This window comes from Candoia aspera, chromosome 2 (genome assembly GCF_035149785.1).
Source record: "Candoia aspera isolate rCanAsp1 chromosome 2, rCanAsp1.hap2, whole genome shotgun sequence".
Classification (NCBI taxonomy): domain Eukaryota; kingdom Metazoa; phylum Chordata; class Lepidosauria; order Squamata; family Boidae; genus Candoia; species Candoia aspera.
In genome coordinates this window covers 43,151,851-43,223,939 of record NC_086154.1, presented here as the reverse complement: position 1 = coordinate 43,223,939, position 72,089 = coordinate 43,151,851, and positions in this window count along the sequence as shown.

Here is a 72,089-nt window from a genome sequence, read left to right as displayed (position 1 = left end):
GTGGTTGAGTGGTTGTTCTCTTACCAGGTAGACAGTGCTTAGCGGGAGGAGAAATGACACCAGGAGACTCCACCAATCTCTTTCCTTAAGTTGTCCCCCATTAAAACTGTTGGCATGTGGTGTTTTCTGCAAAGAAATTTTAGCTACAGAGGAATTAAGTTACTATGGTAACAAATCACTCTGGCAGAGTCAGAAGGTCAAACTTGATTGTCCTCAGGTTTGGATGTGAAAAGGATGACTGTATAAGATAAAGCTGCTGAATTGCCTGGGGGAGGAACTTGCCTGGACTTGTTACAGTTTTCAGTTTCCTTTTTGCTGCCTCCCTTTCCAGTACTGCTCTACGTGTGTGTGTGTATGAGCTTGTAAAGCTTTTGTGCCTATCCGGGGATTCTGGATATGGAACCTGTTTATGTTTTATGCTTTCTGTAAATACGCTTATTTTTATAGAAATGCCTGGTGTGTGTTTTTTCTGATCTCTCAGGCCAAATGCTTTCCAGCACTCTGAACAAAAACAGTAACAGAAGAATCAAGTGCTGGTCTCCTTACTCTGGCAGAGTAGGGCTCTGCAATAGGGGCAGCTCAGCTCTTGGCAGTTTACAGTAAATAAAAAAAACCCAGATGAATCAACAGAAACAGTACATTTAGAATGCAGATGGCTGACCAGTCTGCCAAATGCCAACAAATCTAACCCTTGAACATCCATTCAAACAACAGTCTTGAGCAACTTGTAAAAGGCCAGTAGGGAGGGTGTCAGGTGCAGCTCCAGGGCAAGCTGTTCCAAAGTATGGAGCCCATAAAAAAGAAGGGTTGCCTTTGGGCCCATATCCCTTTGAATGCTGATGGGGATGGAACCCTCAGTATCCCTTTCCTGGATGTACATGTGGGTCAGGAAAATGCTACTTGGAAGAGACAATTGTGCCTATATTAATGAGATTATTTATTAATTTATTAATTAATTTATTGTTCACATTTAAATGGCCACCCATCTCACACAAGGCAATTCTGGGCAGCACTTAACCCTGCAATAAGCAGATTTTGGGGATTGGTCTGCTTGTATAGATCATTACATTGGCCTTTTGATACATCATGTTTGAATGCAAGTGTTTGTTTAACCTGTCTGCCTATCCTAGTTCATGTCCTTTCCTTTAGCACAGAATTCCCCATTTAGTTGAAGATTCATCTGTCTAAGAAAATGATTCTTCACATTCTCTGTTTCGTTTGACTCAGTTTACACAAAAGCAATATAGTGTTTCCTTCTTGTTCCCTTTCTAGTTTTAATATCAATTTTACTCACTTATACTGGAGGAGGATGACAGAAATAACAACCTCAGTTAATGTGGCATATCAAGAGCCACTGAAATGGAAACTTCACTAGTACTGTATATCAGTTTGGCCCACTTCCTACCTTGATTGCAGTCTGAATTCATAGAATCTTAGAGTTGGAATAGGCCAGTTAGGGTATCCAGTCCAACTGCCTGCTCAGTTCAGGAAACCAAATTAAAGTATCCCAGACAAATGGCTGTCTAGCCTCTGCTTGAACGTATCCAATGAAGGAGACCTCTCTGCTTCTCTGGTGATTTGTTCTACTGTTGAAATGTTCTTACTGTTAGGAAGTTATTTTCTAGCCTTCAGTTGAGATCTGTCTTCCTATAACTTAAATCCATTATGCTGTGTCTTGTACTCTGGGATGAGAGAAAGCAGGTCTTGACCTTCTTCTATGGGACTTCCTTTCAGCTATTTGAATAGTGTTACCATAACTCCTTCAGTTGTTTTTTCTCAAGGTTAAACATGCCCAGCAATTTCAGTCTCTCTTCATAGGACTTATCTTTGTTGTCCCTCTCCAAATTTCTCTGAGACCTCCCTGAAGTGTGGTACCCAGAACTGGACACAGGGCTCAAGGTGGGCCTGACCAAAGCAGGAGAACGTAGAACTATTATGCCCTGTTATTTGGAGTGTGTATGTATGTTGATGCAGCTTAAAAAAACATTTGCCTCCTCCTACCTGCCTCTTTCTGTAGCCATATTATATTGCCAATTGTTAGTTTGCAATCAACTATCATTCCAGGATCTTTTTCACAAGTACTATTTCTGACTCAGAATAACCCTGCCTTGATTCTATATGATATAAAAGGAGAGGGAAACCCTGTTAGGCTTTCAAAATTCTGTTATTATATGTGACGTACCTGACTCCATTACTGCACAGCTAGATTGCATGTCTCTCACGTAGCCTCAGGGCATGACTTGTATTTCCCTATTCTCTTTGTACTCACTCCCCCGCCCTGATAGAACTGCTGAATAAAAGGAGGTGGGGGCGTGGCCCAGGAGGCAGTACCAGCAACCTCCTGAGATGTAGCGTCACTCACCACACACAAAAGAATCCTGTGCCTACCGTTGTTTTTTCGACCTCACCCTTGCGAGGGAATCGTTGGCTCATTCCCCCCCAGGGAATCCCATAGACCGAAGGGCGAAGGACTGGTCGCGTGACGCGACAACTGGGGGCTCGTCCGGGATCCCTTCGGTCTCACGGTGTGATCTCTGTCTAGAGGTGCACTGCCTTCACTCTCGTTACTACGCACCTGGAAAAGGCTCTGCAATCGTAAGTAATGGGCTCCCCACTCTCCAAAGTTTCGTCAGTTCATAGGGACGAACTTTATGATTTAGTGAAGAAGGCTAACTCTTGTCAAAAGGCTAACGGTACGACCATCTTTCCCATTTCAAAAAAATCGGTGACTCAACTCCTACTGTACATGGACAGACACTGCCCTGTCTATCCTTCAGAGGGGTCGCTCAAAGCATCCACTTGGGAAAGGATAGGAAAATATTTTCATGATACCCCACGAGCACCCGTGCCTATTCTGACTGCCTGGAAGGCTGTTATGGCGGCCATCAACACTCTTTACCCTCCCCCGTCTTCCCCGGAAACTTGCCCTTCTCCTCCCGGCCCAAAAACCCCACCCCCTCTTGCCGCCCATCTCGATGCTGCCTCACCACCACCCCCTCCATACCCAGCCGTTCCTCCTCCCCCTTCAGCTCCAACCCCCGGATCCCCTCAACACCACCCCCTAGGAGGCGCCATCACTGAACTCCTCTCCTCCCCCCTCTCATTGGAAATGGAGAGTCCCTCTGCCTTTCCCATGACCATCGGCCTAGGGGCGGCGGGAGGAAATTTGTATAACAATATTGAACTTAAGGTTTTGAAACAAATCAAAGATGCTGTAACCACCTACGGCTTGCACTCTCCTTTTACTAGGGGAGTTTTAGACTCTTTAGTTACTGCTAACACTGTTATGTTATTGTATGATTGGAAAATGCTTTTTTCTATGCTTATGACCCCGGCGCAATACGTTGTGTGGCAATCTGAATACGACAAAGGGGTGGAAGTAGAAATTAGAAGAGGTCTTCCCGCAGGGGTGACCGCAAATCAATTATTAGGAAAGGGACAATTCGCAACCTTAGTCCAGCAACAGAACTCCCCCCGTCGTTGTTTTGCTATTATTCACATGTGCGCCATGAATGCTCTCAAAAGAGTGGATGATTCCGACTCTCAATCCACCCAAACGTTTTTGAAAATAATGCAAGAACCAAATGAACCATATGCTTCCTTCATAAGTCGCCTTCAGATTGCTTTAGACCGACAAATTGATAATGCCACGGCTAAACATGAGCTGCTAATGAAACTTGCTTTCTCTAACGCTAATCATGACTGCCAGACCATTCTGCAACCCGCAGTCAATCAACCGGGTGTAAAGCTTGCAGACTTCCTGCAACTCTGCAGAATCGTTGGTACCACCTCTCACAAAGTGAGCGCTCTCGCTGCCGCCATTACCACCTCGCTGCCTTCTACTAACCCCTCCCCTCAGCTCCATTCCCCGGAAGCCCTCGCAATCACTCGTCATGGAAATTGCTTCAATTGTGGGAAGCCGGGCCACTTTAAGAATCAATGCCGTGCACCCGGGGGAGGTGGGGCGCCCCCTTCCACTCAAAGGGGGCCGCCCCCCCCCTCCAAACCTAAAACTCCTTGTCCCAGGTGCCGCAAAGGCTATCATTGGGCCTCGCAATGTCGCAATAACTCCTCCCCTCACCAGCCTTCGGAAAACTAGATCGGGGGTTGTCAGCTAACCCCGCCCCAAAGGCTGAATTACCCATCACCAGCTTCCCTGTGGAGTTGGCAGAGGATCTTTTGTATGACGATCCGGGGGCTGTCCTTTCCCTTCCTCTTGTTGTCACGCTGCATAAACCCCTCCCTCCTCTTACCCCTGCTTTGCTTATTCCCAACTCCTCGCTTACGCTTGAGGGAATGGTTGCTGCTCCCTATTTGTATGATTCATCAGATTTGACACAAATTGCTCTGGCAGGAGTGGGAGATAGGTGCTTTTCCTTAAATAAAGGAACAATTGTCGCCACGCTCATACTTCTCCCTTCTCCTGATATGCCATCATTGTTTGCCTTGCAGCAACCAGTCCAAACCTCTAAACCCACCCTCCTTGTCACACTAAATGGTCGCTCTTTCGAAGGCTTGATTGACACCGGCGCCGACGTCTCTGTCATTCGTTCCGCTGAATGGCCCTCCTCCTGGCCTATCGCTGAAGCCTCCTCGGTGCAAGGAGTAGGCGGAGCACAGGCCGCTAAGGTCAGCTCTCATTGGCTTTCTGCTGTGACTGCTCATTCTCATATTACAGCGTATCTAAAGCCTTATATCTTGCCTTTGCACTGTAACCTATGGGGCCGTGACTTGCTTTCACAGTTCCACGCTTTTATTCAACTTCCCTAATGGCTTTACAGGACCCTTCAGGGTCTCTCTCTCTCTCTCTCAAAACCTCTGTGCCGGTATGGGTTGATCAATGGCCACTCACCAAAGAGAAACTGGACGCCTTACATATCTTGGTCCAACAGCAGTTAATTGAAGGCCATATCGAAACCTCCACCAGCCCATACAATACTCCGGTATTTGTCATCAAAAAGAAGTCTGGCAAATGGCGCCTCCTACAGGATCTTAGGGCTATCAACACCATCCTTCAGCCCATGGGACCTTTGCAGTGTGGACTTCCCAACCCCAACTTGATTCCGGAAGGACACGACCTTATTGTAATAGACCTCAAGGATTGTTTTTTTTCCATACCTTTGGCACAAAAGGACAGAATTATTTTCGCATTTACGGTACCGGAACTTAACAATTCAAAGCCTACTGCTCGGTACCAGTGGAAGGTCCTCCCACAAGGCATGTTGAACTCACCCACAATGTGCCAATTTTTTGTCGATAAAGCATTGCAACCCTATAGATCCCAATTTCCGCATTTTCTTGTGTATCATTATATGGATGACATTTTAGTCGCTGCTGAGGGCCCGAAAGGGACAGTTCAAAAAACTTTTCCTATTCTTTTAGCCACCCTAGCAACGGCAGGGTTGCACGTTGCACCAGAAAAGGTCCAGTCTCGTTATCCAATGCAATATCTAGGCCACAAAGTTTTAGCCTCCACTGCTGCCCCACTTCTACCTATGCTCACGCTTCCCCAGCCGACCACCTTGGTCCAATTACAACAATGTCTGGGGGTCATTAACTGGGCCCGCGCATACCTTGCTTTAACTACACCCATGTTATCACCTTTATTCCAAGCGCTAGTGGGTTTGACAAACCCAGCTGACAAGGTATACCTTACAGAACAACAATTGCACGCCCTACAACAGGTCAATGCCGTCCTTACGACCCAATGGGTGGACCGTGCGCTCACTGACAAACCACCCTCTCTTGCCATTCTTTCGACACATCAATTATTAACTGCCATCATTGTCCAAACGTCTGATAACAAACATCTACATATTTTAGAATGGCTACACTTGCCGCACACACCTAAGACATCCATCATCACCAGAGCAGCACAAATGGCCTCTCTTGTTGAGAAAGGCCGGAAGAGGATTAGAGCCCTAATGGGACTGGATGTTTCCACCCTGTACATTCCCCTTAAGGTTACTCAATGGGAACCCCTCCTACAAAACTCCACTGCACTGCAGGATGCCTTGGAGGACTGGTGTGGCCAGGTGTCATGCCATCTTCCCCCTGATCCTCGATTGCAACTGTTGCGAACAGTACCCTTTACACTAACCTCGCCGTTCGTTCAGCAGCCACTCAAGGAAGCCCTCACTGTTTTTACAGACGGCTCCAAAACCATAGGGGCTTGTACATGGCAAAATAATTGCAAATGGCATAAACGCCTAACAGGCCCACAAGCATCTGCCCAACAGGCTGAGTTAGCCGCCTTTTTGCTAGCCTTGTCTCTTTTCCCAGAACAGCCTTTGAATGTTATATTAGATAGTATGTATGTCACTCAAATGGCTGTGGCCATGTTTGATGCATATATTTCCCCTGTTACCCCCCCCTCTCTCATGACGCTTTTTTTGCAGCTTCAAACTCTCCTGAAGGACAGAACATCCCCTTTGTTTGTAGCGCATATTAGAAGCCACCAACAGCTACCCGGTTTCCTGTCCGAAGGCAACCACATGGCAGATGAGGCTTGCAAAATTATGGCCTCTTCCCCTCTTCCTCCGCAGCTTTCAGCAGGGGACAGCCATGCTTATTTCCATCAAAATAAAAAAGCATTGGTGCGCCAATTTGGCATTACATATCAAGAAGCTACCGCCATTCTTCAACAATGTCCAACCTGCAGTTTGCAGGCAAAGTGCATCCCTGAGGGAGTTAATCCCAGGGGTGTCCAAGCTTGTGACACATGGCAGATGGATGTCACTCATTATCCCTCTTTTGCACCTTGGAAGTATATCCATGTATCTGTGGATACCTATTCGGGATTCATCCTGGCAACTTTGCAAAGAGGAGAAGCCACGAAAAACGTAATCAATCATTGTATTCGCACTTTCGTCACATCGGGATGTCCCAAAACTTTGAAAACTGACAATGGCCCCGCTTACGTCAGCACTCCCTTTGCTGAGTTTTGCCGTAAGTGGTCCATTACTCACAGATTCGGTATACCATTCAACAGCCAAGGTCAGGCTATTGTGGAAAGGGCTAACCAGACCCTAAAGAATGCCCTTGATCGGCAAACGGGGAAAAAGGCCTTAGGCCCCCCAAGCCTCCCGATGTTACAAAACATCCTTAATCTCACCTTGTTTACCTTGAATTTCCTTAATCTTACCGGTACCCCCCCTGCTACGGCTGCATCTCGACACTTTTCCAAGCCAGTAGTTCCCTCTTCCCGTCCCCTTGTTTATTTTAGGCAACTGCCCAGCCCTGAGTGGAAAGGCCCTGCGCAACTCGTCACCTGGGGAAAAGGCTACGCTGCTGTGCAACTTCCTGATCGAGTGCTCTGGGTTCCTGCTCGCTGCATCCGGCCATATCATGGGCAGCCTCCTGACAAGCACCTTCTTGACCCTCCTTCTCTGTTATCTCTCTTCCATCTCTGCTCCCCTCACAACGAACCCTAAAACAACCTCTCTCATTCGAACCCATCGTTTACGCTACCCTGCCACCATTGGCCGCAGCTCAGCATCCAACGCCATGGAATGTCTTCAACGCTCTCCCATCAAAAGAAAAGGCACCTTCTGGCGCTGGTTTCGCAACAACACTCTTCTCCAAGATGGCGATTCCTACTCCATCACTTATCACTTTCGCCAAACTACCCTTGCTATCACCAACGTACAGTTGACCGATCTAGGACAATATCACTGTGAAATAACAAAATTAATTAAGGGGTTCGCCACCTCATCTCGCCTTACGCTCACCTTATTTTTACTCTCCCTTCCTGAGCCCGCCCGTTGGCAGGGACGACGCCTACTGGCATTTGACGCCCAGGGATCGCATCGCCCTTACAATATCACCTGGACAATCCGCGATGCCTTGGGACAGATCCTGAATACCTCCTTTTGTTATAGCCCAATTATATCTTGTTTCCCTAACCTGTATTTTGACTTTTCAGAAATGCTTTTAGGAGTGACAGCCTACAGGAGGCTGGACGGCTTCCCAGAGCCCAGCCACTCCACCGTTAAAAGGTATCCCCTGTATGTGTGCCCAGGACATGACACCAGCCCTGATCACGTGCACGACTGCGGAGGCATAGCAGATTACTTTTGCAAATCTTGGTCCTGCGTTTCCACTGGCTACATCTACTGGACCCCTCCATATAAGACTGATTACATCACCCTCACTCGGTTGAGAAAGGACATTAGGTGCACCGCAACCAAAAAGAATGCGGCAGGACAGGGGGGTTGGAATAGATGTAATCCGGTTATTGTACAATTCACTGCTGCAGGAAAAGCTCAGGGGAATGCCTGGGACTCAGGTGTAAAATGGGGAGGTCGTATATATGCCGGATGGCCCGGGTATCATTACGGCAACATATTCTACATTCAACGACAGGTCACTCTCCCTCAGTCCCCACCTGTTGGGCCCAATGCCGACGACATTCACTCCACCTTTCTTAAACCCCTCACCAAACAAAAAAACCCCCTTGTCTCTCTTCTTAACTCCTCCTTTTCCCTTGTTCACACCGCTTCTAACACATCTCGATGTTGGCTTTGCTTGTCTTCCTCCCCACCATTCTATGAAGCAGTCGGTTCTCCTGACCCTATCCGAAACTCTACCTCAGCCTCCTCCTGCCGCTGGCAAAACACCACGTTGACTATCACCTCTATAATAGGGCAGGGCTGCTGCCTTGGCCGTGTTCCTGCTAACTATATTCAATATTGCCTTAATTCTTCTCATGATCACTGTGCCCTCTATCTTCCAAAAAATCGCTTGAACATCAACGGTCACACCGGCCATGGTGGCTACGGTGTACTCTACACTACCTCTGGTAATATCTCTGCCCGCTTGACAGGGCAATACTTTATCCCTGGGAACAACTCTGTTTGGGCATGTTCTTCTGGCCTCACCGCATGTGTATATGGTGATACCTTGTTACAAACTAACGCCTTTTGTATTCAGGTGCTCCTACTCCCCAAGATTTCTATCTATTCCCCTGACGAACTTCTCTCCATTTTAGAGCCCCCTCATTATCCCCTCAAGGCTAAGCGCGAAGTAGTGACTGCTGTAACTTTATCAGTCCTACTGGGCTTAGGTGCGGCCGGAGCCGCCACTGGTGTGTCAGCCCTTGTTGTCAATGATCAGAACCTGCGTCACCTTAGCGTTATCATTGACACTGACCTTCGCGCCATCGAACAATCTATTGTGGCGCTACAAGATTCCCTTACCTCTCTATCCGAAGTGGTTTTGCAAAATCGTAGGGGTCTCGACCTTCTGTTCCTCAAACAAGGGGGACTGTGTGTTGCTCTAAAGGAAGACTGCTGTTTTTATGCCGACAACTCCGGAGTAGTATTGGACTCTATGAAAGAGCTCAATTCCCGTTTAAAAACAAGGGAATTGGAGCGCCAACAATCCATGTCATGGTATCAAAATATGTTTAGCATTTCTCCATGGCTAACCACACTGTTGTCCGCTCTGTTGGGGCCCCTCCTGTTATTGATTCTCGTATGCACCATAGGCCCCTGTGTGCTGGGTCGCGTTCTCCGCTTCTTAAAGCAGAGACTTCATACATTGGACTCAGAGGTATCCGAGACAAAGCTTGCTGTTCAACACCTGGTCACTGCTGTAGGTATGGAGAAAACACCACTCTTGGAATGGTCCTCCGATAGTGAATCGGAAGTGGAAAAGGACCCCCGGTCACACTACCCCCCGAGAGAGGACGCTGGGATGGGTCTCCTTGGACTGAAGAGTCCCTGGCTCCCCGACTCAGACCCTCTGGGGGAGGAACAAAATTAAATAAAAAAGGTGGAATTGTGACGTACCTGACTCCATTACTGCACAGCTAGATTGCATGTCTCTCACGTAGCCTCAGGGCATGACTTGTATTTCCCTATTCTCTTTGTACTCACTCCCCCGCCCTGATAGAACTGCTGAATAAAAGGAGGTGGGGGCGTGGCCCAGGAGGCAGTACCAGCAACCTCCTGAGATGTAGCGTCACTCACCACACACAAAAGAATCCTGTGCCTACCGTTGTTTTTTCGACCTCACCCTTGCGAGGGAATCGTTGGCTCATTCCCCCCCAGGGAATCCCATAGACCGAAGGGCGAAGGACTGGTCGCGTGACGCGACAATTATATCCTTTAATAATGAAGTAGCGTCCCAGTAGTCCTTACAGTGGCTGTTTCCTGACCTGGCTTACCACAAAGGGCTGACATCAGGTCACCTGAGTATACAATTTTTGCTTCCAGAGTAAAGAACTTGGGCAGAATCTCATTGTTACTTTCAGTCCATTTCTTTAACCTATTACATCAACTTTGCATCTCCTTTCTCTTTTGTGGAGAATTAGCTCTCCCCTACATTTGTGTCATCTGCAAATTTGATAAGTGTTTTGTCTACCTACATCTTCATCCAATTTATTAATACAATATTGAAAAGGAGAGGCCTTAGGACTGATTCTTCTGCTACCCCCATACATCTCTCCAGTCTGATGTGAGTATTCTATTATATGGGTCTGATTCAGTTTCAGCCCAAACCAAATTGAACCAGTACAAGGGTGGGCAACCTGCAGTATATCCCTCCTTTCTTTGATGCCCTCAGAGCTTCTTCTGACTATGATTGCTGGATGCAGTTTCCCACTATTTGGGGATGAAAACCACATGAACTCTGTAGTATAAGGCCAAACTAGGCATTAAAGAAAGAATCCAAGCTAGGTTTTTTTATAGTGTGATTTTGCCCTCAGTTTCATGAAAAAGCATGAAGTGTGGCCTTTGATTATCAGATCCTGCCCTCCCTAATATAGAAATAGAGGCTCTCCTTCAACTTGGGAAAATCAAGAAGAAACATTTATGGTCATCTTAGTCAGGCCCACAACTAGGGTCTGTGTCACCTGGAGCAAACATGGATTCCACGCCCATTTTGACGCCTCCCCAGTGCTCATTTTGGTGCCCCCCCAGCATGGCACCCAGGGCACATGCCCCACTTGCCCTCCCCTAGTTGCGGCCCCGATCTTAGTAGTCCAGTTTAGTGTTCAGCTCAAGGCTGTATTGCTCCCAGTTATCACTTCTCTCTCACACATCTCTAGTCTTTTCTGGAACAGGTTTAATAGCTTCTCCTTCCTGAGATAGTACTTGGAAAGTTATAAGGATGTTTTAGCTAATAGTCCTAAAAGTGTCACCAGCCACCTTCAGGTAGTCCTTGCTTAATGACCACAATTGAGACCAGAATTTTGGTTGTTAAGCAAAGCAGTCATTAAGCGAATCTGACCCAATTTTATAACTTTTTTTGTGGCAGTCATTAAGCGAATCACTGCAGCTATTAAGTGAACCATGTGGTCATTAAGTGAGTCATGCAGTTCCCCATTAATTTTGCTTGCCAGAAGCTGCCCGGGAAGGTTGAAAATGGCGATCACATGACCACAGGATGCTGTGATGGTCATAAATGCGAACCAGCTGACATGGTCCCCAGTGACCATGGGGGCGCTGCAATGGTCATAAGTGTGAGCACTGGTTGTAGGTTGGTTTTTTTCAGCACCATCGTAAGCCTAAACCATCACTAAATGAATGGTCACTAAGTGAGGACTACCTGTATTAATTTTTTGCTTTACTGCTTAATTGTCAGAACCAAGCCTGCCTCTGACTTGGAAAGTGAAACTCTTTCTGAGTCAGAGGAGGAATTGGAAACTTACTGGGCTGAAACCAGGAAAATGAAACTCCAGGATGAGTCAGCAGCACAGGAAGAGCCCAAGGCGCTGATTGGCCAAGATTTGGAGGAGGATTTGAATTCTCCAATCAGCACGCACCAGCGATGAGCTGAAAAGTGTGTGAAGGAGAAAGCAGCCTGATTGGTTACAGAAGCGTCCAAGTGCACCAAAGTTCGGGATAAAAGGCAGCTGCGCGAAGAGTGAGCTGCCAGAAACAACCGATCCTCCAAGCCTGCAGCTTCAGAAGAAGTGTCCTTACCTGCGTCAGAGACAGAGTCTGTTGCTAAAGAGGAATCAGCGCCTTTGCTCCACTCTGAGGAGGGATTGAAATCTGCTTCTGCTGCCACTGAGGATTCTGCGTCAGCCGTGCCCAGCAGTCTCCGCCTTGCATCCAGCCTCGAAACTCCGCGATCTCCCCAGCAGCTTAGTTGCGCCTTGAAACTCCAGCACCACCGTTTGTCCTCGGTCCTGTCCAATCACGCTTTGTATGCTCAGCCATGTATGGGGATTTCACACCTATCTTGTTCTGTATCTGAGTTCCAGTCCAGTCCAGGGCTTCCAGCCAAGTCCAGTCTTGTTCTGAGTTCCCAGCCTTGCTCCAAGTCTCCAGTCCAGAGAATTCAGCCTAGTCCAGGGCTTCCAGCCAAGTCCAGTCTTGCTTCGAGTTTCCAGCCTTGCTCCAAGTCCCCAGTCCAGAGAATCCAGACTAGTCCAGGACTTTCAACCGAGTCCATCCTTGCTCCGAGTTCCAGTTCTGCCTCAAGCCACACTCTAGTCCAGAGTTCCTAGTCAAGTCCAGCCTCGTGTCCAGTTCATAGTCCTGCTTCGAGACTCCAGTATTGTTCCAGTTTGAGAACTTTGTCTCCAGCTTCATAGTACCTTGTATTTCAGTGGCTTTCAGCCTTCCCGATTCATCTAGCAGTCCTGTTCCGCTGTCTGCCGTGGCCCAGTCGGGCTCATTGAACCCAGAGTTTTGTACTTCGAGGACTTATTTATTGTAAATAGTTATTTAATAGTCTTTTTGATATTAATCTGCCTGGTTGCATAGTCTGAACAGGACATTAATTATATTTTAATTTTAATCTTAAACTAACACCCAAGGTTGTCCACAGGGTGTGAGAGTGTGTCAGAAAAGTCAAGATGGTACCTGCAATTGTATAATTGAAGTCCTGTCCCTTTTTTACATGTGTTGCATGCAGGTAAAAAAAGGGTGACCCGCCCCTTGGATGCCCTGCTAATAACTTTGACGTGTGTTATTGTTTGGAAAAGAGAAACATTGCCATCAATAGAGGAGTGGGAGACTAATACTGAAGACTATGGGGTAAGGGAAAAACTGATGGGATCCACCCACAGCAGAAGTCTAACCAAATTCAAGCAGGAATGGTTCCCTTATATTCAACATATCACACAGCAAGACAAGCTAAGACACTTAGAATGTGGTTTTTGAAAAAAAAGAGAAACTGTTTTAAATAATAACAACAATAATTTAAATGCTCCAAACAGAAATGAGTAATAATGTCCAAAGTATAAAAAATATCCAAGTAGCAATTAGTGGTTGGGGGAAAAAACAGATGAGCGGGAGAAAGAAAGAGAGGGGGGCTACCAGAATGCCATTTTAATATCTTTTTGCTTTTTAAAACTTCTTCTCAAAATCCTTTAAGTATGTGTGCGTGTATGTATGTGGGTAGGTATCTTTTTCTTTTTTTCTTTTCTTTACTTAACTGGTAAAAAAGGAGAGAAGTTAAAAAAAACCAATAGATTTTTAGATTTAATCCTTTTCAGCAAGAAGTAATATTTTAGAAATGACCTCATTGCATTTATGTTGTTGGAGATGCAGTGAAATTAATTCTTTATTTAAATATATTGTTCCATTTCAGTAAGAAGCAATTATGTGTATTAACTCAACCTTGAGATTTAATATTCTTAGATGTTTATATTCTATCTCAATCACATGGACAAAGAAAATCAACTTATAATCAAGAGACTTATTGTTCAGCATCAGAAACACAAACTTACGGCTCCAACTATTCAGTGGTTTGCAGAATTGATTATATATGTATGTCTGTAAATATATATTTTGTACGTTTTTCTTTTTCTTTCTCAGCTTTTTCCTCCTTTTATAATTTTGTATATTTTTTAACTTTTTTCTTTTGATTTTTAAAAAAATATTTAGTCAATAATTTTTTAAAAAATATATTGTTTTAGTTTTAAGGATTAAGTTTACATTTGGGGACCTTTGCCCAGTACCTAGTTAGCCTTATAGCTGAAAATGTCTGAACCAAACAAGCCTCATTTTCCTCCTACAAGAAATCTTGTGGGGTTTTCTCTGTTCCTGAAGAAATATGCAGTGATTCTGTGTGCATCACAGTCAAACAAAAATAGTTTGTTTAACCTTTCCTGGTCACTGCTTCATCTTTTGGTGGTGGGGAACACCACCAGTTTTCTCAGACCATCCTTTCTGAAGCATCTTTCTCTTCCTTCTTTCTGGTCACCTTTTTCTTAACTCCATTCTGTTTACATGAGATCTATGATATCTGCCTGCAAAACTCCAGATGACCACTGGAAGGGTGAAAAGAGATGCTGAACAGTCTAATTCTGTGCTGCCATGGGGTGTCATTTGGATTCTTGGAGGCGAATTTACATCCCATAAGATTACTCCCATCTCAACCTGCGAATAACCTTCAACTTGCCATAGCCTTCCTCTTTGTTGTCAGGACTTCTTTCTCTCCCATACCATATTTCTAATTTCAGTGAATCTGCTTTAATGATCTTCATGAATGACTTTTAACCCTAAAAGTGACTGTTATTACTTAATGGGTTGCTTTGAATTTGTAAATGTATTTTTAAATTCTTTGTAAGAAAGAAATCTTTGATTGAGGAAAGGAAGTTAACTCAATTTCTTCATGGCTGGAGGTTCCAGGTTAAAAATTCTTCCAAAGGTTTGAACTCATCATCTAGAGGTACACATATTCAGGAATATATCATGCTTGATTACACACTGTTAAAATGCTAATGCTTCAGTTTTATGTCCTCCTCTTTCCTTCGTATGCATCAAGGGGTGGTTCAAAGCTTCCCCTTTATTCTGAACCAAACAAAATTTGTTATTCCATCCATAGGCACCCATACCTAACCACAACGATGCCAAAATGGTGAAATATACATTGTGAGGTCAAAACACAAGCTCTGTCCTCAAATATTTGTGTTGTGATGTCATACACAAGTATGTATGGGGTGGAGTTTGCATAATGATTTCATGATGTGACACATGTTTTGTGACTTTCCTTCCTCCCCCTCCCCCTGCCATCCCCAGAAGCCCATGATTCCATCTAATTTGGGAATTGTGGTTATTAAAGCAAACAGAAGCATAGCAGTAAAATGAGTAGGAGGGAAGGGGAATCGAAGATTTCGAAATGCAGAGTCATTCTTTACATTACCCAATACTTTTACCACAGTACCAGGACTCAGCTAGCTAGGTATTATGCAAGGTGTTTCCTCCATCAGGAGCTTTATATTTAATCATTGAGGAGTGCCAGGGAAGATAACAAAAGCTTTGCTATAGGGATGAACAGAAAATGAGAATTTCTTGCTTTCTCTCCTCAAATCATATCAGATGTCCAAAATCTTGTGAAAATTCAGTGATTTTTATATTTTGCTTTTTATTGCCAGAACAGAGACACATTCTAGGATCAGACAGATACCAAGCTGCCATTCTCTGCTCTGTACTAGTCTGACTACTATGCTTCATGGCAAAGGCTGTTAATATAAATAACTCTGCAGGAAAGCAGGCTATGTCTGCTACAATGGAGCTGCTGGAGGACATTTGAGCTTCATGCTTAGCTTTCCAACTGTTCATCAATCTAGGGATTTGTGGGCTTTTCAAAAGCACTTCAGATGATTGACTGTTTGAAGAACTGATATACCAGGATGAACTAAGTATACCAATGTCCTGTCCATATGGCTGTTTATTTAAGGCACCGACTTGCATTTAATGTGTTTCCAGGACCATCAATAGCTCAGCAGAAAATTCCATTTTTATTTCTTTAACAAATAATGAAAAATAACATAACTGAGCTGATCCAGTTACCTTGGCAATAAGAATATTTGCCTGTAGAACAGCATAAGTGAGTGCTAGGAGAAATAAAACATGCTAAGGTAGGAAGTTGCTTTGGAACTTTCATCTAAATATAACAGTTTCATCTGATGCAAATAAAATAGGACCTCCGTGTGCCAGTATACACATTTCTCTGTTCCATAATAGGAGTTCACTGTTAACATCTTCTACTATTTAAGTTTTTCCTCTGTAAACATAAAAAAGATAACAAAAAGATTCATGACCTTATAGGAAGATAATGTCCCATTATATATATATATATATATATATATATATATATATATTCATTTATATTTTCTTTAAAATGGATGCTGAAAGTTTATTTATTGTATTTACAATTTTTATACTACTTCAATCAATCAGCTTTGATTAGATCTATATAATATCTATAAATGTGAACTCAACCCCTTTAAATCAACATATCATGACATCATCTCATATAAAATGTCTGCTTAAAAAGGAGAATTTTCATATATTTCTGGAAAGCTAAGGGTGAAGGTTTCAGCCTTATATCTGGGGGGCAGCAGGGTCCACAGTGTCAAGGCAGCACAGAGAAGACCTGCCTTCTGGTCCACAACCCTTTTCCATCTTGTAATGACAGGACCTTGAAGAAACCTTCTCTCAATGTTCTTACAGGTTGGGTAAGATGATCCCTGATGAAATCCAGTGTGGTGCTATATGGTTTTATAGATGATAGTCATCACCTTGAGCTGGGCTTGGAATCAACTGTAAAATAGATGTTATCCTGCAATAGGATAACTGCTAGCAGTCTGATCACTGCATCTGAGTCATCTTAAAAGGTGATCCGTGTAAAGTGTATTGCAGTGTAAAGATAAGAATATGAGTAAGGTTTTCTGCAGTGTAGTGATAAGAAAATGAGTAAGGCTTTCTGATCCGGGAGGGGACGCGGTGGCGCTGCGGGTTAAACCGCTGAGCTGTCGATCGGAAGGTCGGCGGTTCGAAACCGCGCGGCGGGGTGAGCTCCCGTTGTTAATCCCAGCTCCTGCTCACCTAGCAGTTCGAAAACATGCAAATGTGAGTAGATCAATAGGTACCGCTTCGGCGGGAAGGTAACGGCGTTCCGTGAGTCATGCTGGCCACATGACCCGGAAGTGTCTATGACAACGCCGGCTCCAAGGCTTAGAAACGGAGATGAGCACCGCCCCCTAGAGTCGGACACGACTGGACTTTACGTCGAGGGAAACCTTTACCTTTTTCTTCTGATCCAGGAAGGACTATAATTGGTGCACAGCTTAAGCTGGGGAAAAGTCTATTTTAGCAGTGGCTTCAAATTACTGTTCCAGTGCAAGCATTTTGTCCAAGAGAATCCCCATCTAGAACAAATGCTGATACCAATGTTTTTGGAATGTCTTGATGTTTACAGATGGCCAGTACCTCCATCTTGTTAACATTTAATCTGAGCTATTTTTCTCCATCAGACCATGGCATGTGACAGTTGCCAGTGTTCTCCATATTCAGATCATTTTTCATCTTCTGTGAAGTAAATACAGATCCAGTGTTCACCTACATGTATCAAGTCCAAGATCAGCTGTGATGAGGTCTTGATTACCATGGAGGCCAGGAATTCCTGGGCCATTTTGAACACATGCACACCACTAAATGGATGGAAATTAAGGTATCAAAAACTTGGGAGATGCCAATACCATCCCTGGGACAACCTCTAGGAGGGTTGCAATCAGAGAGCAGGGAAGCTGGGACACCATCAGCAACCCTAGCCTGTCCCAGGAATTCAGCTCTCTATATAAAAATATGCATCCGGTTACCTCTGGTGTTAAAAAAATTGCTGGAAACGAAGGAGACTTGAAGTACTTGCTGATGAAGATCAAAGATTGTAGTCAGCAATACAGACTACACCTGAATGTGAAGAAGACGAAGATTCTCACAAATGGACCAATAAACAATGTCACAATAAATGGAGAAGAAATTGAAGTTGTCAATGATTTCAATCTACTCAGATCAACGACCAATGCCAAGGGAAGTAGTAATCAAGAAATCAAATGGCATATCACGCTGGGAAAATCTTCCATCAAAGACCTATCTAAAGTTTTCAGAAGTAAAGACGTCAGTTTAAAAACAAAGGTGTGTCTGACTCACGCCATGGTCTTCTCAATTGCCACATATGCCTGTGAAAGTTGGACATTAAAAAAGGAAGATAGAAGAAGAATTAATCCATTCTAATTGTGGTGTCGGCGAAGATTATTGAAAATACCATGGACTGCCAGAAGATCAAAGAAATCAGTTTTAGAAGTACAACCAGAATGTTCCCTAGAGGCGAAGATAACTAGGCTTAGACTCTCATACTTCGGGCACATCATCAGGAAAGACCGATCGCTTGAAAAGGACATCATGTTTGGTAAAGTCGAGGGCCAGCGGAAAAGAGGAAGACCTTCAGTACGATGGATTGAAACAATTACAGCAACAGTGGATGCAAACATTGGAACAGTCAGGCGTATGGCACAAGACTGAACAGCATTTCGTTCTGTTATACATAGGGTCGCCATGAGTCGTAAACAACTTGATGGCAACTAACAACATCAACAACCTCTGGTGTGACAAGTAGCATGGTGTGAATGATCAGAGGAACTCCTTCCTGTCCCTTGTGGCTTCTGAAAGACCTGAAACACAGGAGGGCAGAACTCACGCAGAGCAATATCCCCATTGCTGCCCAAGCACATAATATATGCCAGATGTGCACATTCATCCACCACTAAATTTTACATAGAAGTGGTCTTATTCCATAAAGATCTGGCATTTACCAGAAGCAGCCTGAGTCCAAGGCACCTGGCAATTTGGCCATCTGGGTCAATAGCCCAAAATGCTGCTTTGCAAGTAGGAGAATAGAAAAGCTGAAGTGCCTTGTTGCATAGTTTAACATGGGCAAATAACTGCTGTATTTTTGTTTGTTTGTTTGTTTGTTTTTCAGAAGATTAAGAAAGGAGAGGACGATATGTGCCAGATGTCACAGAAATCAGTACAGGAGCTTCCAAGTCATACTCCTTTACATATGTATTTATTTATTTATTTATAAATATCCCATATCTGTATTGGTTTGGGACAACATGTAATGAAATGTATAGCCTTTTCTGATTATAATAGTCTTGCCAAACTTCAGATAGATAGATTGAAGAAAGGCTGTTGTGCAAAGGGAAGGTGTGCTGATGAGGAATGAAAATACCTCCTAGGACCCTAAGATCCCACCCCTAGCACAAGAATCTGTTAAGTTTACCTATCAAGACCCGGAGAGCTTCACCTGATATTCCTGCCTGAATTAAGGCTTAAATGTAAACTTAAACCTGAACTACTCCTTTGAGCTTCTCTCTCTCAGGTTCTTCAGGTGAAACAAACTTTGAAGCAGAGGATAAAGGACATCAAGTATTAGGCAGATCTAGGCAAGGCTCCAGCCTTCCTGTCATCAGCAAATAAAAGGTAAAGGTTTCCCTTGACGTAAAGTCCAGTCGAATCCGACTCTAGGGGGCGGTGCTCATCTCCGTTTCTAAGCCTTAGAGCCGGCGTTGTCATAGACACTTCCGGGTCATGTGGCCAGCATGACTCACGGAACGCCGTTACCTTCCCGCCGAAGCGGTACCAATTAATCTACTCACATTTGCATGTTTTCGAACTGCTTGGTGTGCAGGAGCTGGGACGAGCAACGGGAGCTCACCCCGCCGCACGGTTTCGAACCGCCGACCTTCCGATCGACAGCAAATACTAGGTACATAATTACTCCAGGTCACTATCTTGCATAGTTAGAAATACCTCACCATAGGAAATCTTCTTCCTTTGGCCACTGTCATGCGCTTCCCTCTGCGGTTTTGGATAGTAAATACTAAAAAATAGCATTGGCTGAAAGACCTTGTCCCTGTGATTCTGAAGAGGTGGAAACCATGAAACATGCACTTCTTGTTGCTCCCTTTATGCATGTCTCTACATTCGAACTTGATTTATCCTCCTTTTGATCAGCAGCTATCCTGATTGCTCAGCTGTGATGGTTGCCCTTATTCCAATAAGACACAGACTCACTAGCCAGGCTAAGGATTTCTGGTTTATTGGGAATAGAATGCATACACAAAGAAAGACGGGAATGAGCACATGGCGTGCGAGGTAGCCGGTAAATACCCGTGGTGTGGACCTGGTCCTTCTCCACCCCCCATTGTCCCAAAGTCCTGATCTGGAGTCTTGATGGGCAATCAGGGTGCGATTCTGGAGTCTCGATGGGCGATCAGGGGGATTAGCGCTGATTACCTCTGTCCTCTTCCTGTGTCCGGCGCAGGTGTGTCCCCCGGGGTAATGCAGAGATGTCAGGGAGATAGGATGATGGCTTCTCGGGTCAGGGCAAAGGTATGGCTCCTTTGTCCTTTATTGGTATTTGTCTTTTAGTGCTTAAAGGATTATCACTGATTCCTTCCTCTTTCCTTCCCTTCTCCGGAAAGGCATGTTCCCTGTTGTGATGCATGTATGCATTGCAACAGGGAACATGACATACTGCCCCCCCCAAAAAAACTTCAAGGCACCGGTTTGGCAGGATACGCTTCATGGAAGCGTTTGACAAGCCGCTGCGCTGAGACATCCCGAGCATGCACCCACTCCGGGTGGGGGAAATGTCTCCAGCAGACCAGGTACTGGAGGGTGCCCCATAGCCTTCAGGAATCTAGAACCTCCTTGATTTCAAAATGCTGTTGTCCATCGATCATGATGGGAGGAGGCGGGGGGGGGGTTCGTTGTGCCACGTTGAGGAGGTAACCGGTTTCAGTAAGGCACAATGGAACACCGGGTGTATGCGTTTCAAGTTGTGTGGCAATTCTAACTTGAAAGTTACCGGGTTGATTATTTCCACTATTGGAAACGGGCCAATGAACTTGGGGGCTAACTTCTTTGAGGGCTGCGGAGACTTAATGAACTTAGTGGAGAGGTAGACCTTATCTCCCACTTTGAAGTCTGGCTGTGCAGCCCTGTGGTTGTCCGCATACCGCTTGTAGGTTGCTTGGGCTTCGGAGAGAGCCAGCTGAATGATTGGCCAGACGTTGGCTAGCTGCGCCGCCCAGTCATCTGGGGAACAAGGCGGGGCCTCTGGCTGTGGCAACTCCAGGATCAGAACGAAGTCTCGACCATAGACTACCCGGAAGGGGGTGTGACCCGTGCTCTGGTGCACTGCATTGTTATATGCCACCTCAGCAAAGGGGAGTAAGTCTACCCAATCATCTTGCTGGTAGCTTATGAAGGAGCACAAAAATTGCTCCAGGGTGGAGTTAAGGATCTCCGTAGAGCCATCCGTGTGGGGGTGCCAAGCAGTGGACAATGCCTGCTTGGTGCCAATTAACTTCAAAAATGCCTTCCAGAATTGAGAAGTAAATTGTGTACCCCTATCTGTGACCAAGCGGGAGGGGGTACTGTGTAATTTGTAAATGTGATTTAAAAAGAGGCGTGCCAGCTGTTGAGCGGAGGGAATGGAGGCACATGGGATAAAATGTGCCCGTTTCGAGAAGTAGTCTTTAACCACCCAGATGACCATTTTTCTCTGGCTGGGTGGCAAGTCTACGATAAAGTCCATTGAGATTTCCTCCCAAGGGCAGGAGGGGCTTGCCACCGGCTGCAATAGTCCCTGGGGCTTCCCCGCTTTTCGCTTGGCCATAGCACATGTAGGGCAAGCAGCGACATATTCTTTTACATCCCTCCTAAGTGTAGGCCACCAGAATTGTCGCCTTACCAGATGCAGCATTTTCACAAAACCAAAGTGCCCTGCCGTTTTGTCATCGTGAGAACGGCTCAGAACCTCTGCTCGCAATTGCTCCGGCACGTACAAGCTATTTTGTTTCCAAGCCAAATCGTTTGCAAAAGAAACATTGTGTTTATTTGCTTGCAACCATGTATCCGTTTTTAAGGCTTGTACGAACTGCTGTTGCAATTGCGATGAAACTGAGATGCGTCTCCCTCCCCTTGCGGGTGGTTGTGCCAGGGTGCACTGCGTTTCAGTTTGGCTGTGTGTGACAGCTTGGCAACCCAGCTGTGTGTCGGTCCACACAGTACCTACAATGTCTGATGCCTGACTGGCATCCTGGGGCCACCTAGAGAGAGTGTCCGCTAAGAGGTTCTTCCTTCCCGGAATGAACTTCAGCTTAAAATCAAAGCAGCTGAAAAACTGCACCCAGCGAACCTGCTTGGGGCTGAGGTGTTTCGGGGTGCTGAGTGCTTCCAGGTTTTTGTGGTCCGTCCAGACCTCAAAGGGGCAAGTGGCCCCTTCCAGGAGGTGTCGCCATGCCTCTAAGGCAGCTTTGACGGCAAAAGCCTCCTTCTCCCATACATGCCATCTCCGTTCTGTTTCTGAGAACTTGCGGGAGAGGTACGCGCAAGGCTTCAGCTGATCATTTAAATCCCGCTGAAGCAGGAGTGCCCCGATCGAGAAATCGGAGGCATCCACCTGGACTACAAAGGGCTTGGTGGGGTCGGGGTGTTGTAGAACCGGTTCGGCTGTGAACAGGCTTTTGAGGTAATCAAAAGCCCTTTGGCAGTCAGGAGTCCAGTTAAGGAGCGCTCCTGGGTTTCGTGCCTTGCGCGTGTCACGCAAACCCTTTGTGCGGAGTAAATTACTTAGAGGCAAAACAATTTCCGCTAGTCCCTTGATGAACCCCCTGTAAAAATTCGTAAATCCGAGGAAACTCTGTAGTTGCCTCCTAGTGCACGGGCGCTCCCATGCCAGGATGGCCTGGACTTTTCCAGGGTCCATTTCGATGCCCCTCTCAGAGATTCTGTAGCCCAGATAATCTATCTGCAATTTGTGAAACTTGCATTTAGAGAGCTTGGCAAAGAGCTCTGCTTTGCGGAGTTTCCTGAGCACCTGCTTAACCAAGCGTTCATGCTCCTCTTCAGTTTCAGAATATAACAGCACATTGTCTAAATACACGAGTACCCCCTTGAACAAGTGGTCGTGCAAGACCTTGTTAATTGCATAAATACCCCCGGTGCCCCTGCCAAACCAAACAGTAACACTTTGTATTGGAATGATCCCAGTGGGCAATTGAAAGCCGTCTTCCACTCATCCCCCTCCCAGATGCGGATGCAGAAATAGGCTTCTCGCAAGTCCACTTTGGAGAATATTTTCCCCTTTGCCAGATGTGCTAATATGTCTTTGATTAGGGGTAAAGGATATTTGTTGGATATGGAAGCCGCATTCAATCCACGGTAGTCCGTACAGAGTCTTAATGTCCCATCTTTTTTTTCTCTGAACAACAATGGGGCTCCAACTGGCGAGTTTGTGGGCTCGATGAAGCCTCATGCTAAATTCTTGTCCACAAACTCCTGCAATGCTGCCAGTTCTTTCTGGGTCATTGCGTAAATTTTGGGCTTTGGCAAAGGTGTGTTGGGGACCAGTTCTATCTCACAGTCCATCTTTCTGTGGGATGGGAGTTTGTCTGCTTCTTTTTCCCCGAACACATCTGCAAATTCAGCATACTTGTTTGGCAAGCCTTCCAGGGCCGCTGCCGCCAGATGTGTGGTTGTAGATGCTGCCCTCCCCACCGCAGCATGGGGAACTCAGTCCCCTGTGGGTGCTTGATAGAAGCCATCTGTAAACATGATTGTCCTGGTTTCCTAATTTATGTATGGGTTCCTTCGTACCAACCACGGGATGCCCAAGATGATTAAGGGTTGGCCCATCAGTGCCACGACAAATTTCAGTCTCTCCCGGTGGCTGCCTAGCTGCAGCGCCACTTCCTCGGTGAATTGGGTGACCGGGCCCCCTCCCGCTGCTGAACTGTCCAATTGTGTAAACACTATGTGGTGCTGAAGTGGACAGCATTGGAGCTTTAAATCGGCAACCAGGTCCGGGTGCATTAGGCACCTAGAACAGCCCGAGTCTATTAGGTCCCAGATTTCAATTGACTTCTCAATGGACTTTAGCTTAACTTTTACGTACAGGGTGGGACAGTTGGCACTCACCCAGAAGTTGCTGCGCCCATTCTCCTCCTCCACCTGCCCTCTGGTGCTTCTCAGGGCAGGTGGCTGGCGTTTCCCGCCGGTTCTTCCTCGTCGCTCTCCTCCTCTTCAATGGAGTAAGGTAGATCTTTTACTCCGATCTCTCCACTGGCTGCTGGCATCTTTTTGGGTGCTGTGGGTGGTTTGCCTGGTGTTTTTCCTGGCCTGTCAACTGCCTTTGTTTTCAGGCATGCTGCCGCTTTGTGGTCCTCTTTCCCGCATCGAAGGCACTGCCCCTTGGTGAACCGTTGCTCCCTCTCCTCTCTCTAGGGTTGGGGTGCTGGTCTCACCAGTCCTGCAGTGGTTCGGGGTCCCCTTGCCATCGCTGCTTGTTGCACCGTCCTCTTGGCTTGTAGGAAGGTTTCCTGGGCATTTTCCGCCTTACCGGCCAGCAGTATCCACTCGTGAAGAGTGTTTGGGTCATCTCTGCATAATGCCCACCTCAGCACGTTCAAGTTCAGGCCCTCTTTGAAACGTTCAATTAGGGTAGACTGCGACCAGTCCTCCACCTTTCCAGCCAGTGCTTGAAATTCCATGGCATAATCTGCCACAGATCGTTGCCCTTGGCTGATTCCCCTTAGGGATCTTTTCGCTCTCTCCTTTTCTAAAGGATCTCTGAAGTGCAGATCTAGTGCCCAAAGGAACTTGTTGCAGTTATCTAGCTCTGGGGCATCTGCCTGGCATAGCTGCACATACCAGTCAGCCGCCCTTCCCTTAAGTTTGTTCGCAATGGCATTAATTTTGCCCTTTTCCGAGCGGAAATATGGCCCAAATTCTTCCATGTAGTTCTTTGCGTTTGTCAGAAAGAAGGATAATTTTGTTGGGTCCCCGTCGAATTTGACCCCGAAGTCTTTCACTGCCGCTCCCGGTGGGCTCCAAACCACATCTGGTCGTCTGGGCATGCCTCGGGCTGCTGGGGTTCTCCGGTCTCGGTGTGGGGATTCCCTCAGCCGGACTCCGGGCGGCGTTGCCTCCGTCTCATGCCGGCTCCAGCCTCTTCCCAGCGGTCGCATCTCCAGGGTGGGAGGGGGGGAAGATGACCTCCTGGCGGGTTCTGCAAGGTAAACTCTGCCCGGCGCTGCCTCAGCCTCCTGCCATCTCCGTCCTCGCCCTGGCTGTCGCGTCTCAGGGATGGGAGGGGAGGGTGATGAGCTTCTGGTACCTGGTTCCAGCTCACCCCTTCCTCGGGATTCCCACTCGACTGACAATCTCAGGAGCAGCTGTTCGATCGACTCCAGCCTCGATTCCTCTATGCTATACAGCTCAGCTGTCTGGGAGCCTTCCTCGTCCTGTCTGCTCTGGCGCCTTCCCTCAGCTCCTGCGATCGTTGGGGACAGCTGGTCCCGCGGCTTCTTAGACGCCCTGAGCGTTCCAGGCAGGGATTCCGCCATCTCGTCCAGGGTGACCCACTCGCCCTGCGACTCTCTGGTGGCTTCAAGTGTCCTGCTCCTCCCGGTCTTCTCCTCCTCCAAGCTTGATCCCGAACCCTTCTGGACTTCTTGCCATCTGGGAGTAGGGTTCTTGCCGATCGCTCGTGCCGTGGAGTTGGGTGATCTGTCGCCGGTCCTCTGGTAGCCACCTCTTCGTGGGTTGAGTCTTTCCATCACCAGCTTGGGTCCCTCACAGATGAAATCTGGAATGGTGCTGGTGGAAAAAATTTTTTTTTCCGATTCCCGTCTTTATGTGATGGTTGCCCTTATTCCAATAAGACACAGACTCACTAGCCAGGCTAAGGATTTCCGGTTTATTGGGAATAGAATGCATACACAAAGAAAGACGGGAATGAGCACATGGCATGCGAGGTAGCCGGTAAATACCCATGGTGCAGACCTGGTCCTTCTCCACCCCCCATTGTCCCAAAGTCCTGATCTTGATGGGCGATCAGGGTGCGATTCTGGAGTCTCGATGGGCGATCAGGGGGATTAGCGCTGATTACCTCTGTCCTCTTCCTGTGTCCGGTGCAGGTGTGTCCCCCGGGGTAATGCAGAGATGTCAGGGAGACAGGACGATGGCTTCTCGGGTCAGGGCAAAGGTATGGCTCCTTTGTCCTTTATTGGTATTTGTCTTTTAGTGCTTAAAGGATTATCACTAATTCCTTCCTCTTTCCTTCCCTTCTCCGGAAAGGCATGTTCCCCATTGTGATGCATGTATGCATTGCAACGGGGGACATGACATCAGCTTATGCCCAGATGCTACCTAGAGATGAACTGCCATTTATTACAGCTCCCATGGCTTGGTTTTCCACTGCAGCATGTAAGATCCACCAGACCTTGACAGCTCAAACTCCTGTATTTTATGTAGTTTTAGATATTATCACATTTACAGTCTAGACTTAGCTTACCTTTCTTTGACTTTACTTATGAGCCTTAGTCAGGCTGCTTTATAGATGTATTTCGACTTTGGCAATGGATTTTTATCTACTGGTTTCTTAAGCTAGACTGTTACAGGTGGTTATACATCCCTAGGTGAGGATCTATAACCTTCTTGTACAGGTTTGAGGTTGTAATCAAGAATGACTGACAGATAGTCTTCTCCAGGTACCTCTAGCCAATAAGGCAGGGCAGCTGGCTGCCAGAGGAATAGTCCATTCACTGGTGGCACCTCAGACAACTCTTCCTTAGGGGTCGTTATTATTGTCTTTCTGGTACCAGCTGAAATATTTTTTTGTTTCACTGGTATTTATGTGGAACTTGAGGTTTATGCTGCTATTATTTCAGCCAATAGTATTTGGTGCTCTGGTTATTTATTGCCAATATTATACCAGAGGTCAGTTTTTTTATCTGTTGTGCTGCTCCCTAGATAGAATTTTATTTTTCAAAATATTTTACTATATAAAATATATAATAATATATTTTTCATAGTTGCTTTTTAAAAACCAATATGCTTTAATGCACTGACTTTTCCAAGAGAACTTCTGTTTTTGTATGGTATAAAGAAAATGAATCAGTCAATCAATCAAACAAATGCATATTTTCCTGAATTTATTGGAGTTAATGGTTTGAAGTCATGCACAAATACATAGGAGGAACTTTCTGGGCTTTTCCATCAAGTAAATCAGTTGCTGTTGGGTCAGATCAGCAAGTTAATTCCAGCCAGAAAAATGTTTAGTATGAAAGCAAGAGTAACAGTGAATGGCCCAACTAAGGAACCCTATCGGGGTTTTTTTTTTTTGGCATGGCTGTCATAACACCACTGTGTGTTCTTTTCCAGCACTCCTGAGAAACAGATTAGAATCAGAACTTCACAGATGTCCAGATTCAGAATGAAGAAATGATGTCCCATTTTTCTCTGCCCCAAGAAAATTACCCAGCTCTTCCTCAGAGTTTGGACTTTAGATAAATCTGTCCCACACTCCTAGTGGAGACTGTGTCTCTCCATGCACTTAGCTTACTTCTTTCATCATGTAATGGTAAAGCAGATGATATATCTGCAGTTGTAAAACAGTATCTTAGACAACAACCATGTCATGCTATTTTTTATTATTATTATTATTGGTCTACTTCAAGTCTCTGTCATGCCCCATTCTAAGGCATGCATGCCTCACAACGTGATCATGCCTTCCTGATGGAAGGGAGGGGTAGGAAGTATGCATAGGCTTATCCCCTCAAGAACAATTGCACAGATGGCTCGCCCAAGCCGGGGCAGCCATCAACATAATCACCGGCCCACCTCACAGGGCTCCAGGGCACACACCTGCGCCGGACACGGAAAGAGGACAATGGTGTTCGGCTGGTATCTGCCCTAATCGCCCATCAAGGCCATTGTCTCACCGGGATCACCCATCAAAAGGGCCGGGAACGGACGTACGGACACTGGAGGGCGGAAAGGGGCAAGGCCGACACACGTGTATATTAAGGGAATGAGCGCAACACGTGCTCATTACCGTCTTTCTCTTGTGTTCGTATTCTTTCCCAATAAACCGGATTTCCTTAGCCTGCCTAAGTTTGAGTCCGCGTCTCGTTGGGGAAAAGCTATGCATCACAGTCTCTTTGGGGAGAAAGGAGCAAAAATCAACCTTTTTCCCATTAATTAAAGGAAATGTACCAAACTCAGTCATCCCTAAATATCAATGTGCTCTAACTTGAACTCTTTCCTGTAAATCTGATAGGGATTATGGTTTTTTTTTTTTTTGGTAGATCAGACTTTTTCAAGCACATGCTCTCCAAATATGTTGGGGTTAACACTCCCAGAATTCTCAGCCAGCATGGCTGAAGACTACCAAGCTGAAGAAGACCAACTTAGATCTTCTAGAGATAAACAACTGGATTTTAATCTTTGCACTCTAATCCACAATATTGTTCTGAATCTGTTCCCTTACACTGCCTTGGGATGGCGGGTTCATTGAGTACATTTGTTTCTCTAATCCAGTTCCACCACTGACCTGAGGATTTTTGGCTCTTTACATATTTCTGCACACTTTTAACTTGCCAATATGGAAATGAAGCATAATTATTTCTACTGTGCCCTATGAGTAATGGTTGCATGTATGTTTTACCACAATGACCTTTTCAGTATGTTGCACTTTGATTTGCTGTCTGCTGTTTCTATTCAACAACATTGCCGTCTTCACCTACGGGGAGGAGTGTCGTGACAAGCCAATCAAATGACAGAATACTGAAAAGGTCAAAGCACTAGTAAAGCATGCTAATGAAATTCACTCACTTAAAGCAAAAGAGGACATTTAATAATTGCAGTGTTCAGAAGAAAGCTTTCAAACAGCATGATATATTAGACCTAGTGCTTGAAAACCTTAACCAAGTATCATCTTTTTATTTAAAATATTTTTACAGCAGGTTTCCACAGTTCAGACCCAAAGAATAGAACCATATTGTTTAACATTACAATAATCAAATATTGATAGATAGACAGACAGACATGCATATATGGAAACTATTCCTTTATGGAAAGAATCTGAGCAGGCAAAACTTCTTCACACTTCCTTAGGGATGCCTGAAGTTGGTTTGATCTGATTTTCACTTATTGCACCAATCAGCAATTAGTTAATTTCTGGCTTTCATGCTTTCCAAATATCCCTCAGCAATTCTTCACTCAAACATTTGAAACTTCTTTCTCCCTCCCTCCTTTCTCAATGCATATTTTGCAGGGAAAAGAGGCACTTAAAAGTTTGTATAATTTGTTGTTTAGTTTGTTTTAATGTGGAGACATATGAATAAACACATGCAAGAATGGCATGAGCTTCTTAAAAATACTGCAATGTCCATCTCCATAAATACTTAAGTCCTGGGCTATTACATTAAAGTCACTACTTCCTGAAGTTGATGTTCTCAACTGTATATGTGTGCAGGTGCAGGGATAGGGAGAGATACAAACATATGAACTTGCCTTCCACAGCATCAGATCATTGGTCCTTGCAATGCGGTTATGATTCCTTTGAATGATTGCAGTTCTCTGAGGCCTTGAGGAGGGGTCTTTTCGAGTAAATAAATATGCCAGGAGATAATCTGGGACTTTCTTCATCCAAAACAAACCCAAGCTATACCCACTGAACACCTTAGGTTCTGCCTACCCAAGAATGGTACAAGCAATCTATTTAGTCATATAATAAATGCTAATAAGTAATGATGTCAAATGCCAATCATCTTATTTTTGATAACATGGGGTGGTTTTTCTGCTTATAGTGATAATACACAGTTAATAAAGTGGAGGTCAGTATGAGTCAGTTTTTGTGGTTAATTACTTCCTAGTTCCTATTTAAAAATACAAGTACTGATTAAGATAACTTGTGAGCCAGCACCTGTAAATGCCTAAGCAAGCTATTAGAGAGGCCTACTTGAGTTCAGGGGCCTTGGTATTTGGAAGCTCAGATATTTGTCTTACTCCTTCAGCTTGCATAGCTAATAGTCAATGCTGGCTGGAGTATGATGGGTATTGATATTAAATACATCTGGAGGATATCAGATTATATAAAGTTATTAAGAAATTGTATTTCTATTTACCATCCTTATTTGTAATTAATACATGAGGTTGCATTTTAACAGATATACATACCTATCACACTATTCCCTTCCAGGATAAGCAGTCTTATGCAAAGCACAGAAAAGGAGCAAGAAATAGTAAGCTTATGAAATTAAAGCATGAGGCAAGAAAAGGAAAAATAGCTATCATTTTAACTGTGTAGAAAATTATGCTTCCCATTTTAATTAGGTGGAGACTTATAATATTTGTTCACAGATTTGGACAATTCTTGGATCTACTATACCAAACAGTTGGAAAGTGCCCCTAATTGTTATGGCAGCTATGTGAGTCTGTTTGTTTCTCCCTCTACTTCAAAGAGTCAAGAGCGATCTCTGAATTGATCTATGCAGGAGAGAGCTATAGATGTGGTAGTCTTGTTCAACATAGGGCAGTAGCTCAATGGGAGAACAGACTGTTCATTCCTGTTCGTGTTGCTGAGTTGGGTCAGGCATTTGGGGTGGTCTTTGGATGGCAAGAGAAGGAACTGGACGCAGGCGCAGGAAGGGAGAGGAGGAAAAACAGTGTCATAGATAAGCAGAAGAGAGAAACTGAGTTAGTGGTCCACTGAAGGAGATCTGTGTAAAGTTGCATGAACAAAGCCCTGGTCTCACACCATGGAAGGGGATGCCCAAAAGTAGAGCCCAAGAAAACGTAGTACAAGTTGCTGCGGCACATCAAATTAACCCTCTGTTTACTGGACAGAGGCTTTAGTTCTTTAAAAACAAGCTCTTCAATCTTGCCAATCTAAGCACCACGTGAACTAAAGGACAGAAATTGAATTTAGATAAATTCATCCTTTAAATAAGATGCAATTTCCTAGCAATGGGGGTAATTAAGCAGTAGAATCTATTGCCAATGAGATGGCTGACATACTTTATCTTTAGATCTTTATAATTAGATTACTCAGCTTTATGAAAGATGTATTCAGTCCATCTGGGCTGAATTCCACAGATTATTTATGCAGGGGGCTGAGCAAGGAAATGACCATCTAGAAACACAGAGATTGAAAACAATACAACTAGAAACACTGCTAAGATGAAGTATACTGCACAACGTTCGTTTACTTCTATGGCTCCAGAAACAAATGAATGGAGGATACAGTACAGAAAGGTCTCCTGGGTCATCCTCTTGGACAGGTAGTCAAAGAGACTGTACTGGTAAATCTTCCAAATAAAAGCATATCATGACACATTGCTAGTGTTCATTGTTATGCCACTGCCAACTTTATTTTGAATTTAATGCCTCCAAATGACTTAATAATTTTAGGCTATATATTAAATAGTTATTGTAGGGTATACTTCCTTTTGTTAATCTGATATGTTTTAGAAACAAGAATTCCTACCCTACTAAATCTGATTTAGTGAACACATTGGATCAGAAGAATATCCAACCAAAGGCTCTCTGTGAAGGTTTCACAATGCCAGCAACCTTTTCATTTAATAGGAATTACTTGGCATTAGGGCTTTGTAGAGCTTTGAATTTGATTCCACAAAGGTAATCTGGAGTGTGAATGTAGCAGTACCTGCAATTCTTTAAAGCAGCCACATCTTTTTCCAGGGCAGCCATGTTCTGTAGCACCTTTTTGGAACTGAATCCAAAATGCACAGCTTTCATACTTTGTTTTCTGGTGGAAAGAATTGTAGCTTTTTCTGCTTAACCAGGTCAGGTTTGATTGGAAGACGGAAGGACGGAAGGACGGAAGGAAGGAAGGAAAAGGCAGGCAGGCTATGAGAGGTGAAAGACAGTGAGAATTACCTGTAGGTGGTGACCTTTAACAAAACAGCAGATGGCATGATATGGATATTCTTAAATTGATGAGCTGGTTAATAGGGCTATACAAATCTTCAACAGAGTCACTTTCCCAGTGAACTTCTCAAAGCTGCTTTGTAAAGCTATGTGTCCCCTTCACATTGAGGAGTTAAGAGAAGAAGCCACATCCCTGGTTCAGCTTCACTTACCTTCACTCCAGCTTCTTTGAGCACTTGTAAGATCCTGAAGAGGCTTCCCACAAGAACTGAACTTATTTATTATTTATTTGTTTGTTTGTTTTCTATCCCATCTTTATTATCTTTATAAATAACTGAAGCGAACATACCTGATACTCCTTCCTCCTCCTCTTTTCCCCACAACAACAACCCTGTGAGGTCAGTTGGGCTGAGAGAGAGTGACTGGCCCAAGGTCACCCAGCCGGCTTTCATGCCTAAGGCAGGACTGGAACTCTCAGTCTCTTGCTTTCCAGCCCATTGCCTTAACCACTAGACCAAACTGCTTCACAAAAGCCTCTTCCAAGGCTTCTAGTCAGCTATTGGAAACATCTTCTTGTTTTTGTGAATGATGGAGGAGACTATGTGGAGGAGATAAGAGGCTGCAAGGATGCTGCAAGGCTATGCAAACTGCTTTGTTGGGGCCAAATGGGTTGCCTTTTTCCCCTGAGAAAGAGGATCACAACACTTTAGCAGTGCAAAGCTGTTCATCAAGGCAAATCAGGGCCATCTCACATAGACATATTGATTAATGTAAGGAATGTGATAAGAAACCCCATACTCAGAAATGATGTGAACTGTTCCAGCAACATTCCTTTCTCAGGATTATACACCATGCATTTTGTGACGTGGATGGTGCTCCATAAAAGCTTAGCAATAAAAAAATGGCTAGTCTTTAAGCTTCCATTTGTTAGGGCTATAGGAAGCTTTGATTCAGAGATTAGTTCAAAATAATTCGGTGTTTCAAATCAAATCAAATTTCTGAATTAGATCAACAATTTGAAAGCAATGGTTGAATCAGATCAGAGGCCTCTAAAGTGATTTGTTGATACAAAACACTGAACTCAGTTTGAATGTGATCTGAAATTAATCCGTGATATGGCTCAACAACTGGAATCAGATTGGAGCTGATTTGCATCCTCCCATGTCTAGAACTTCTCCTGCAAAAAGTTTACCCAGCTATTTCTCTGGAAAATAACACACTGGTGGAACACAGACATTGCATGCAAAACTTTCTAAGCTTAATTGCTGCGATTTCTAGAGAAGGCTGAGCAAGACTGCTGCCTGAAATCTTGCTGATAGCACAAAGCTCAACTGAGCTACAAGCATCAGTTATCTTTCTGCATAAGTAAGAGGCACCTTCCCATGTTCTTTTCTATTTATAACACTCATAAATGGTGCACATGAGGGAAAGTAGGACACACTTCCTCTTTAGACTATTGCACCTTCCTCGCTTCAATTCTTTTTTTCTTTTGTGTTTCTTACAAACATTCTCATATGTCAAAAGAATGTGTGAGGGGGACATGGAGCTACCTGGGATAGTCCCCCTCCCTTCCAACTGCACACCATAACCATGTCTCATGTTGCCAGCCACCTATGGTAAACATTATTCCACACCCTCTGCTTGCTGAACAGCATGGGAAAGGACTCACTTAACTGGTATTGTACACATCCAGGTCATCCCAATGGGAAGAGAGACCTGGATTGGGCTTTCAGTGCATGTGAGAAAAAGACACCTCAGGGCAGAGGGAAAATAATCCTGTATGAAAGAGGAGAAGGTTAGAGAGGGGATTTTAAATGTGCCTGAAGTTGAGTGATCTTGAGAGAAAATTTTATTGGTATTTGTGTGTCACCAGCCAGTTGGAACCCCTCGTTCTACCCAGCTGAGGAGCTTTTAGACCTTCTGCTCAAGGCTTCTCTCTTCTGCCAAGCTCTTAGAAACAAGAAAGGAAAAGTGCTTTTGATCTTCCGGTCTCAAGCCCAGGAATGCAGAACTTAATAAGCCTTGTGCCAGTCCTGAAACACAAAGAGCATCTAGGTATAACCTTGCATTTATTCATTCATTCATTCATTCATTCATTCATTTATTTATTTATTTATTTTTCACATTTCTATTACCGCCCATCTCCCCCCAAAAGGGGGACTCTGGGTGGTTTTTTTAGGGAAGGATTTGGTAATAAATTCCTTTCTAAAACCAATGAAGCCAAATCTATAGATATTCATTTGTTATTTATAGATCACACTCATAGAATTTCGAATAGAACAACTGAGTCAGCCTAGCTAAACTAGTTACGTATTACTTCCTTTAATATGCTCATAGTTTTCAGTGTAGGGAGGGTAGTTGGGGAGAGATCAAAAGGGCTTCTGCTTGGATGTTTGTAAACAGGTTGTTGTTGTTGTAGCTGCTGCTGTGTCCTTCCTTTTTCTTGCTTCAGTTCTGAGCACTTAACCTCAATTGTATAGACTGTGGGGTATGCAGGAGCCAGAGTCTTTGCAGGGACTGACTGTTGCTTTGCCCAGTCAAGGGCGGTGCTCCCCCAGTGTTATCCTGTGTCTAGCCAGCAAATCAGAAATTCTAACACCTCTTGATGGAATTACAAAGGTGCAGCCTCATTTCCACTGGTCCCACCTTTATACAGATGGGATTGCAAGGGAGAAGCTCTATAGCAATTCCATCTATTCAGCCCCTCCAGCATGAGGTCCAGTTGTCTGATACTATAAGGGACCTTGTTGTGCCATAAAAAACTAAGGGGTTGTCATACTATGATACTCTGAGTATATCTTCACACTCAGAATACTGAAGAGTTTTAAAACTTTGCAAGAAAGAGGAAATAAAAGAATCAGAAGTAAAGTTGACAAATAAGAAGATTGTCTCTTGAATGAAAACATTTGTAAAGATAAAACACAAGTCATATTTTGCTATCCGAGACAGATATTTCTCCATTTTAATAGGAACAAATATTTATCCAATGCATGTGTGGAACATACATTTCATGGTCCCAGCCAGAATTTAATTTGGTTTTCAAGTTTAGTGGTTGAAATCTTTCTTTTGGACCCTTTAAGATAAGTGTTTATGAGTGCATACATGAGATAGGCATGGAAAATAGAATAGGCAAGGGAAATTATTTTGAAAGCTTTGGAAGAGTAAAGAATTGCAGAAAAGAACCATGTAAATATGGATAATAAATATTCTTGCAATTGGAAAGAATTATTTAAACCTGTTCTCTGGCTACAAGAGCTGAGTTGTAAAAATCCAGACAAGCAAAAAGAGGTGTTAATATCATCTTGCTGCCATCGAATTGTCAACTGGATTTTTGCAACCCAGATCTGGTTGCCCTAGACTGCCTCCAATACAACATTTAAGACTCAAATATATTCATATGGGGAAACAGAAAGAAAATAAGTAATACAACTAGTAAATATATATTGCTGAAACGTAAACTAATAACTAAATATGTTGCAATAAAGTAAATTAGGTGGGCTTCTGGAAACTCTGTTTTCACGAGCGTGCTTTGATTTGCATGTAGAGTTAAATTTGCTGGAGTAATTTTACCATCTCATTTTCACATAGGGAGGCATGTGTGGGAAAGATCTCCCAAGGTGAGAATTTCAAAATTGTCATAGAAAAATACTAATTTTCAAGTGTTTGTCTGATGTTGTAACTTACAAGTTTTACACATCAATGCTGGTTGCTCCCATGTGAAAATGAAGTGATTGTAATTACTATGTGTGGACTGCACAACTTAGAAAGCAAATGTGAGAAGTGGGCCTCATGCTGTCTCCAGAACTGCTGTTCCTTAAGTTAGGTTTTTGGTTACTCGTCAGATCTCCAGAATCCTGTATGTTGTTCACTACTCTTCTTCCACTGATGGATAATTTTTGCAGCATCTTCTGGATCCTCTGATCCTGATTAACAATCTACTCAGATGAAGGTTATCAATGGGATTTTAGTCCCCTTCATTCCCTGATCCCTTTCAGGGAGCTGTCCTTCAGGATTTTGCTCATTTCCGTTCCACATCTACCCTAACAATCACTCAATTCCTGTTGGGCACTTTATTATTACTTGCACCCCACCTTTTCCTCTTTTAACTGCTTCCCAATGTATCCAGGCATGTCTGCATACACTGGGACATACATCCCTGCATGTCCAGCAGCTCTGGCTTGGCTCTACATTGCAGTAGGAACTTGGAAAAGTATGTTGTAGAGGTAACCTTTTATCCACCCCCATTGATTCCAATTTACAGCCTCTCTTGATTAAAAGCAAAGAAAAGGGAGTTTTTAAAAAAACATGGAAGAATAAAGAAGTTCTCTCTGTCTTCATATATGGGTTTGCAAATGTGCAAATTGCAAATGTTTGGGGGTTTTGCTCGTTTGTTTGTTTCTCACCCTTGGGTTCATTCTGGCCTGTTTCCATAGATCAACTTATGATTTTTTAAAAATCCCTTAAGAAGAATTGGATTTCCTTTCATAGTTATTTTTCCTAGGATACATATTTTCTGGACACTATAATGGACACTTTTTCCTAATAAATGCATTTTTGTGCACACATTTCCTTTATATAAGCTCTCTTGTTCACATTTTAAAATTAGGAAAAATGTAGATTTCAGCATATAAAATGCATTCCAGTGTGCATAATGGTTAGGAAAGTATGACTTGGGCCAAATTTGCATTTCAAATATGAACAAATATCTTTCTGCAATTCTTAATCCTCAAATGTCTCATATTTTTAGCATCCTTCCTGCTACACAGGAGCATCCACAGTGATGGCCACTGGCTTCAAAATAGTGAGTGTGAGCGGGCAAACAAAGCCCTGACCCTTTTTATGGGTGTGTAATGCACACAGCACACTTTAAAAAGGAATGGGACTTTAATCACCTGGCTGAATCTGCCATTCTGAAGCAAGGGACCATTGCTGTGGCCACCACATAGAGAACAGTGGGAAGTCTCCAGTATTTGGGGAAGGTGGGCAGATTTGAAATGCAGGGATCCTATTTGGGCACTCTACCAAAACAACTCTTTGTCTGGAGGCTTGATCACTCACGACATGGCTGCCATCATCAATTCTACAGCACTAATTTACCTGGATGCACTGTACCCCTTCCCCTAACCTCCCCTCCTATCCTAAATCTGCTTGCCTTTTTCCTTTTCCTGGACATGGGGATGGTCTTCCTATCCCCATGCCTAGAAGTTGTAGCTGTCTATCATTCTTATTTTTTAAGAAGGTAATGGGGACTTTTTGGGGCCCAGGGGCATTCTGGAGAAGGAAAATGTTCTGGATGCTGGTATTTTGTTTTGCATCATGCTGGAGGTCCCAGGAGTACAGGAAGTTTTCCTTTGAGGTTTGTTGATGTATGTGCATTTATCATGTGTCTTTTCTCTCCTTTGGGTAAAAATGGCTTTATCGTGCAATAGTCTTTTATCATTATGCTAATCTTGTGCCTCATTTCCTTTGTCTGGAAACAAAACTCATAATTTTTCCCTTTCCTATAATTATTGTTATCTTTTTTAATGGTTGTGCAAGCTGTTATTCCTCTATTAGAGAAAACATGATCAATTTACCATCCAGGAACAATTCAAATAGGAAGTCAGAAGTTGCAATTCTGTCTGTCTGTGGTAAATTCCAATGTACTCAATAGGAGTTACTTCAGAATAACATGTGTAGGATTGCGCTGTATAGTCTGAACAGATTATATATCTATTTATCTGTGGATAAAGGCAGAGGATTCACACCAACTAATCCTTAAGCTCCATGCATTAATCTATGCCTTTGTAAGAATAATGTACAAGGTCTGTACTGGGCAATACAATATATGGTAATACACATTGCTCAGGAAAGCTGTTTTATAGATATATATATATAGTGTAGTTCCCATGCACATTTTGCCAAGAGGTTCATAAAAGTAGAATTTTACCTATATGTGTGTCCATTATCTCTCTCTCTCTCTCTCTCTCTGTATATGTGTGTGTGTGTGTTTGTACTACACACACACACTCACACCCCTATACAGGACAGTATTTATCTGTGATCGATTCAGTTCTCTTCTTGTAAACATCACAAAGCTGACCTCACTGCAAAAATCTCAGTCATCTTAGCCTTAAGAAGTCAAAAGTGTAACTGTTACTAGGGCAAAGAAATAGAGATCCTCCCCCACCTTTTTTAAAGGATCTCTCTCTCCCTCTGTAGTGAGGAAGAAATCTACAAGAGGAAGGATTTAAAACCTCAATGTCCACCTTTTGCTCTTTATGTTAATGAAATGTTCATGACCCATATATTCCCCACGTACGTGCACCTTGTTCAGAAATACATACTGGATGGAATCCTCTCTGTGAAAAGAAGAGGCAGACTGAAGAGGCTATCCTTAAATGTAAGTCCTTCACTTAGTAAAGCAAAAGACTGATTCAGTAGTATTTCAAACCTCAAGAAAGGGGTTCAAGAGCCTAATGTCCCAAATAGAATGTTCCACATAAAAGCTCATGGCTGGCACTCCTATGGATGGATCGCACCGTCTCTGTTGTTGATTTGATACTGTCTATGAAGAAGAAACATTTGTCGTTGTAGAAGTCAAATGTGCTGTCTTCCATCACGCACCACATATAATCCTGCTGCAGGCACTCCACATTGTTAGTGTGTGTGCAGAGAAAGAATATTTCTTCCCTTTTTCTGTGTGGAGCATCTAAACAACACCACACACTGTATTTTCTGCATGGGCTGTGCCAGTCCAAGTCTCTGTGCAAGCCTCTGAATGGAGTATTGCCCACACATTTGTGTTTATTGGAAAGCATAAGAGTTACTTAGATGTGATGGAGTACAAATAGTGACATCTGAACTGGCATTTATCTACATGGGGGGAAAAGCTGGGATTATTGGTAACAGCCTATTTTCTACTGTAGCATTATTTAGCAATTAAAGCAAAGAATCCACTCACAGACTGTTTTCATTCTGCTCAGCTAGAACAGAAACTCATCTCAAATAAGCAATGCATCATTGTGTAGTATCTTTATCTTTATCTTGTATTGTTAGACTGACTGAATCTGCTTGTTGGGGTATATTTACAGGATATGGCTTTTCTGATGATGGATTTTTGCTGTAGGGAGTTCAGTAAAATAAAAATTGATGCTCATACCTTCGAGAAACTCACCCTTAATTTTTCTCCATTATTTTTCAGGGAGTGGGAATCATGTGAATGGGTTCACATAAATATCATTATTTACATTCCTTTGAAACTGGGTATTTGACATTATCTGCTCAGCAGGCAGCTGGGTACCAGAATCTATTTGCTGCATTTGCATCCTGTCTTTCCTCCCAAAATTCAAAGCGTCCCACGTTATCTTCAAAACACAATTTCTGTGAAGGAGGTTTGGCTGCAAGATTGTGACTTTCCCATGGCCATCCCATAGTATTTTATGAATGACTGGGAATTTGACATGAACCCAGGCCTTCCCTATATAAATCTAGGATTACTCAATATTTAGAATTGGCTTTTATGCCTAGTTTTCATAAGCCATTAGCAGCTGAAATAATAACACTTTTTCTATGCTTGAGCATATCAGCTTATAAATAAGAAGGCATATGGTGGCATGCTCCCACATCGTTGTCTTTCTGAAATTTAGGCTGAACTCTTTTTGCTGGTATGAAGTTCTGTGAGCAAGGAAGGTGGAAGAAATGTATAGGGAGCAATATCTGGAAGCTAAACTATCATCTCATTTGGTGGGAGAACTTGCCTCCAGTGCATTCTGTTTCCTTGGAATCTCTATTTATGGCATTCACTGTAAGAAAATTCACATGGTTGGTTGGTTTGCAGGAATGTATGCACAGGTGTCCCTGCCTCGCAGGAACAGGGTTGAGTGATATCTAACTTACTTATCTTCATCTTTACCCAGGTAGATCAAATGAAGTCATGCCAACAGAATTACATTGATATAATATTTAAATAATTGCTTTCAAATTATAAAGAGCAATTCAGACTTGCGTGCTCTTGGGCCATTCCTGGAGAAAATGCTCTGATATATTTGCTGCCCTTCCAGTTCATTTCCAACTGGTTAATAACGGCTAGCAATCTATAGACCTCCAATATCTGTGTGTCAGTTCCATAACAAATACTGCTACAAGGCAAGTTTATTGTGATATAATTAGTAATGATGCCACAAGGGTTGCTTGTTTGTAGATATAACTATGCTGATGTTCTTAAGCACCAGACATTAAATGTGCAGAAGTTAGACTCTGAAAGTGGTGGTAGATGGGAGGGGGAAATCCACAGTACTTTCCACTGTGGGTTTCATTTAAAAACTTTAAAAAAATAATGAGAAAGAAGAAGCAACCATGTAAGGACTACAGGTATTTGACTAACATAAGCCAGCTGTATTTGAGATTCCAATCTGTTTTCCTTGCTTTGGTCTGTGGAAGAGAGGCTTAGATTTTTATTTTATATTTTATGGCATTCAATTTATTCAATTCTTCTGGACAAATAAATAAATCTGAGCAAGTTTGCATCAGCAGTTCTAATTTGCCACAGAGGGAAACTACACACCTGAGAGATTCCTGTGCAACCAGCAAGCATTTCATTTCAAAATATGGAATGGAAGGAAGGGTGGTGCTGGGGAGAATAATTCTAAAGGGCCCAAGGAAGCACAAGAGGGATTTACATAGATCAGGTTTCTTTGTGCACATCAAGGCATCTGCTTTGACTATAGCTTGGATGTAGACAGCCAGTACACTTAGCTGCACACAGTCATATATATAAAATTCATTTGTCCTTACCCTGGTGGTAACTCTGATAAGGATGTAGAACCAAAGGCAAGCTGTGCTGTGTCTGAACTAAGTTAAGCCTACATCTTACTGAACTGAATGGAGGCAACACCAATTCTGCTGAGCCAGAATGGGAGTGGACCCATTGATCATGGGTGGAGAAGATGCTTTAGTCACAGCCTGCTCTAAGGAAGACTTTTCTTTGGGGCCTTGGAAAAGAACTACTAGTCTGAGCAGTCTATTTCACTCAGAAGTACCTGCTGTGACTGATGGCAGCAATACTTCCACTCATTGCAAGGGGGCCGGCAGCAGAGAGAACAATTCAAATCCTACCAAAGTGAATATAGGAGGTGGGCAAGCCACATTTGGGAGATGCTACCCTGACCCCATTACTTTGCAAGCCTAGTTATATTTAGCTGTTGAAATTTAGGAGGTCAATGAAGACACATTTATTCTGGCAGACTTGAGAGTTGCTGAGGCACTCTTTTTAGGAAAAGCTCATTTGTTTGTTTTTATGTGCTGTGATTTTATGAGTTGCTGTTTTATGTCTCAGTGCAATTGTTCCTTTATTACAGATTTTAATTTTGAAATTATTGTACTGTTCATTCTTTCCAATATACTGGATGGATAGATACATCACTTTGGAAACTTCCCTGTAAAGTGATCAGTGAGTACAGGGAGGAAATAAGTGATATGTAGAAGCATTTGGAAACTCAAAGGAGAAGCCGGGGACAACTTTATCAGAAGGGGGTTGCTTTCTATTGATGTGTGGGAGACCACAGAGTAAATTCTGCATACAGTGGTCCTAGAGATTCTAGAAGTACTGTTATATTGGCCTTGAGATTGTTTCAGAGCAGGTAATATAACCGTATATTGCAAGAAGATATTGGGTTCTCTGTCCAGAAGACTTAGAAAGCTAAATGAACCATGAGAGACTGAAAAAACAATTAAGCAACAATTTTAACCACCTCTTAGTGGCTGAAAGCCTTCCAAAGGCCAGAACATGGTGGTAGTAGTGGGAGTAGGCTAGTAGCAATCATCATCATCATCATCATCATCATCATCATCATCATCATCATCATCATCTAACTACCAGAATATAGTTCTTCTGTGACTGTAAAACACAAGTAAATAAATAAATCTGGGTTATTAATTACTGGAATGACAGGAAACCTAAAGGAGGCCTGCATAGAACTGTGTCCAGTATGTGTCACTGCTATGCTTGACAGCTAGTATTCTTACTTCTCCTTGGCCTTAAATATAGTGCTTCTCTTGTGGGGTGAGGAGTGGGGAGAGACTATCTGCGTCTGGGCCAGTGTCTCTTGCTACCCTCCTATGCTTTCTGAAACATCTGAGGTCCCAAGAGTAGGGATCTTTATCCCCATTACCATGGCAACTGGACTGCCCTGTCTCCCCGTGGCTCAAGCAGTTTGTTTGCTTTGCCTGTTTCCTTGGTGACAGATGCCTGGTTCCTGGTTCCCCTCTCAGTGGGCTGACATACTGATTGCTGGAGAGAAATTCTCCTATGGTTCCAGAAAATGTTTTCCTCCTCCAAAAACAGAGAAACAATTTCCACTAATTTTTTGAATGGGAGTAAATTTTCACCAAAATCTTCTGGAGGTGGGAGTGGTGTTACCATTCATCTTACCCATCTATTTCTCACCATTGGCTGCTTAATGGACTGTTGCTAACTCTGTCAGATAGTTGCACATTCTGGAAAGTCTTGAGATATTCCTGTGACATGATAGAGGTTGCACTTCCTGCCAGCTGCACCTCCCAGAACATTATCACAGCGGTGTGAGGCAAAGCCGGGTGATGTGATCCAAAGCTCCCAGAAAGTGTGGGCAGCAGCAAATTGCAGGGAGTGGCTTGTACCACACGGAGTCTTAGAGCTTAAGTCTTAAAGCTTAAAAAAATTGAAATGTTTTCAGAAGGGTTCTAGATTTGCTTATTTTTATTTGAGAACAAGAACTGGGGTAAGAATAAAAAATGAATGAAGAGAACAGAGGTTCTCCATATCAGTTGCTCACATTTGGAAAGAGATGGTTTCCTCGCTACATAGGCCAGAAAGAAATGGGTTGGATAGAGAATAGCCTTTCCAAATCTAATGCGCTCCAAATGTGTTGGAATGTATCTCCCAGAATTCCCATCAGCATGACAGCTGCTGAAGAGCATGGGGAAAATTATATGAACATTTTAAGCAGCAGTTCCTTTCCTTGGATGCCAACCAAGAGAGAAATTATAAATTGCTTTCACTTCCAAGGCAAAGCAAAGTAAAATTGTTATAAGGGATACAGATGCACATTGTAGCATTAACCCTAATGTGATGGACTTAACACAAGGTTAGAGGGGCAGCCTAATAGCATTGTAACTCTTTTGAGTTGTGTCAAATAAAACAGTAGTTCCTCAAAACTACAGAAATATTAAAGGAAATAAAAAATTTATTTTCCATTGTCACAGTGGAATGACACTACTACCAAGCCTTACAGAACTTATTGAAGAGGTGTAGTTACAGTTACACATCTTCAGTTTTCAATCCCAGCAGAAACTTTATTTCAGTGCACTGTGAACTTAGGTTATGCAGCTATAAGTACGTTAAATGCAATCCACAAATTGAGCCAGCAGAAAAGTATATCTGCATAAAAATAATATCTGCATAAACAACAAAATAAGAATATCTGCATAAAATTGGCTGCTCCAATGGCAGAACCCTATGTTGTCTCAATAATGACACTGGCTGCTGACCTTGTGTCAGCCCTTTGAGGTAGTCCAGAGAAGAAACCAAAGCCATGAGGACTAACACTACTTTTATTGTAAGGTTACAGTAACAGAATCTTGCACGTCTGAAAGCCCTTCTCCCCTCCCCTGCCTTTGCTTTCCAGAGAAGTAGGGAAGGTCCCTTCTAAGATGCTTTCTTCACCCCTGTCCCCCCTTTGGACTCAGATTTCATTTATCAAACATTGTCTAGGCTGCCTGTTTCCTCCTGTCTCCCAAGGTTATTCTCACAGCCCATCACACCTTACAGTTTTAGTACAGGAGAAGCTAAGGAAAGAGATTGTTGGATTCCCCTGCCTTCATTTCCCTTCCGGCTGAGCATTACCTGCCAGTAGGAAAAACAGACAACAATACATGTCCTTATAGTGTGTTAGGACCAAGCTGGGCAAGGATGCTTTGAATGATGTTTAGTCCAGTTGCCCAGCTAAAAGATTGCAGGTGTATAGGTACACCTTTGATCTGTCAATCAGGCTATTTCCAAACAAGGGGGTCTCTCCTGTTTCATCCTGCATCCATGCTCCATGCTGCAACCTGTCAGTTGGTCTGTTTTAGGACACTGGTTTAGGCTTTTTCAAAAGACTGCTAGAGCCATGTTTAGAAATAGCCTGAATGACAGGTCACAGAGAGGGAGGGAGAGAGGGAGGGGTCAATAATAAATGAGTTTCATCCTCAACTAGTGCTACAAGAGAATGATAGTGCTGGCAGTGAATGGCCAAGTCATGGAGGACTTGGAAGTAGCCCACGGTGTAGGCAAAGTGGCATAGGAATAGCTAAGGGGTCCCCTCCCAAGTAATAACAACAGTAAAACAATATGGCCATCCAAAATTCTTGTCAGGAGAAGCAGTGGGAAACCTTAATGGTGACAAAACCAGAAATGGCAGAACCCTTTCCCAGTTTAAATTTATCTTCTGTGCAGCTCAGAATTAGCATGTCTTAAGAGTCCTGTTTTTAAAGCACTCAAAAGAGTGCTAAACTCATGTTTCTAATGAGCCCACATAAGATTTCATTCCGACTTCCATAAGCCTTGGATAGTGCCAGTCAGGAATTATGTGAGCAGATTCAGAGGACTTTAAAGACTAACATTCAGTTGAAACCAGAACTTCTCCTCCTAGGACTGATGGATAAACAGTTAGAAAAGAGTCATGGCACACAGTTTTTATATATGATAACTGCAGCGAGATTATTGTAGCACAAAGATGGAAAGATTTGGCAATACCTACAACAGAGGAATGGTTGGTGAAGATGACAGAACTTGCTGAAATGGCTAAATTGACTTGTTTGATTAGAGAAAAGACAATATCTACATTCACTGGTGAGTGGAAACCCCTTATGGACTTTTTGCGTAAAAAAGAAAAAAAATGAACTTATGATTTATGGTTTTGATGATCAGACAGGATAGGTTATAGAAAGAAGAGAGTCATGATATAACTTTAGAGAGAGAAGTTAAACTTTAATTGTACTTATAATTGCTGTAAAGAAGATTGGAAGCCACTTCTTTATATCTTTCTTCTTTTTTTCTACTTTTCTTCTACTTTTTGCACTTTTAGCTTTTTCTCTTATTTCTCCCTTTCTCTTTCTTCTTTTGTCTTTCTTCTTTCGTTCTCTTTTAGTTTGTATTAGTTCTTACTATTGTAAAAAAATTCAATAAAATTCTATGTATGTATGGAATTACGTGAGCAGATGCATCTGTGAAAGTCAGGTATTCAATCTCTTCTACAGCTCAAAAAAATAATCTTGGAGGGCAGTGCCCAGCAACCTGAAGAGAAGTGGTATGCTGCAAGCAGCTTAAAATGGTAAATTGGACAGATCCCACCCTGTCAGCAACATCAAAGTGTCATTGATGAAATGTGCTAGATTATTCCATGGCAAAAATTGGGTTGCGAAAAGAAGAGAAACGCTTCATTAAAATGGGAGCAAAGAAGATGACTTTAAGCTGCCTTAGCTGTGGGCTGGAGATGAGACAAAGACAATGTCATGAAAGATGGCCTATTAAAATGTGTATTGCACATATTCATGCTCCAGACAGAGGGCTACAAAATTGCACATCTGTCTCATTTTAGGAAGTTTTCTTCTCTCGTAGCTGTACCAATTATCAACAGTTACATAATTTGCATCAGTTTGGGAATTCAGTCCTTGAGCCAAACTACTTCTCAAACAAGTCCTGGATGAGGACTCCTGGGAAGAAGCTTGGTTTGATATGCTCATTATATTATACATTTATTGAACTGCCAGTTCCACTCAGTGGGTAAAATCATGACCTGTTGGAATCCATCACAGACATAAAATCTTTACACAGACTAAATTCAGAGCATTTCTGGGTGTGCTTAAGGCCCTAGGCAAACATCTTTTCATTGCTGTGTCAAAAAAGCAAGAAGCAGCAGGTACAGAACTGCTGATCCATCTACTTAATTATAACTTATTAGGATTGTACATGTTCCCTGGATATTTCAGCCCAAATATTACTTCAGTGATGCAAATAGGTCCAGTGGTGGTATTACCTGGGACTATTTTATATACCTGTGCACCACTCAAAGTGGAAAAGACGAGCCCCGATGCCAACTGCAGGGCTTGGGGAAGGGGAGTGTCTTTTCGTGAATCCCCTCCCTGTGCACAGCACCTTTCCTCTCCTGATGCCATTATTTATTTGTTTTCCCTTTTATTTTGGGCCCAATCTATAAAGCTGTGCAGGGGAATGGGCAAGAAGAATGGAGGCTGCTGGCTAGGGAATTTTGGGAGTTGAGGTCCACATATCTTAATGTTGCCAAGGTTGAGAGACACTGAGTCTAACCAGTCGTTTGCTGAGAGGAGATATATAAGCAGGCAGTCTCATTGCAGTGGAAGAGCAGCAAGAAGGGGGGGGGCAGATAATGGAGTTGGCACTGGGCCCCAAATGGTGCTTGGAAGACATCCAACAGTGCTAATTCCTGACAGCAGCACAGATTGGGTAGCACAGAGCTGTTTGTGCTGCAGCAAATGCACCTGCTGGATTTCAGTCTGCATCCAGATTCCAGTATAGATTCTGATTTATGGAGCAGTCCCAGGAAAGTTGTTCTCTCATCCTTGTTTCTCCTCTTTATAATGGAAGTGTTAAGGCCATGTCTCACAGCTCCTATATGGATAGTGCTGTATAAATGATCACTGCTTTTACAAAGCTACTTAAGCTGAACTTCTAAAAAAAATCTGATTTCACAAAGCTAAACAAAATGAGAATGCCTGTAAATTTTATTTATTTATTTATACATATATACATACATACATACTTCAAGTCAGTGTTGGCTCCTGGCGACTGCCTGGACAAAATCCTTGCAGTTTTCTTGGCAAGGTATTTCAGCAGTGGCTTGCCATTGCTGGCTTCTGAGGGCTGAGAGTGAGTGACTGGCCCAAAGTCTGTAACCAGCTCGATGCTAGTCTCTGCTTACCTCTATAAAATATTTCCTGTAACTAGATTTCTTTTCTGTTATAGAATCTGTTTCATTAATACTTTTCAGGTTTGGTTCCCACTCTCAGGAATGTTCACAAGCACACAAAGAAGGCTTCAACATCTAATAGCTATTGCTTTTTACTGCTGAATATACCATACATGGAATCGGCCAACCAGAAAAGGAACTTTTTACTGCTGAATATACCATACATGGAATCGGCCAACCAGAAAAGGAACTTTTTACTGCTGAATGGAACATACATGGAACATAAAACTAATGATTTATGACATTATTTCACACCACTCTGGTGTGTGTGTGTGTGCGTGCGTGAGTGTGCGTATATGTGTGTGTGCATCCCCTGTTAGGTTACAGTATATACTGTGTATTGTCATTGTGCACTTCAATGATGTAAGTGCACAGGAATTCATAATTTATTTATTTTTTTCAATTTAGCAAAGACATTTACCCCAGTTTGTAATGATAGAGGCTTAACATGGTGAGTTAAGAGATAATCTTGTCAATCATTAGGTCCTTCTCTGTCTAACCAAAATAATAAACCTTTCCCATTTCTCAGGTCATCTGATGTTCTTCCTTAGATCTCCTCGCTAACTTTGCTTTCCCCAAGCTCCTTCAAAACCTTTCAGAGCTATAGCTTATTCTCTCCACTTCTATATATTTATGTAGAAAAGGAAAGGCTAAAAAGCTCTAGGTCTGCTGCAAAGAGAAAGTGGTGAAATGATAATGGGTGATGGTGAAAAGCCAAAATGTCTTAACTCATATTTTATGTTAGTCTCCATTGTTGTGCCACTATTGGGAGAAGGGAGCAACAGCTCAAGATGGACAAGATGAAGGTAAAAGAGCACTTAGCTAATTGAAATACTGAAGTCTCCAGGCCTTATTGATTGATTGATTGATTGATTGATTGATTGAATGTACTGTATATAGCCACCCATCTCAATACATGACTCTAGAATTACATCCTAGGGTATTGAAAGAAATAGTGGATGTGTTCACAGAACTGCTCACTGTAACATCTGAGAAATTGTGAAGAACTAGTGAGGGTCCCACAAGACTAGAGAACAAAATATTATCCCAGTCTTCTGAAAAAGAAAGAATCAGGAAATGAGAAATTGCAGAACAGTCTGCTTGATGCCTATATAAAGCAAGGTTCTCAAGCAAATTATTAAACTATATAATTTTGAGCACTTGGATAGGAAGGCAACACTTAACAGGAAACAAACAAGTAATGCCAGATTAACTTTATATCCTTTTTGACAAGGTTTCTAGTTTAATAGATTAAGGGGATGTTTGGACATTGTCAAATGCTTTTCTGAGATCAAAGTAGACAAAGCCTTTCATCACATCCTCATTAATAAAATGGTAAAATATGGGCTAGATGATCCAACCATTAGATGAATTCATAACTAGCTGAATGATTGTACTCAAAAAGGATGCATAAATGGGCTTCACATCAACTTGACACCCACAGTTCTGTCCTAAACTTTGTGTTATTCAATGTTTTCATTAATGACATGGATGCATAGGTGTCTGTTCATAGCCATGATGATGCCAAAATGGTTGGGCTGGATGACTTTTAAGATCCTTTTTGACTGTTATTTTAATCTTACCTGTGAACTTTCTTCCTCCACCTTCACTACTGCATATAAAACCATAAAAACAGCCCTACTATCACACCAGAGGCCTATAGTCTAGCATCCTGTGTTACTTACTGGTCAACCAGTGCACCCAGGAAGTTCACAAGCAGGACAGAATGGCAATGGTAATCTTCCACTGTTGCTCCCCAGCAGCTGGTATTTTGTGTAAATGACAATGATCTAAAGCCATCAAGATTAGTTGCCTTCTCTTCTATTAATTTGTCCCCTTCTAAAAACCATCTACCATCATTATATCAGATAATACATTTTGTAATTTAATTATCTGTTGTGTAAAATACTTCCTTTTATTGCTACTCAGATTCAGAATTATTCCAATTCACACTAGCCTGTCATGAGTAAGGATGGCGAGCAGGGGGCTCCCATCCAGGCTGTAAAGCGCATGCGTAGTACTGAGGAATTAGGTAGCCATTCAAAGAGACACAGATCAGGTCCGCCTTAGGCTTTGGGGTTTATATGTCTGGGTTTTCCCCACGCTTCTTCAGTTTGTTAGGATTTTCTGTCATGTAGCAGTAATAAAACACTAGAGACCTATTCCTTGTCTCAGCATGGTTCCTGGCTGTTAGGACATAGCCAAAGGGCTCTGCCCTTTCTCTCTTCCTATCCTATATGCTTGGAGAATCCGCAGGAAGACATCTCTTTTACTTTCTTCAAAGCCCTGTTCACCAGTTTGTGAAGACTTCAGCACATCCTCATAGTCCTGTTGCCCTAGTGTAACTGAGCTCAAAATTAAGGCTAAACATTAAGGCTCAAGGTTCAAAAGTATCTTTATGGACTTGAACATTGGTCCTTTCCCAACAAATGCAGTTCACTGGCAAGAAAAATAGGGTTCTGCACTTAGGTAGAAAAAAAAATCAAAGGTATAGGTGGTGATAGTACATACTTCAACAGTAGTACTTGTGAGAATGATCTGGGTGTCCTGGTAGACCACAGATTAAGCTTGAGCCAGCAGTGTGCTTCAGCTGTCAAACAGAAATGCAATCTTGGGTTGCATTAACAGAGATATAAAGTCAAGATCACAGGAAGTTATATTCCCACTCTACACTGCACTGATCAGACTGTACCTGGAATATTACATCCTGTTTTGGTCGCCACAATACAAGAAGTGCCTTCTCTGTTCCAGAGCCTGCCCTCTGGAGCACCTCTATTACTCTGTCCCCAGCCCAACAGTCTTGGGTCACATGTTATTTTTAATTTGGAAGCAATGACCACACAATATGAGTATTTAAGGCTTTATTCCAAGTTAGTATAAGAAGATCGCATAATAATACAACATGAGACAGCAATTTAAATATATATATACAGGAATACTAAAGAATATAATATAATCCAAGGCAGCAATAAAAGAATATTCAGAGAAAGACCTTACACCCCTTCTGTCAGTCAGGGAACCCCAGAGAGATGAGGTGGGCAGACCTTGTCAAAGCCAGAGAACATGCAGCACCCCTCCAGTTAGGTCTGCATTGAAGTTCCATCCCTTGGAGGTTTCTGAAATAGGTTCTGAACCATAATTAAGCACACCTGTTTTTCAATGGTCTCATCTCACTGGATTTTATCAAGGATAAGGAGGACAAGTCTATCTTACCTTGAATTGCTTTGTCCTCCTGCCAAGAATGAGACCATCAAGGCTAATGAGTCTTTCTTTATACCAGATGGCTGGTATAACTTGGAGACAATCTCCAAGTTAAGGAGTATCTGTTTCTTGAGGTTAATTGGATTGAAGATGAGAAAGATCCTTCTACTTACACAGGTGTCTCATCAAGGACAAGACAGGCTAAAGTATAACCCAAGTATGACCTTTTAGTGCCTAAAATAAATGCTTGCTTAATTCTGCAGTTCAGTACTAAACTATTACATGAAAATATAAAATCATAAAGAGTTCTGTATACCACGCACCTAATGGAAAGAGGTACATACTGTTGGCAGAGTGCTAGAAAAGCATTCGGCCCAGGAGAGATCAGAAAAGTCACACACCAGGCATTTCTATAAGAATAATTTTATTTACAGAAAGCAAACATATTTACAAGCTTCTGCATTCTTACAGGCTCTCAGTGAGAGCTGCTTAACTCTCTACATGCCTACACAGAAGGGAAACTGAAACTAAAACAAGTTCAGGCAAGTTCCTCTCTTAGGCAATGCAACCATTAACACGTGAAAAGGGGACAATTAAATTCAACCTCTTCACCCGGCCAAAATGATTAGTTACCATAGTAACCTTAATCTGTAGTAGAAAACATATTAACACTCCCCTTTTTATACTACAGAATAAGATGCAAACCAATTTTCATTGACAACTCTGTATGTCTTTCCATTCACAATATTTGAAAAGTATTTCCCCTTTGGTTTAACAGAAAGCTACCATCCTTCTTCCTGTGTATTTCCAAACCTAGGTAATTTGTTACAGTTCCAAGGCTTTTTAATGTGAAATGGCTTTTCATGCAGGCTTCAAAATCAAGCCTTTGTTTTTCTGTTGGTGTGAACAGCAGCAAATCACCAACATAAATGCACAGATACATACAGCCTTGTTTGACTTTCTTCATATATACACATGGATCTGCTTTTCCTTTTTCAAAACCAAAATTCTTCAGTTTTTCCATCTAATTTTTGGTTCCAGGATCTAGCAGCTTGTTTTAACCCATAGATTGACTTCTGCAGTTCACAGACTAGATTCTCCCCTTTTTCATAGCCAGGGGGTTGCTGCATGTATAATTTGTGGTCTAAATCACCATAGAGAAATGCAGTTTGAATGTCATAGTGGTGAACTGACATTTCTTTGAGTGCAGCAATTTTTAACAGTAATCTAATTGATTCACCTTTAGTAACTGGTGCAAAAGTCTTGTCAAAGTCTAAATCTTTCCTTTGAGTGAACCCTTTTGCAACCAACCTTGCTTTATATTTTTGGATTTTGCCATCAGCATCCCTTTTCAGTTTGAAAACCCACCTACAACCTAGACAGCATTCATCGGGAGGTAGATTTACCAGTTTCCATGTTTTATTTTCTTTCAAGGATGCTAACTCCTGTTGCATGGCAGAATACCAATTTTGTGCAATCTCAGGTGGTAAAGCATTCACTTGTTCTAAAGACTCAGGTTCTGTGAATATGTGAAAAGCCTTTACTGTTTCAGCCTTAAACTTTATGGAGGAATGCCTTTATTACTCCTCTGAGATCTGCGAGGTAATACAGGACTTAAATTTTGACTCCTATCACTTTCCTGAGAAGCATCTGTCTCATCAGACAGATCTTCAGTTTGCTTTTCTGGTTTAATGTCCTCATCAGGCAAAAGATCACTATCAGCAAGTCCTTGCTGTTCTCTTGTGGTGGTCAGATCAACTGGAGAGTTAGAATTTAATCTCCCCCAGTTTTGCTCAGCAAAAGACGTGCTTTTGCTAATTATCAGTTTCTCTCCCACTATGAACCTGTAGCTCCTCTGGCTTTGTTCATAGCCAACAAAGATGGCTTTTTTGTTGTGGGGCCTCCTTTCCTTCTCTGTTGTTTTGGAATATGAACCCAAGCAGTGCTACCAGACACTCTAAGATGGTTTACCTTTGGTTTCACACCATAAAACAAATGGAATGGAGTGTCCTGAATCACAGAGTTATACAATCTGTTTTGTACATAACGGGCAGTAGATATTGCCTCTCCCCAATACTTAAAAGGTAAATGGGAATCTTTAAGCATGCATAACATGCCATTTTGCAAGGTTCTGCCCCTTCTTTCAGCAACACCATTTTGCTGAGGGGTATAAGGGTTAGAAAGAATTTGTTCTATCCCCTTTTCGACTAGGAACCTTTTGAATTTGTGAGAAAGGTATTCTCCTCCTCTATCACATTGGAGTGCAGATACAGGCCTAGGGAATTTTCCATTTGCCCATGTCACAAACCCTTTAAATTTCTCAAATGCCTCATCTTTATGTTTTAAGACGTAGATAAATGTGTATCTTGAGAAATCATCAATGACGGTCATTGCATACCTTGCTTGTCCAAGACTTGGAGCAAGAGGACCAATAATGTCAGAGTGTACAATTTCCAAAGGTCTAGTTGTAACTCTGTCACTGTGCTTACTCACAGGAGCTTTTAGTGTTTTGCATTCTTTGCAAACTACACAGTCTAAGTATTTGTCACAGGGTTTTATCTTTAGGTCAGCACACAGCTGTGGCATTTGTGCTATATACTTGAAATTAGCATGACCAAATCTCCTGTGCATCAGGTGTACACATTGGTCATGATATGGCGTGTTGCCAACTGCAGCCTGCAGCCTTGCAGCTTGGCTTCCTTGCATTTTGCACAATGTACAAGGAGTCTTTTAATATACCAGTAGCACACAATTTCCCATGTTTATGTATCTCACAACCATTTTTCTTGAATGTTATGACATACCCTGTTGCAGCCAATTGTGCCACAGATAAAAGGTTTGATTGTAAATTTGGCACATACAACACACCTTTTACAGTTTCTCCCAAGCAGGATAAATACAAGTCACCTTGTCCCATAATTTTGGTCACAGACCCATCAGCCAAAGATACACTTTGTCTTTCAGTTTTAGACAGTGACACAAAAGAGCTTTTACAATTACATAAATGACAATTGGCCCCAGAATCTAACACCCATACATCAGAATTACCCTTCTCAACCTGTGCAGTTTGGGTTGTCTGAAGAGCCTTCTTCTGTGTTGCCCTTGTGTTCTTCTTCTCTGTCTTTCTACTCTTGGTCTCAAGGCACAGTCTTTCTGCAAATGTCCAGCTGAACCATAGGTGAAGCATCGCTGGCTGTTCTGTGGCCTCAGCTTCCTTTCCCTTCTTTTCCCTTGTTTCCTGGTACTGCAGCTTTCCAGAAGAGATTGTGGGGGGGAGAATCTTTCCTCTCTCCTCCCGTTCAGCAAGTAGGCGCTGTGTTACATACGATGGCGTGAGGTCTGTTTCAGGCATAGCCTCTAGGGTACAAATCAGCATGTCCCACATTTCATTCAATGAGGACAGCAGGATATATGATTTTGTGAGAGGTGTAAATTCCATTCCTTTCTCCTGCAACTCAACAAACAGCTGCTGAATATGATGCAGGTGCTTAGGAAGGCTATCTCCTTCTGCAAGGTAGGCTTTGTACAGCTTTCTTGTCAGGGTAACTTTACTCCCTGCTGTTGCCTTTACATACAAGTCTCTCAAAGCATCCCAAAGTTGCTTTGCAGACTGCATACCTCACACGTGGACTAGCTGATTGTCCTCAACTCCCAGGATAATGGTGGCTCTAGCCCGCTCATCCTGTCTCAGCCATTCAGCATTGGGATTTGGGGGGGAGGGGTTGCTGTCCTAACAGTCAGGAATCACGCTGAGACGAGGAGTAGGTCTCTAGTGTTTATTACTGCTACATAAGACAGAAAATCCTAACAAACTGAAGAAGTGTGGGAAAACCCAGACAGATAAACCCCAAAAGTTAAGGCGGGTCTGATCTGTGTCTCTTTGAATGGCTGCTTAATTCCTCAGTACTACGCATGCGTTTTCCCCCCTGGATAGAGGCCCCCTCCTGCTCACCATCAGTACTCATGACAGTTGCCCACCAATTGGCAGCCAAAGATTCTCTCTGCGAAGATACATCTCCATCTTCAGGGCCCAATTCAAATAGTTGGTCTCTGACAGGCGCTCCAGAGGCATCGCTGAGGGCTGGGAGGTAGCCATGGCTTCTTCTTTCTTTTGCAAGTCACCTCAGCTGGCTTCTTTGTCCTGTAGACCTGCAGTTGCTGGAAAATCTCCAGGCGGCTCCAAAGAAAATCTTCACAGGTCTTTGCTACCTGCCTTTAAATTGTGCATGAGGTGTGGAGCTGATCTCTATTCTCTCTGGGTTTTACTGGGCTTACTGGGTTTACTGGGCTGCTTACTGGGCCCATAACCTGTTGGCAGAGTGCTAGGAAAGCATTTGGCCCAGGAGAGATCAGAAAAGTCACACACCAGGCATTTCTATAAGAATAATTTTATTTACAGAAAGCAAACATATTTACAAGCTTCTGCATTCTTACAGGCTCTCAGTGAGAGCTGCTTAACTCTCTACATGCCTACACAGAAGGGAAACTGAAACTAAAACAAGTTCATGCAAGTTCCTCCCTTAGGCAATGCAACCATTAACACGTGAAAAGGGGACAATTAAATTCAACCTCTTCACCCAGCCAAAATGATTAGTTACCATAGTAACCTTAATCTGTAGTAGAAAACATATTAACACATACCACTACTCATTTTTTTCTCACCAATCTTCCAGTAAAACTACCAGCCTTACAGCACCATACCCCCTGAGAATCATCAACCCCCCAACCTTGCTAGCATTTCAGAAGTCCTTGAAGACTTGAATGTTCTCTCAGACATGAGGCTTGGAGGTTGGTTGAGTTGTCATTTTCTTATGCTTATGATTGGAGTTCTGTTTGTCTTCAGCCATTGCTTTTTCTTATTTTTCTGACTGTGTTCTGCTTTGCTTGGTTTTAACCCTCTATATGCTACCCAGGATCACAATTATGAGATGGGCAGTTATATAGATTAATATAATTATAAATAAATAAGTAGATTGAACAACTGGAAAGAGTGCAGAGAAGAGCAACAAAGATGGTGAAATTGTTGGAATGTAAATCCTATGAAGAACGGTTTAAAGAACTGGGCATATTTAGCCTAAAGAGAAGGCTAAGGGGAGATATGATAGCAGCCTTCCAGTACTTGAAGGATTGTCATGGGAAAGAGAGTGTGGATTCATAGTTTCTGATGGTAGGACAAAAACCAATGGGTGGAAGCTTTACAGCAAAAGATCCAGGCTCAAAATAAGAAGTAATTTCCTGACTGTGATTGCTACTAAGCAGTGGAATAGCTTATTTCCTGGAGTCACTGGAGGTTTTCAAACAAAGGTTGGGCAGCCATTTGTCTGGGATGCTCTGGGGGTTCCTGTTCTGGGCAAGGGATTGGACTAGAAGATTTCCAAGGTCCCTTCCAACCCTATGATACTTTAGATTCTTTGATTCTATTGGTATGGAAATGATTTGCCATTGCATCCTTCTGGGATGATTTTGGTTGGGTTTCTTTTGGGGATGGTGGGTTTTGGTTGTCAATCTAGCCTATTTCCTTGTAGTTTCCTGACCAGCACCCACTTTACTTAACTTCCCTCCAAACAAAGCCTTGCGCTGTCACCTGCTGAGATGTACTGTATGTCCTATAGACATGTACGCTTATTTGTGTCAACTGTGTCCTGCTTTCATCTTCATGAGAGTTGAAGATAGAACTGATGAGCATATGGAGGTCAGGGGTTGAATTACCAGCACCAATCTTCCTCTCTCTGAAAATATCTGATGAACCTTAGGACCATCAGATATATGAGAACAAAGACCATAGCTCAAGAAAGGAATTGTTTTCAGGTTTTTATCCTTTGATGCCCCACATATACCCTCAAAGTAGATACAATTCTGTTCAATATCTCTGAACAGCAAAACATATTTTGCTGCCAACTCAGAAGTATTTTCTCCTTATGGGTGATAATGTGAACCAGATTATTGCTTCATGACTTATTGTTTTGCATATTCATGATCCCCCTCCCCTCATTTGTAAGTGAGGGGGAAAAACTAGCAGCAGCTATTTGAAGACAGAACATGGGTTATCCAATGAAGGGTTCGGGCACACAAGAATTAGCCTTGAATACACCTTGCTTGATCAGTCTGAAAGGTCCCAGTGATTTGATTATGTGATATGGAAGCACCACACTTTGGAAGGAACAGCTGCCATCTGGTGGCTGTCTTACAAACTGAACTAAAGCAGACATTTGGGCAGGAAAAAAAAATCACATAATTGCAATAATCCACAAACTCCTCCCTCTACATGTTGTCTAAGAATAGGAGGGCTTAGTACAGTGGTTTTTAAACTGAGGGTAATTACCCCCAACGGTAACTTGGGCATATCCTGGGAGTAATAGGGCAATTTGTAATGGCTTATTTGTGAATAGAAGATCACAAATTGATTGCTGCTGGTGAAGCGCTTGTGTAAAACAACAGTTGGGGGTGCGTGTGTTTGTGTGTGGTGGTAATGCCATTACTCAAGACCGGGAAAAGGGATAATTGGGTCAAACGGTTGAAGAACCACTGGCTTTATGTTTAAAATATCTGGAAACACCCAGCTGTGGAAAGACTGATCTAAGATGTGTCAAAATGATAGAACCAATTCTGCCACAGTATTCCTAGGCTTAGACATTTCAAATTAAGTCTATTCCGTGTTCGTTTTCTCATCATTGGTGAGGCTAAAATGGGCTGCAAAGGACTTGCCTTTAAGACTGATGCAATTGTTTTTGAGGCTTGCTTCTTCTCTTGAGCGTCCATGTTGCTTGAAGTTCTACCACAATGCTGTGGAACCAAAGTGTTTGCTGCTCCACACTGACAGAAGAGATGTCGGCAATGGATCTTTCTGTGGGTGAGATAGTCAGCCCTCATCTCCTTTTTCTTTTTTAATTTTTTCATAAATGGATCAGCTTCTTCTCTTTGTAGCTATTGACCATTACTTATCCTCAGACTGGCCTAAAAAATAGAAACAGAAAAGGAAGTAGTAAGTATGTGCTTTGACTGTGGCATTTCAAGTTAAGGTCTGAAATGATGCAAGAGAAAAATGGTATGCTCTGAAAGAAATCTGCATGACTCACATACAGTATGCATGGATGTAAACATACACAAAATTCATATAAACTCCCAGCTGCAATTTTACATTTCATAGGACAGAACCAAGTTTATCATCTCATTAAGAATTCAGAAGAAGCAGCCTTCAGAATTACTTCAATCCATATTCTTCACACTCCAGTCAATACTCCAAGTCGACAGTGTTATAGCTAAAATCTCTGCCACATTGCCTCTCAGCTTCTAACTGGGGACACGATTCAGTTTATTTCCGAAGAGTACAACTCTGGACGCCCTAATGTGTTGCCAGATGGGCACTGCATCTCCAACCCTGGTCCTCTTTTAGAATGTTGAAGTGAGCCTAGTGAGTCTGAAATTGACAGAGGGATGGGTCAGCCAAGGCACTTGGGCTTCTTCAATGTATCATTCCTCTGAGTGCTGCTCCAAAGAGAAACATCGGTGCTATCCCTTTGGCCTCCAGAGACACTAGAGCCAACCACATAATCTTATACTTCTTCTGAGGTCTTATCCAATCCAATAAAGGAAAGGCACTGAAGGATACAAAAGTACTGTGTATATTTTTGGAAAGACCTTTCACTAATATAAGGAATCTTAATATATTATTTTGACTAATGTACACATTTTATGTTCACATTTAATTAAAGAACTGCATTACCAAAATTCAAAAAGGTGTGATTATTGAAATATAACTGCATTTTAATTCATGTATTAATTTGGGAAGTGTGCATTAAATAAATTCAAATTAAAATGTGAACCAAATTAAATTTTCCTCCATCTCCATTTCTAAGGCATACAACATTCCTCTATAATGTTTGTATATTAATTTAAGATATTAATATGCTGCTTCTCTAAAAGGCTCAAAATGGGTAGGAGATAAAATAAAATCAGCAGTACAGAAGTAAAACTAAACAACATATATCCAATTATATGTTTTTAAAAAATAAAATACCAAACAGCTAATAATTAGCTGAACATGAAGCAATTAAATGGAACTGATTCTTTTTGAAAGCAAAGATAAAGACTTTTTTATTCCTTAAGGAAGGCATTCCAGAGTATAAAGTCAATTGGTCCATATCTGAGCAATTTTTTCCACAAAGCATTCAGTAAAAGCTAGAATATAAAGAGATGGATAAGAATCCGATTCACTCATTTAACCCTGGATAAATACAGCTGCCAACTTAATGACACCCAAAGGAAAACTCAGAGCAAATTGGCAGGGACAGGCTTTTCCTCAAGCAAAATGATTAAGTGCTTTTTATGGTCTGTCAAGTTTAGGGTGACCAGATCTAGGCTGCAAACACAAGGATGACCACTAGATGGCAGGAAAGAGAGACAGAAAATGCTAACTCTTTGCTGCCACCTCCTGATAATTTGTCTTTTGCAACCTAGATCTGCTAGTCCAAGTTAGGTTATCCCATGAACAGGAAATTCATTGAAAAAGAAAAAATCAGTTCAGCACCTACTCTGTCATTAGAGTTTGCCAAAAGCAGACTCCTAGCTAGATTGAGAACTGTACTCTTTTTAAACACCTAAGGAGCAAAAAGGGGGAAACAAAACAGTGTCAGGAAGATAAACTGCAATATAAGAGAATTTCTGTAGCTCAGGGTTGAATTGTGGAGTCCTTGGTGTTCTCTGAGCTTGGTTGTTTGCTTGTGGATGTTTCATTGCCCGACTAGGCAACATCTTCAGTGCAAGAAGGGAGTGGGCCTTGCTCTCTGTTTATATACAGTAGCTGGCCCTGACAGTGTTGGTGGGAGTGTTGTTCTCTCCTTGGGAGTTCCTTGATTGGGCTGTTGTTTACTGCTTGATTCTTTGTCTAAGTTGGTAGTTCCTTGATTAGGGTATTGCTTACTGCTTGACAGGAAACAAAAAGACCAGAACAACTCCTTACTAGCAATCAACACCCAAATAAGCAAAGATTAACACCAGGATTAACACCAGACGAACAATCAAGCAGTAAACAATAGTCCTGCAGAGAATTTATGTTGTTGTTTATTCATTTAGTCGCTTCCAACTCTTCGTGACTTCATGGACCAGCCCACGCCAGAGCTTCCTGTCGGTCGTCAACACCCGCAGCTCCCCCAGGAATGAGTCCGTCACCTCTAGAATATCATCCATCCACCTTGCCCTTGGTCGGCCCCTCTTCCTTTTGCCTTCCACTCTCCCTAGCATCAGCATCTTCTCCAGGGTGTCCTGTCTTCTCATGATGTGGCCAAAGTATTTCAGTTTTGCCTTTAATATCATTCCCTCAAGTGAGCAGTCTGGCTTGATTTCCTGGTTTGATCTTCTTGCAGTCCAAGGCACTCTCAGAATTTTCCTCCAACACCACAGTTCCAAAGCATCGACCTTCCTTCTCTCAGCCTTCCTTATGGTCCAGCTCTCGCAGCCATATGTTACTACTGGGAATACCATTGCTTTAACAATGCAGACCTTTGTTGTCAGTGTGATGTCTCTGCTCTTAACTGTTTTATCGAGATTTGTCATTGCTCTTCTCCCAAGGATTAAGCGTCTTCTGATTTCCTGACTGCAGTCAGCATCTGCAGTAATCTTCGCACCTAGAAATACAAAGTCTTCCACTGCTTCTACATTTTCTCCCTCTATTTGCCAGTTATCAATCAAGCTGGTTGCCATAATCTTGGTTTTTTTGAGGTTTAGCTGCAAGCCACCTTTTGCACTTTCTTCTTTCACCTTCATCATAAGGCTCCTCAATTCCTCTTCACTTTCAGCCATCAAAGTGGTATCATCTGCATATCTGAGATTGTTAATGTTTCTTCCAGCAATTTTAACTCCAGCCTTGGATTCCTCAAGCCCAGCATGTCGCATGATGTGTTCTGCATACAAGTTGTATAGGTAGGGTGAGAGTATACAGCCCTGCCATACCCCTTTCCCAATCTTAAACCAGTCCGTTGTTCCGTGGTCTGTACTTACTGTTGCTACTTGGTCGATTCTTCAGGAGGCATACAAGATGACTTGGTATCCCCGTACCACTAAGAACTTGTCACAGTTTGTTATGGTCCACACAGTCAAAGGCTTTAGAATAGTCAATAAAACAGAAATAGATGTTTTTCTGAAACTCCCTGGCCTTTTCCATTATCCATCGGATATTGGCAATTTGGTCCCTAGTTCCTCTGCCTTTTCTAAACCCAGCTTGTACATCTGGCAATTCTCGCTCCATGAACTGCTGAAGTCTACCTTGCAGGATCTTGAGCATTACCTTACTGGCATGTGAAATGAGTGCCACTGTTCGATAGTTTGAACATTCTTTAGTGTTCCCCTTTTTTGGTATGGGGATATAAGTTGATTTTTTCCAATCTGATGGCCATTCTTGTGTTTTCCAAATTTGCTGGCATATAGCATGCATTACCTTGACAGCATCATCTTGCAAGATTTTGAACAGTTCAGCTGGGATGCCGTCATCTCCTGCTGCCTTGTTATTAGCAATTCTTCTTAAGGCCCATTCAACCTCACTCTTCAGGATGTCTGGCTCTAGCTCACTGACCACACCATCAAAGCTATCCCCAATATTGTTATCCTTCCTATACAGGCCTTCTGTATATTCTTGCCACCTTTTCTTGATCTCTTCTTCTTCTGTTAGGTCCTTGCCATCTTTGTTTTTGATCATACCCATTTTGGCCTGGAATTTACCTCCGATGTTTCTAATTTTCTGGAAGAGGTCTCTTGTCCTTCCTATTCTATTGTCTTCTTCCACTTCCGTGCATTGCCTTTTTAAAAATAATTCCTTATCTCTTCTGGCTGACCTCTGGAATTTTGCATTTAATTGGGCATATCTCCCCTATCGCTGTTGCCTTTTGCTTTCCTTCTTTCTTGGGCTACTTCTAGTGTCTCAGCAGACAGCCATTTTGCCTTCTTGGTTTTCTCTTTCTTTGGGATGTATTTGTTGCCGCCTCCTGAACAATGTTGCGAACTTCTGTCCATAGTTCTTCCGGGACCCTATCTACTAAGTCCAGTCTCTTAAATCTATTCTTCACCTCCACTGCATATTCCTTAGGAATATTAGTGAGCTCATATCTATCTGATCTGTGGGTCTTCCCTAATCTCTTTAGTCTGATCCTAAATTGTGCAAGAAGAAGTTCGTGATCTGAACTACAGTCAGCTCCAGGTCTTGTTTTTACCGAATGTATAGATGTCTGCCACCTTTGGCTGCAAAGGATGGAGTCTATCTGATTTCGGTGTTGTCCATCTGGGGAAGTCCATGTATAAAGCCATCTCTTAGGTTGCTGGAAGAGAGTGTTTGTTACGCAGAGTGAATTGTTCTGGCAAAATTCTATCAGCCTATGTCCTGCTTCGTTTTGTTCTCCCAGGCCATGCTTACCTGTAATTCCAGGTGTCATTTGGCTGCCCACCTTAGCATTCCAGTCTCCCGTGATGAAAATAACATCTCTTTTAGGCGTGTTGTCCAGTAGGTTCTGCAGATCCTCATAGAACTGCTCTACTTCAGCTTCTTCAGCATCTGTGGTTGGGGCATATATTTGGATCACTGTGATGTTAGATGGCTTGCCCTGAATTCGAATTGAGATCATTCTATTGTTTTTTGGATTGTATCCAAGCACTGCTTTAGCCACTTTACTATTAATTATGAAGGCTACTCCATTTCTTCTGTGGTCCTCTTGTCCACAGTAGTAGATCTGGTGGTCATTTGATGTGAAGTGGCCCATTCCAGTCCATTTCAGTTCACTGATGCCCAAAATGTCTATCTTTAATCCTGACATCTCACCAATAACCACATCCAATTTGCCATAGATCTTACATTCCAGGTTCCAATGGCTTGCTGATCCTTAGAACATCGGATTCACCATTCACCAGCAGCACCGTCGGCCGCTAGCTATCCTTTCGGCTTTGAGCTAGCTGCGTCATCACGTCTGGGGCTAGTTGAACTCATCCACTGTTCCTCCCCAGTAGCATTTTGACCATCTTCCCACCTGGGGGTCTCATCTTCCGATGGTATACCGACATATCTCTGGTTGTACTGATCCATTGAGTTTTCACGGCAAGAATACTGGGGTGGGTTGCCATTACCTTCCCCAGGGATCGCATTTAGTCTGACCTCTCTGTCATGACCTTCCCGTCTTGGGTGGCCCTTCACAGTTTAGCTCATGGCATCATTGAGGTGCTCAAGCTCCAGCACCACGACAAGGTAACGATCCTTTGCTGGAAAGAGAATTTATAGTCTTTATAAATCTGCTTCTCCTCTACCTAAGGCCTTTTTAGAGCAGCATCTTTCCCACTGTGGGCCCATATGGAACCAGCCTTGTGCCATTTTGATTTCTTCTTCTGCATCCCCAGTTAGCCAAGAAATCATTGGCCTGTTTCAACATGCTATGGGCGGCCTCTTCCAGTTGTTATCCTAGCAGGTAGCAATCTTCTCTGCTCTGAGAAAACCAACAATTGGATTAGATGACTGGAATTATGGCCTATTTAAATGAAGACTGCAGGGCCAACCTGAGAGCAGCAGAATTAACTGAAAAGGCCAGACTGAAAGAGAGGGGCGGGGGCAAAGGGAGCGAGAGATCACATACAGCAAACGAAACACTTTAAAAAGCGGTAAGTTTGTCTTCATATTGGCACTGCAGTGTTTGCAGCATGGCTTAGTGTGCCTCATCTTGTTAAATAAATATTGTGACAGTTCTAATCCTAGCAAGCGGGGATGTAACCAGAACTTGGATTTTCACTGAGGGCAAACAGTAATGGCTGCTCTTTAAGTATTTCAAATAAGCCTCTAATTTAGATCTACAAAGTCAGTACTGTTTGTTAAATAAATTCCCAAGTCATCTGGTACAAGGCCAATAGTCATGGTTAAGGAAGATGTAGCAAACTAACAGATATTTAATTCCACTCTTGGATGAGCAGCATATTCATGTATGCAGGAAGAAGCTTTTTAATTTAATTTAAAGCATTAGAAACTGCAAATAGCCCATGCAAATAGCATACAGACACAGGCAGACACACACACACACACACACACACACACACAACTCCTCTTTAACTAAGGCAACCCTTTCTGCAGGACTTTGAAGTCAATCAAAGGAGACAGCTCCAGCACAGCCAAGGAATTAGGTATCATTTAATTGCGGAAAGGAAAATGACAAATGCTGGTTCATAACTAACATGCTACAGCCACTTTGTAAAATGTTAATTGGAATACCTTGCACTTCTCCAAAGCCTTTAATGAATTAATGGTGATGCCACTCTCTATTTATGGCCCAGTTAAATTCCAAGGCAAATCCATTTACCTCCTTTATATTGTTATTAAACTTCATATGACTGTTACATAATCAGTAAGCAGCCCCTTCATTAATCTAAATGAAGGCCTTCCAGGAGGCCTTTGTGGAAAGCAGGAGCCCCTTTCTGAGAAGGTCTGCCACACTTTGGGTTTTGTGGAGCTCATAAATGTAATTTTGGTTGTCTAGAGACTTGCAATTAACATGTTATTTTTTAAAACACACACACACACACACAAAGAAAACAAGTCTTATTGCAGGAAAATATTTGTCAGCAACTTTAAAGAGCTATCTCCAGATGGCTGGGCTGCTATACAAACATGCAGCTTTATCGTTACACATCTCAATTTGATCTGGTTGCATGCATCTTTCCCACTGCAAGTAGCTGAGAGGGTAATTTAGTTTCTCTGGAAGAGTTTTTAGAATGTAGATGTTTAAGAGGAACAGCATGCTGAAGCCTGGTAGTAAAGCTTTGGTACACAAAGCTGTAAGGTTCTGCCTCAGAAACCATTAGGTATAGGTCTTGAGACTCTGCCAAAAATTGCCACCAGACTGAAATTTTTGATGGGCCAGATGGAGGAAATTACTAATTATACGGAGAGTGGTAATCTTAACTATACGAATTAATTTAACTTATATTTCAATTTTATTTATTTTTTATCCTGTCTCTCGCACGTTCTAGAGCTTAGCCCTGGCATATTACTCAAAGGTGAGATGGGTCCATTGGCCTGATGAACAATCAACACCCCTGGATCAAACACCAAATATTAATTCCAAAGATTGTACGAGAAGAAAGATGGCTGTGATGAGCTAAACTGCTTAACTACAACCTTGCCCTTGAACAAAACCTAACAAGTAAATAAATGTTGGAATTCTGAAAGCATTTGGCTCCATTCCCAACTACAGAAATACCTCTTTTCCAACCTTGTTATTTATTTGATTCCTATACAGTCTTGACTTTACTTTTATTATTCAAAGTTGCTATATAGGGTTTTTCTGATAACAATGCTCTCAATCTTGCTTCAGCCATTGCTGAAAGTTTTCATGTATTCCTTTATTCACATACTAAGAAACTGCCTTTAGCTCTATAGTTAGCTATAATGTATATTAGACGCTTGTTAGCCTAGCTTGCCCAAATTCACAACACTGTGTGGTACACTTCCAAGACCTGCAAAGGGAAAAGAGACTCTGTTAAAAAAGTGTGAGGCCTATAATTTGTGAAGAAAGATCCCCTGCTTTCATGTGGAGCTTCTAGCTGCTGTAAGTGTCTTTATTCTCAACATTCCATGCTGGAATGTGGATTTAATAAAAGAGATCGACATGTACCAGAAGTAAGGTGGGACAATGTGCTAAATGGAGTGAGAAGGTAGCACTTTTAAGATGCTTCTTCCCATGGAGAGGGAGGACCAGAACATTATCCTCAGGTCTAATGGCAGAACTATAATTCAATATATATTTTTAAAGTACCTGCACAAAATCCAATGTCCAGTCAATTGAAATGATACATTATAGGCCTGGATAAATCAGCTAATGAAAATTAAGGTGTTGATTAATGGCTGGACTTCAAGGTAAAAACAAAACTCTGATTAATCTGAACCTGCCACCTGGACTCCCTTATGGCTACTGCCAAAGCCTAACGGGGTTCTTTTAGGGATGAGCAGATCTCCCCTGATTCTCTTTCATTATCATGCCATGGGTTGGCTCTGCTTTGTGCTAAGTGCTCCTTTTCACCTGGAGAATTTCTAAAATTGGTTTTGGAATTGGCACATGGACAGTTTGCTACAATTTTCAGTTCACACTATTTTCTCCCCCTGACAGCTTACTAATTCACTGCACTAATTAAGTCACAGCACACCAAAAAGAGAATGTGATGTGATCTCTGCTAAGGAAAGAAAAAGAAAAGATGTGAATGGAAAAAATGTAGCAAGTTTAATGAACATTGCAATTTGCATAAAGCTAGGAAATCCAAAATGGAAGAAGGGTGGATTTCCAATGCAGCAAATTGCTCTGCGAAGGAAAAGAAAGCAGCTAATTCTGGGATGACTCCAAAATTGGGAGAGGGAGACATCCAGATGTGGAGATTTTCTTTAACATACTTTCCTCCTCCCCTATTCTTGATTCAAAAACCGACTGAAAAACGGGTGCTTTTCCTGCAGCACTCGGCTCATGGTTGCATACCTTCCCATTTATACTTTCTAAGTTGATGAAATTAGCCAGATAGAAAAAAGTAGTGCTGAAAAGTATTTAAGAGTTAGAGAGGATTAAAAAATGGACGTTTTTAAATATGTGATGTTATATTTTATCAGTAGTGTTAGGGAATAATGTACAACCATATCTTTACGCAGTCCTGGATCCAGGTCTAGACAACTCTTTCACAGATAAAGACTAATTTGTAGGAAGAGGCATACATTAAGACTTCAAAAAAGTCATTTATTTATATAGTATTGTTCACGTGCTTTACAGAATAGTTGAAAATGGAATGGTTAAAGGAATATGTAGGGCATAATTAATCCACTCAATTCAAAATTAAAAGAGGACATGCTGATTATTCTCAGATTGCTTGGGAACATAATGTCTGAGAGTTCCTCTACTGGAGTTCATATGGTCCTCAGTGTCATCCAGCTGAATAACTCCCATTTAGTCTTATTCTTGGGGCTGCCCTTTTAAGAATTGCTTTGTGTACATCTATTTACGTATATGTACTGAATATAAAAGAGGGGGTAGAAAAGCATACAAAGAGGAATGAAATCTTGCAAAGACTCTTTGCTGGGGCTCCACTCACCATCACTTGCAATTCCCAACTAACTTCTCTAGTGGGTCCCTGACTTATTTTTAAAACCTGATGGAAAATGAGGAAAAATGTTTGCTGATGGGGCACAATGGGTTATGTACAAAGGAAGCCAGAATTAAGATAAGTGCACACAATCACCTCTTGAACTGTTAAGCAACAGAATAAACTAAGTTAACCATGACAATCATAAAATCACCTTAGGAACTTTTCAGGGAAAAGATAAGGTAACAATTTTCTAGGTAAGTTGTTGGCAGAACTGAGAGAGAGTGAAAGAAACCAAAATACTGTGGCAAGGCCTTGAGCTCTGTCCACAGCTGGCATACATTATGTAAATTGAACACAATCATTTGAACTGAAGTCAACTATGTAAAATAAGTATTGGTTTTTGTCCAGTGGAAGAATCCTGCTGTCATCCATAAAACCTTCTGAGATTTATCAGGCATTCTGAAGTCTATTTTAACAGCAATAGAGGCTGGAAATTTGTTTGTATAACATGAAAAGGGCACAGATGCTTTCAGAACCAGTCATCGCATTTGTACAATGTCTTCCTAGCTGTGTTAGGATCTTACTTGAATCAGGGCTTTGATTTAGTGGTAAATTGCTGGATCCCTTAGATCCCATGCTCCTTCACTCAGCAAGTTCTCCTCCAGTTAAAGTCCTCAGTCAAAAGGCCAAGCTACAGGCCATCCTTTGAAAAATGAAAGTCTTTGAAAAAATCTCCTTTCCAAGCCTGCTGTTCATTTGGCTAGCGTGTCTGCTATTGCTTGGCTGTAGTTTACAGATAGAGCTGGATGCTAAAGAGCCAACATCAAATTCCTGCCAAGGAACAAGACTCCCAACCAGTGAAAACATTCAAGAGCCCACAAGGGCTTGTTGCTAAGCATAAGGGAAACCTGGTTAGCAAAGTCATCTCTATGCTTCTTGAGTGCCTCTGATTTTCTGCTCCAACATTTCCTCTGCTCCTGGACATCCTTCTCCTGATACAGAAGGCATTTCCTAACCACTATACCCTGGGCCAATTTTTTTTGAGGGAACAATGGCCTTTCATCAAGCTGTTCTTCCTTGTTTCACTAGAGATAATTTCTGAGCTGGTTTTAAACAAATGGGATAAATGTTGCTCTCTACATAATACCTTATCCTTTGTGGTTGGTTTTTGTATTTGATCACCAACCTGTCCCATCTTAAGAAGAATAGTCCATAGGAAACATTTCTTGGTTTTGAAAACAACTGAGCACTAAAGTTACCAAGTACTTCAGATATGTGAAAACAGTGCCTAACATTCAAACTTTGCACTAAGTCATGAAGTGGTTTATTTGATTTTAGCTTAGCATGTTTTAGGAACCTAGCCAGTGTAGTTTATGGCTTAGCACAATGTGTCAAACTATATACTTTTAAAATAATGACTGCCAGTAAAGAAGTTTGTGCTCATGCTGATATCTTGAACAATTTGCACCTTAGATTTTTATAGATTTTTGAATTGGAGAGTTAGTCTACCTGAATCCATTAAAAACAAATATCAGAATAGAGGGTTCTGGTCTGGATGACTAATGGTTTAGAATATTTATTGCATCCTGTGCCATTATTCCAGAAACAAGATACAAAAGTACATTATAAAAAAAACATTTGAATTCCTAATTAATGTCAATATTTATTATAGCTAAAATCTTGCTTATGTTTAAAAAAAAATATTTACAAAAGTAATCCCAATTTTTGAGGGACTACAGAGATACAGTTTTCTGGATTGGTACAGGTGGGTATGAATTGGTTTCAGTTAGCATTAAAGGCATAACATCTAGAATTTTGAACAGCACTCAAAGCTGAGAACCTCTGAGTTGATTAGCTGATTACATAAAGTTATTCATGACATTGTATCATTTGCTTTACAGGCCAGGTAGCATGCAAGGTGAGAGGCATGTGACTGGCAAAGGCCTCCATGAACATGCTCTGGCCCAGTGATGCATTAGAGGAAAGAATACGGAATACATCTGCCTTCTACAGGATAGTCAGATTGAACCCAGTTACTTCTACATCAACCATGGGCTCCACATTGGACACAAAAATTCCCTCAGCTGAACTAGATTTTTTCTGGCAATGCATAATGATGGTTGATTCTGACAGACTGTTAGTTTATATACCATGTTCCAATGCAGCACACTGACCATTGGGTTACCCAGATTCCTGTACAGAACATGATTTTGTAAATATAGGATGCTCTCTGATCTTCAATTATTCCATCATTGTCTTTTATTTGAATCCCTGCATTAATCAGAATAATTTTTCATGCTGTGAAGTTGGGCTTCTCACATCTGGCATGCTTTAAATTCTCTCACTTGTGCTTGAGTGAGGGTAAATGTCAGCAATTGCGTTGATGGTTGGTTCAGCACAAACACCGCTAATAACAGGTTTCAAGACTTTGGGTAAATGAATAATAGAAATTAGATGTCGTAACACTGACTGCTGCAGCAGACTGTGGGGGTGTGCCTGAACAGCTGGCATGCTCCAGTTCTTGTGTGGTGGCTGCCTGCACTACATCTGAGACTCAGGCAGTCACCTTGATCCCTTACCTATCACTCCCCAGATATACTTTCATTCTTAAAGCTTTTTTTCCTCTTCCCAGTCCTTCTTCCCAGACCATTTTTCCTCATTTTTTTCCTCCTCCAGTCTTGGTTCCAAACAAGAGGATCTGCGCAAAGAATGCAAGATCTAGTTTATCAAAGCATCTCTCTGAGTTCTGTTTCATTGGATTTCCTTTGTTGTAGGATCCATTTTTTCATCATGAGGGAGACTTGCCCTCACAATAACTTGGGGAAAAAATCCCACGGCTGTTTAATTTTTATAACATAATCCACACCTCCAAATTAAAAGCAGGTTCTGATGATGTGGTGTCTGAACTGGGGAAAGTTTAACAGTAGCACAATTTCTGCAAAATCTTTGCACTGTATGAGTTCTGCTAAAGCATTGGGTTCAATAATGTTTCAATGATTGTTCAATGGTGTTTATTTTCATTTGCGCAAAAGGTATTAGTTACTTAACCTTTCTAAAAATCTAGCAGTTTGCTAGTCCATGCTTGTATTTCAAGTGCTTTGTCATTACTTTAAAAATGCACAGGGAAAAAACTGAACTTGTTTACCCTGAAGTATAATCTAATGAATGCAATGAAATTTACTCTACAGTAAGTGTGGTTTGGATTGTATGAACTACTAAGAACTGATGTGAAATGGGTAGTCAATTTCTGTCTTTAAATAATCAGATACCCTAAACCAGCCACCCAGGTGATCCATTTAATATTGAGCTCTGCCACTTCACAACCCCTTTGATCTGCAACTAATTCCTCAAATGCTGGATACTCAATCGACCTCTCACCCCTGCTGCCCTCACTTGCTGCAGATTGCAAGTGGGGATTTTTTTATCCTGCTTTTGTTTAGATGGGTCTCTACATCTGTGAAGGCTGCAGCTCACAGAGAGAACTTTCGTCCATTCTCTCCTCAGCTTGAATCAGCCAACAGCGGAGCACAGAGAATGGCCGCCTGAGAACATCTATGGATTCATAAACAACAAAAAGAGAAGCAGAAGCTTAAAAAGAGGCACCCCCCCCCCACACACACACATATTTCAAGTGCTACATTTCTCACACACATACATCTCATGCATTTTTCTCCATGAATCTGGGTGCATTGCCTAATGGTTTGCCACCCATTCACAGAAATAGTCCACTCCTGGCCAGGTGCAATGGGCAGATTGTTTATCTGCTTTTTGTGGTAGCAGAACATGATGGCTGGGAGTGCAATTTTCTTCTGGTGGATTGCTTTTAGAAACTATTGTTTCTTCTCTTTGTGGCAGCCTATCAGCATTGCTCATGAAGTGAGTTTTCTTTACAGAACTTGCAAGGGTTTTGGGATTTCTGGATTTCAGGTTAATAAGAGACTTCATGAGAAGTCATCTCAAGGTTTGGCTGGGAAAAATGTGAGTTGGGTGGGGCAGGGCATGGCTGGCACAGCTTGTTCAATCAGAAGATTGGTGCCTGCAGAAACTAGAAGAATAAGCTTTTACCTATAGTGAAAATGAGAGGAGGATGACAGAAGCCTTGTTTCTAAGAGGGGCCAAGGATCCAGACTATTTGAGAACCTGCAGCACATTACAGCCCTTCTGAAGCCGCACGTATGTGATCGACAAGGTGGTATCGCGTTCCAAGAAGGAATATCCCTTAGGTGTAGGAACCTCGCTGTTTTTCATAAGAGAAAATTCAAAATTATATAAAGAAAGGCTGCATGATAGACAGTGTGGGTTTTTTTATCTAATTAATGGTTTCTACTTCTGGAATATGTGGATGATGCTTGCACTGTGTTAGTCAATCCTGGGGCCTCAGTCTTTACTCAGCTTAAATGGCAGATTAGTCAACCAGCATTGTAGCTGGTGAGGGCAAATTTTAATTGGCAGGCCAACAAATTAAAGATTTCCTTGCACATCACTGGAGACTATTTTGGCTCTGGTACACTGCTGTGACAAAGAGTGGAAACAATATTAAAGCTGCTCTCTCCTAGCAATGGCAAGATGAGTTATTGAATTGCAAATCATGTTAAATTTCCTTCAGTATTTCAGGATTTGGGTAATAAGTACATTCATTTTAATTCAGTCAATTGATTGGTCAGTCAGTTAAAAGGCATGTGATTAATCATCCAAAACTGATTAATAAGTTGGCAGTCAACCGCACAAACTTCAATATTAGACATTTTATGTTTATCTCTGCAAAGCATTTCTTTTATTTTAAATATGTGACTGGTAATTTCAAAAGGTACCCTGTGGTTCTATGAGGATAACAAGGGGATTATGCTTGCAGCTCTAAAACTGGGTTTGATGCTCTACAAAATACAAGAATATGTATTTTGACAGAATGTTCTTTGATCTAGTGGAAGCTTCTCCAAATGGGACACAGACAAGACAATTTCTGCAACCCCTTGACTCCCCACTGGCACCCCCAGTCTACCCCAAAGGCCTGGGAGGCCAGGAAAATCCAAGAACAACTTGATCTGGCTCTCATTAATTTGGTGTGTACTCACCCTTGGGTTTAGTCCTTTTCATTGCCATGTGGATACTTAGGGAGGGGGGATTCTAACAAATGTATACCATCTAACCCCAAGTGAAATTAAATTAAAAATCTATTTTAAAACATTTCAGTACTGAAGGGGACAACATGTGCCAGGAGGGTTGAAAATAGTTCTGAAAAGGTCCAATAAATGGCCAAACATCCTAATTTGCTTTCTTTTTAAATAAAGAATTTTACAGGGTGGGGGAGGGAATGGCTGCTCCCCCCTAATGATAGGGCAACAATTTTTAAAAAAAAAATGCAAGTTCTGTGCCATGCCTCAGTTACACATGGGATCACAATCATCTTTCTTCTACACAATTATGCATGCTGGCTGGGGAATTCTGGGAGCTGGGAGCTGAAGTCTTAAAGTTGTCAAAGTTGAAAAACACTGATATAGGGAAAAACACATCATAATATCATTAAGCTGTTTTTCAGAGCATTCTCAAAGGAATTTTCAACCCACATGGCAGGACGTGTTCACAGAAGTACAATCTAATTTCTGTGCTGTTCTAGAAAGTTAAACCCCCAAATGCAAAGTGAACAAAATTGGCCCTCATTTCACAGGGAGAACCTTTGGAACCAAGTAGAACAGTTTTTCTCAACCTTGCGGACTTTAGTGTGTGGACTTCAACGTGGCTAGCTATGGAATTGTGGAATTCAACGTGGCTGCCTGGGGAATTCTGGAAGTTGAAGTCCCCACATTTTAAAGTCACCAAGGATGAGAAACATTGGAGTAGAAGTTTGACTGGGAAGGGAATCCCCCCAGTTTCACCTTACTCTGAATTCCAGGAGCCCCTAAATTTGAGCTCTTCTACCTCAACATCTTGAAGAAGCAGATCTTGAAACTTGCATAAACCAATCAGCAATTTCTGTTTACAAGTGGATGTCTAGAGAAGCCAAGATCTTAAAAGGAAAACTTGGAGGTAAAATGAAGGAGTTTGTGGAAGAATTTAAGCAACTTGAGTATTAATAAATCTTTTAGCAGAGGACTCCTGCGCATAGCAAGGGGTTTAAGTATAGCAAGCATTAATTAGCAAGCACATAGCATAAATTCAACTCTGTATTAGTGGTTAGGTTTCAAGAGGAAGTTGGTCAGACAGTTAGATCCAGAATGTGGCTTGGCATTGGACAGGTACAGCATGGTGTGTTTACTTTTGTCTGTGTACCCAGTCATGTTTTTGCGCATTTATAGTTCCTTGATAATAAACA